Source organism: Lactuca sativa, chromosome 4 (assembly GCF_002870075.4).
Source record: "Lactuca sativa cultivar Salinas chromosome 4, Lsat_Salinas_v11, whole genome shotgun sequence".
Lineage (NCBI taxonomy): Eukaryota > Viridiplantae > Streptophyta > Magnoliopsida > Asterales > Asteraceae > Lactuca > Lactuca sativa.
In genome coordinates, this window is record NC_056626.2 from 242875379 (window position 1) to 242947467 (window position 72089).

The 72089-nt window shown below is 37.7% G+C and overlaps 1 protein-coding gene across 1 annotated transcript; it reads left to right on the forward strand.

Moving 5' to 3' along the window:
• Positions 1-12197: 12197 nt before the first annotated feature.
• LOC111885883 (uncharacterized) lies at positions 12198-55855 on the forward strand. Its single transcript, XM_023882122.2, has 2 exons — positions 12198-12764; positions 55634-55855. Exons 1-2 carry the CDS (start codon positions 12198-12200, stop codon positions 55853-55855), a joined length of 789 nt encoding a protein of 262 aa, XP_023737890.2.
• The last annotated feature ends 16234 nt before the right edge of the window (positions 55856-72089 follow it).

Genomic DNA, 72089 nt, shown 5'->3' on the forward strand with positions numbered 1-72089 from the left:
TGCACTTTGAGAACTTTGCGTATAACTTCTCTTTTCTTAGTGTTTCCAAGATTTGTCGGAGGTGTTGACTACGTTCCTCTTTACTCTTCGAATAGATGAGTATATCATCTATGAACATGATCACAAATTTGTCCAGGAATGAACGACACACTCGGTTCATTAAGTCCATGAACACTGTCGGTGCATTTGTTAATCCAAAGGGCATTACTACAAACTCGTAGTGACCATAACAAGTTCGAAAGGCTGTTTTGGGATCATCCTCTTCCAAGACTAGCAGCTGATGATACCCGGATCTCAAATCTATCTTTGAAAACTAACTTCCTCTTTGGATTTGGTCAAACAAGTCATCAATGCGTGGTAGGGGATATAGATTCTTGATAGTGATCTTGTTGAATTCCCGGTAATCGATGCACATACGGAAAGATCCGTCCTTCTTCTTTACGAATAGGACTGGTGCTCCCTAAGGTGAGAACCTCGGCCTGATGAATCCTTTGATGAGTAGTTCGTTTAATTGGCTGGATAATTCTTGCATCTCATTTGGCGCTAGACGATACGGCGACTTAGCTACTAGGGTAGCTCCGGGAATTAAATCGATTCTGACCTCGACTTGTCGTTCTGGTGGGACTCCTGGAAGATCTTCAAGGAAGACATCGAGATAATCACAGAATTTTGGAATGTCTTTGATGTCTCTCGTTTCTTTTTCTTTATCTACCACGTGGGCTAAGAAGGCATGGTAATCCTTACGCGGGTATTTCTGGGATTTGACGCAAGAGATGATTTGTAAATTGGTACCGGGTTTGTCACCATAAATGACAAGAGTTTCGCCATTTGGCAGATTAAGGCGAAAGGCCCTTTTGTGACAAAGTATATCGGCATGATGCAGGCTTAACCAGTCCATACCGATGATGACATCAAAGCTCCTTATAGTGATTGGCATTAGATCGATTCGGAAGGATTGTTCATTTAGAGTTAGTGTGCAGCCTACGTACATATCGTTTGTGCTTTCTGTTCTACCGTTTTCCATTTCTACTTTAAATATCTTATTGGGTGATTGAGGGTTCTGTTTTAGTAAGTGTTTGAATTTATGACCCAAGAAACTCCTCTCCACACCACAATCAAAGAGTATGCATGCATAAGCGTTATTGAGGAGAAACGAACCCGTAACCACCATGGGATTCAGTCCCTCTTGTAGTGTCCAGCCTCACCGCACCCATAATACTCCTGGCCCACACCGACTCTAGGAACTTGGGTGATTGGTCCTGTCGGCGCTTTACAGAAACGGGCAGTGTGCCCTTTCCTGTTGCAGTTGTTACAGTGCATTTCTCGACAATTTCCGTTTTGATGGAAATTGCATTTGCTACACTTCGGTAGTTTCCCAGCATATTGCTTTGCTGGTGTAGGGTAACAGGGACAGCAGTGGGGGCAGTAGCGGCATGGACTGCCACTATCTGTTGTTTCTTGGAAGGCTCCTGCAGAAATTGATTCTTCCTCTTATTCCAAAACTTCTTCTTCTTGTTGTTCTTGGTATTGTTGTTGTTGTTGTTGTTTCCTATAGGTTGCTCCAGAAAGGCAGTTGCGAAGCCTTTGCAGACTCCATGGTCAACGAGAGCTTGTGCCAACTGTTTGGCACTATCGAAAGTGACTGGTTTGGAAGCTAGTACACTTCCTTGAATCTGGGGTGACAGTCCTCAGATGTACCTTTCGATCTTCTTGCTCTCTAGAGCAACCATCCCTGGGCAAAGGATTTCCAAATCACTAAACCTAGTGGCATAGGTTGTGATGTCCGAGCCTACCATAGTAAGGCCCTAAAGTTCTTGCTCTAGGTTTTGTACTTCGCTCCTTGGACAGTACTCATACATTAACATTTGCTTTAGATTCTCCCAGCCCATAGAATTAGCCACCACCAGAGTTAGTGACTTGACATGGCCATTCCAACACGTCAGTGCTCTCTCGAAGAATGTACAAGCAGCAAACATTACCGTGCTCCCTTCCAGACATGCACAGATCTCAAAAACTGCTTTTGTTTTCTCTATCCATTGTGATAGAGCCATTATGCCTCCGGATCCATTAAATGATATGGGCTTGCTATTGGTGAAGTCCTTGAAGGTGCAATCTCCTGAACGACCCTGATGCTGGTCATTCGTAGAGCAATTTACTCCCCCTCCAGACCCATTATTATTCATCTGTGCCATTGTTGTTGTCACTGCAGTTGTTACAGCAACTATTAAGATGGCACTATCCATTGATGGAGGTGTTACGTTGTTGCCACGGCGTGTAGATCTACCAGGCGGCATTGTGCTGCTGAAGAAATAACCATGAGAGATCATAAGTCTTTGATGATCGAAAACCGAATGTTAAAGGGTTAGCTATTTTCAGTTATTCATGATTTAGGTTGGCCAACACAACGTTTCGAGTTTGATTCATATTTAGAGTCTATGTAATAATAGATAAACTCATGAATTGGATTGATATGCAAAGGACTAATACCCAAAAAGAATATTTCATTATATATTAAACATATGCTTGGATTACATTCGAAGTTAGGAAAAATTGACCTTTCTAAAGGTCTCCGATTACAAGAAAGTTAAAGAAAAGTAAGACTTTTAGCTGATAACCTATTCTATATAAAAATTTGGGAGTTTCGCAAGTACTACTTGCGATGCAGGTTACGCTTGGAGCTTGACTCCGCTTCCGATGGCTTTGCTTCCATAAGACGCCTATCAAAGGCGGCTTACTGCTCCCTTATTTCCCTTATCTCGGAGAGAGCTTCAGTTAGTTGTTCTTGGAATTTGTCAGTGTGGAGTTGGGCATTTTCCTACAACTTGTCCAAAAGACAGATGTCGGAAGTGTAAACATGTACTTCCACATTGACTTCACGAATCCAATTTTTTATGACCCCGAATTGATAGGACTGGTTGGCTAGTTTGGCCACCATCACTCGGAGTGCTCGGTTGGCTGAACCTCCACCCCTGACGTCATAGAAGTCCCGACACATACCGTAGGGAGCACGTAATCCTTGCTGCCGACTCTAATGGTGCATGTGACTTATCGGGAGTGTAACACCTTCCTTCAGAACTTGGATGTGAAGATTGGGGCTTCGGGATGGCTTCGGGGGTTAAAGCTCAGAGCTTCGGCATGAGAAAGAAGAGAATTGAGCAATGAAACCCGGAACCCTTTGAGCTCTATTTATAGCCAAATTTTTGGGTCCCACGTCGTGGCAAAAGGGTTTCCCACATTGTGGAGTCGATCCTATCCTCTTCCATGGATGAGACGTCTGCGACCAAGCCTAAAAACCCATCAATCATGGTCCCTCGCCGTAGCCATCTGTGCCAAGTCATGGCCAGCCTGACAGCCTCGGATTTTGTGTCTTGAACTTGTAAAATCCGTAACTTTCGCGTACGAGCTCCGTTTTCGATGTTCTATATATATATATATATATATATATATATATATATATATATATATATATATATATATATATATATATATATATATATATATATATATACATCCATAGGTGAGAATATGCTCTACAACTCTCGTTTAGATTTCGTCGGCTAATTTTGACCTTATTTTTAATTAATTGTTTATAACAGGTCGCGACACGAAAACTCCGTCATAAAGCCATAACTTCTTCATCCAACGTCCGTTTTTGTCAGACTTTTTACCATTTCGCTACTATTATTGAGATCTTCGATTCTCATTTAGGTTATTTCGTCAAAAAATCTCTCGATCTTTATTTCGAGTTTTTAGCTGTCTACTTGTATCACGAAACATAGAAAAATCATAACTTCCTCAAATGAAGTCGGATTTTGATGTTCTCTTTATGCACGTTTACGGTTTGGTATAATCTACAACTTTCGTTTAGATACCTAAGGCTAAAAAGTATTTTATTGAAATTTCACTTTTTACGTTTGTCAATGTTTTACCGGTTTTGACACGAATTTTCGATTGGTAATAACTTCTTCGTTATAACTCAGATTTTAGTGTTCTTTATATTTCTAAAAATCTTGACACAATAACTAGTATTTTAGGCAACCCAATAGATACTTTAGAACATTTTATTTTTGACGCTAATTTCTTTATATCAAAAGAGATTACAATTCTTGACTTTTTAGTTCATTACATTGATTCGAAATATCGGGTTATCACAAAACATTGACTCACTCCTACTTGAGACTTGGAGGACTAAATGATGCTTATATCTTATCGTACCTTTTTCTAGATACATGCTAACAAGACTACAACAAATATGGTTCTGCCACTCAGCCAAAAGTGGTTTTCTTCGGCCTTTTACTAATGGTTTGGTTCGATCTTCTGCTAATAGTTCAGTTTTATCTTCTGCTAGTGGTTCCATTTGGTCTTCTTCTAGTGGTTTTGTTCTACCTTCTGCAAGTGGTTTGGTTTATTCTTTTGATAGTAGTTCAGTTCGGTCTTTTGGTAGTGGGTAAATTTGGTCTTCTGCTAGTGGTTCGATTCGGTCTTCTGCCAATGGTTCATTTCGGCCAAGTGGTTTAGTTCATCTATTTAGCCAAAATGGTTTGGTTCGGCCATTTGGCCAAAGTGGTTCAGCAGTTCGCTTCGGTTTTGTAGCGCGCTCCTCCCCAAGATAAAAGTGTCATTTGTGTGCCCCTTCCCAAGGCATATATGGAGTTTACCTTACCATGGTAAATGTACTACCTACAATCACTATATATATATATATATATATATATATATATATATATATATATATATTGATTTGGATATACACATATAAGGTAATCTCTTAATCTCTCTCTATATACTTATTACACACATATATTTACATCCTTCTGCTCAAAGGATCCAATCATTTTTCATATTGATACTAACTTGATCGTCGGAGGCCGCTCGTGGGACATAAGTCCTAGGGAGACTCTAAAGAATCTTGTTTATGAATGTAATCGGATTCACATCGAGGCTTGCTAGTGGTATCGGAGCACATGTTCAAGAATTCGACTCGACTAGCCCCATGATGATTTTCCAAGTTAAATTAGTCACTATCATTTTTTATAAAAGTGTTTGGTGGACATCAACATATAATAAACCTCTATAAACTTTTTCTCAAGTTCGACACATTAACGTAGATCCATTAAGTGAAGCCTTGAAGCAAGTCATGTCCAATATCCACCAACTATAAACACAAATGAATTTGGATCTTCTAGTAAGATACACTCAACTCATGAATGCCACTAATCATTCACAATATCCAATCTTTATACGCAGCCACTCACACAACTATGACTAACTATTTCAAGGATTAAACATGCAAATATGGAACAAGGTGAAGTTTTATGAAAACAATACACTTGATACATTAATACATCATGATAAAACACCAATGCTTAATCCCTAAATACAAAAATACCAAATTCTTAAATTGGTGATCTTAATATTTGAACATAATAAGCTTAGTGTCTTTGTCAAACTCATACTAGAAATAAACGTTCTTCAAAAATTGATTGGTAATATCACTCAAGTGAACCATTCAGGAACCACTAGATTTATATGATCCAATTGAACATGAATATCACAAACAGAACACAATATAGTTTTCTTAAAAAAAATGTTCCTCATATTCAAGTGAATTGATGATTACATGGATTCACGGGGCAATTGAAACAAGGAAACATGCCACAATCTTCCCTCTGACCTTTGCTCAATCTTGACTTCGGTGAAACTTGAAATAATCTTGGGTGGGGACCCGAGATGATACTCTGATGATAAATTCAATTTCTATCGAGAAAGAATGATCAAAGCTCAATGAAGGGTATATTGGGCTAAGCTTTTATGGATAGTCCATGGAGCTTTTAACCCATGGATCCTATGTAAATAAAAGGTCATGGGTATTAGGGTTTACATGGATGTAACCCTAATCCTCCATAATATATAAAGGGGTCCTTGGCTCACAAAATTGGCACAAGTGTGTGAAAATAAGATTGGGCCAATTTTAGTGTGCATACATATTCTCTCAAGTTCTTCCAAGGTGTTTTGGTGAATTGTTATTCCATTTGAGGCTTCCACACTATTTGGGCTAAGCTCTTAAAGCTTGAATACATCAAGCTACATCAAAAGGTATGTCATCTAACTAGAACTTAATAGTATAGGTGCTTCATAATATGCTAGTTAGGATGAAACCTTGGAATAGTTAATGTTTGCATGTATAATAGAGAAAACATATATCCAAGATTTATAGGGTTGCATGTACACCATAGGAGTGTTAGAATGCTCAAACTCCAACAGTGGTATCAGAGCCATGGGTTGTTTTCTGTTATATTGATGCAAATGTTTTATTTTCAAAGTTGGAAAAAAAAAAAAGGAAAAAAACATGACGTTTGTCAAATTTTACGATAATTAATTGTTTTTGTGAAAAACTAATTATTAGTAAAATCTGAATCATTTGCTATATGAGTTGAATTAGGTCAAATTTAGTAAAATATAATATGATATGATTATTTTATTAGTTTTAAAAGTTTGATCTAAAGAGTTTTTTTGAAACCTCCATAAGTTATGGATATTAAAAGGTTTAAAAAAATTTGATTCAAAGTTTTTTTATGGAGTTACAAAACTTGGTCGTAATGTTTTAAAGAATTCCATAACTTGTTCTTAAGTTATGGAACGTGAAAAGTTTATCATAAAACAAACATTAAACTCCATAAGTTATGGAATCCAAAAGTTTTCAAGAGTTACAAAACATTACCTCAAGTTTTGGAATTTGGAAAAAGTTTTTATGAAAAAAAAAAAGAATTGAATTCTAAAACTCTTGGGTTCATAACTTAAACAATTAATTAAATGGTTTTAATTTTGAATTTAATAATTGGAATTATGATGTTTTGTTGAATAGTTCAAATTAACTCTTATGGACTTCATTAATAGTTAATTAAAGCATTTAATTAAAAGAATACTATTAAATCCATAAATAAAGATATGGTTTGAGTTTAATTAAATTAAAAGTTTAGTTTAATAAATTGATTAAACCACCAAGTATTTTAAATGTCTAAAATACACCCTTATACTATTTTAATATTAAAAATTTGATATATTATAAGTATAAGAGCAAGTCGTCTTACCATTAGTAGGCATCATTCACGTAGCCGGACTATAAGGGGGGTATAAGGTTACTGCCTATAAAATGGCAGTTTAATGGGTGTCTACTCTCACCCACCGCTTCCTTGACTGGTGGAGAGTCGTTAGCCGAACAGGTAGGACAAGGACTATAATTTTCCTTTCATTAAAAGTATTAATGATAAATACTTAGTAACTAAACTTTTTATAAATTTCCAATCTTAGTTATTAGGAAAATGTGAATAAGGTGCTAATCCATGAAATTACACTTTGCACTTTGTTTAAGCCGTTAGTGGAGCGTGTGTTGTTAACTGGCACACTAACCTGGACTTAACAAGGTAGGCAAAGGGTAACTTAATGTTTATCATAGTATCGTTGGAGCTTGTGTGGTTAACCGGCACATCGATTGAGGGGTAAATATTAAGACTACCAAGTATATTTGCATGGTTACTTCACACCTTATTTTGTGATCCTCGGCATCCCAGTCACAAAACCTGAAGGGCACACTCGAGATTGAAACATGTCATTGAAAAGTTCAATGAATCTCAAAAGAATCTAGGAGTTTCAAACCCGATTAAAACCTAATAAGACATTTCGTTTATCTTGGTGGAAATTTGTGAATCGTCATTCACCTACCTTCAAATATTTTATAGCTTGGATTACGGCATCCCTCTTCCATGTTATAAAATAGTTTGTTGGGTCCTAGCCTTAATATTTCATATTGGGTGTTATATTAAGGACTTAAATCAACTTTACTTGAATTTCTCCCATTGTTGATGTCTGGTTTAGAAAACAATGATCTTCCCATACCAAGCTTTCCTAATGAATATGACTTCCCGAGTTTGGCTCATGGAAATCATACTTCTCTTCCTCCACGTCCTCCAATTATTCTCCCTGGCCCACAAGCTCAAAGACTTGAATAGTTCAAGATCACTCAATCCCTATCCACAATGAAAGATAAAGGTGGAAGTCCTGTGTGCACTCATGTCTTAGGACTAAAGTCACACACTGACAGGTTGAGAATGTTGAGTGTCGTTGTCCTAAGGAAGTTGGTTATTGACTAGGTCTTTCAGTCACTTCCTGATTCATATAGAAAGACTACTATGTGATAGGTCACAACATGACCCTAATGGATCTTTCTTATTTGTTTATTGTTGCTAAATATAAAATAATTTGGTGCAATAGGCAAGCAAATATGGATGGAAGGTCTATTTCTCAAACTTCCATGGACATGGACAATGGTAACATTGGAAGTCCAGAAAAGCTTTCTCTTCCCAATGAAAAGGGATCAGCCTTGGTCAACCCGGTTGACCGGAAGGTAAAGAGAAATTCTAAGTCTGGAATAGTCGTTTGTACCATTCCCGAAGAGACTATATGTTTTCATTGTGAAGAAAAGTGGAATTGGAAGCGAAGTTGATGATTCTTAATACAAAATGTGACTTGGTTGCATTTTGATATTTAGCAGGATCAAGCAAAGGGAAGGAAACTTAAAGAAAATAGTATGTTGAATCTGATCGCGAAAATGGATTACAATCGCTTGGTTGAAGATCGGATTCTTGAGCTACTTTTAGGAGTTATGATGAATTGCTAGGAAACATGTAATAACATAGTTTTCATTTCAAGTTGCATTGTAAGGAAAAGGTTTTCCGCATTTTTATAAATAAATAAAAGTTTTACTTTATATCTCCTTGCAATGGCATTTATGAAAACTTGATGTTTGTATGTTTCTAGCAATATTGAAAATATGAATTTGGTTCTTTCGTTTGTGGTAGTGTCTAAATTTACCAAATAAGGAAAGATTTTCATCACCCAAGTTTCAATTGGACCGAAACTTGGAATCATACAAGTTGTATAGTATGATGTATGAGAAGTTTCATTTTGGAAAATTAAGACTAGTTCCTTGTTCACATGTATATATGACTCAAGAGAATGACTAAGGGATCAAGTACACATTCTTGTGAACTAGCCAAAGTTCACCACAAAAGATGGATAAGACTATTTGTCATGATTTACTAAGGTTTAGTAAATATGATTATACTTACAAGCTTAAGTATAATTCTGAGACATTAGAAAAGTTCCAAATGTATGGCAGAGCGAATAAGAAGAATCAAATTAGGCAAAAGGATAAAAGTTTCTCAAATCTGAAAAGATGGGAGAGTACTTTAGTATCATGTATATATGATCATCTTAATGATTAAGAGACCTTATCACAATTCATCCTCTAAGTTCATTCTGATAGCTAAAAAGAGGAGTCGTGAATTGTTGAAGTGGTTAAATTAAGAAGATGATTCATACTTCGTTCCAAAACAAATCTTAGAGTCATACTCTAAGATTGTAACTTGAGCGACATATCTTAAAGAAGGTTTATAACACTTGTTAAATGTAAGAGTAAAAGTTTTCTCCAAATAACACTTGTTAAATGTAAGACCCATTCACATTAGTTTTCTACTCTTGTACATTTGAAATTGGATAAAACAAAGACCAACTAAGGCGAATTGTGTGAAGTGTTAGTCTTGATTAGAATCCACATTATTTCCTTGAATATTTGGCAAGCAAGTCTTATAGGTCAAGAAGACAGTGGCAGTCTAACAGATCCTTATATAGTTTCAAGAACTAATCAAGAATAAAACCTGTATTTCATCACTAGCACACAACTAGAGGTTGATAACCTATTGTGTTGACATTTCTGTGCCTATTCCAGTTAAGTTGGCTAGAACATTTGAGTTCTATATGTTCTCAATTGTTTCCATAACTACTTGGAAGCAATGGCAGGCCCTTGTGCTGCCAGGTGGCAAGAGGTTAAGATTGCACAAGTTCAATCCATATGAGTTAGGATTTGTCACTAACCTACTCTTGTGATTATGGTTTTGACAAATTCATGTGGATAAGAACACATACACCATAAAATCTAAGGGTCATAAGGTTTCTATCTGCTTCATGAAAATGATGGTGAGGAAACACTTCCACCAAGTAGATTTTAAGTAAGATAGCAATTATAATCTTTTGCATTCTAAAATTCATTAGTGGAGCGTGCATGGTTATCCGGCACACTAACATGGACTTATGAGAAATGGCAAAAGTCTAAACAATTGAGACTATGATTACGACATCCCTTTTCATAGTTCTAAAATTGTTTAGACACACCTGTGAGTTATCTAAAATAAGGTGTATGATTTTGATAAAGTCTTATCAAAGCAATCTAGTATCAGAAATATGAACTTTGGTAAGAAAGTCAATAAAGTATTGACTTCTAGAAGTCCATCTGTTTTCTGGATACATGTCAAAGCTAGTAGGAGCATAATTTTTATGCTAATAATCATCATGTTAGTGGGAGCATGATAATTATGATAAGTATTGCAAGCTAGCAATGTTAATTATAGAAAACAAAAGTTTCAATTCGTGATGTTGCAGGGGTTGAAAAAGTTGTTTTTCTATAATTAAAGGAGAGGATATACTTCATTTCAGTTCTAAAGGCTTAGATTGAGACCTTAATCATCTTTAGTCAAGAATGTATATATATGAATTTCATGTTGGATTGTTTCAACTTAAGGAAATTCTATATATTGCGTTCTCAAATTTCGATTATGATTACGACATCCCTCTTCATAGTCAAATTTTTTAGAACATGGCAAATAAAAATATTGTAGCAAAAGACTGGTCTAGAATCATGTCTTTATGTGAGACATCATGAATCGTGTCCCATTTGCTTTGGTTACAAGATCGATTACATGTGTTATAATATTTATCCTTTCTGAATTTTCCAAATGCCTTGGGGCATAAAGGAGGGAAAATGTTTAGAATTGGATATGACTAAAGTGATTAAGAAATTGTCGAGGATAATCTAAGGTTTTACCAAAGATTGGTTGCTCAAGGACAGTTAGAAGTATACTATTAATATTGGAAGGACCGTATTGACATAGTTTGAAAAGAGGCAACTCTTGTTCAGAAGTGGTAGTCAAAATGGGAATATGGAGTTATCTCCATAGGTGGAATTTATTTGTGTTAGAAAACTTAATGCAATATGAGACTTTGTTTCATGGAGTTGATCTCCATTAGAATACTTTGTAATGTTTGTTGAGAAGTCGTTGTGACTTTGTGCATGATCATTACAAGAGATTCAGTGCATATAAGTTTAAAATCTAAACAAATTTCGATAAATGATAGGAATTTGGAATTCTTAATTTTTTTCGATAACGATTTGAGAGTGTGAAAAGAGAATCATTGAAATTATGTTCAATCGATCTAGTTCACAAAGTAAGAATCATAGACAAACATAGAGTGCATACTTGGTGTATGGCAAAGATATTGTTTAAGACGAGTCGGTATGGGTCCAACGAGAAGCGACGGGGGGTGAGGTGGCACCCCTCAACGCCGTTATAACACGGGGAACACCGCCCCCCTGCTCGTTGCTTCTCGTCGAGGTGAATCTCGTTGCGATGGCGACGGGAAGAAACGAAGCTAATTAAAAAAAAATGACCGTTTTAAATTAAAAAAAATGACCGTTTATTTGCGACGGTTTAAAAAAAAGTTAATTACTAAAAAAAACATTTTATCCTATAAATACTTTCATTTTATTTAAAATTTTCACACACTTTCTCTTATCCTCTCTACATACTTTCAATTATCTTCAAAAAAAAATATGGATCCTTTCGACTCGTCCGATGATTCAGATGACGATATTTTCTTTAGGATGGTGTATCATTATTACACTACCGACCTGCTACAACCAGACCCAGCCCCGCTACTAACAAGACGTGCGATGTTAAACTGAAATCGCGAGGAAGGACACGAACATCTATATCGCGATTCTTTGCGGATAATTGTGTATACGGGGCGAAGGACTTCAAAAGAAGATTTCGTTTGAGTAGGGATGTGTTCTTACGAATCGCCAACGCCTAGGAAATCTGGTATCATTTGTTTACTATATTTTTATACCAAATAAATAAAAATGTACTACATGTTTCTTTAATTTTACAACATATGCAATATATTTTTAAACTATAGTTAATTTATGTTTAGGTATGAATTTTTTTCAATTAAGATATGATGCTAGAGGTAGACGGGGGTTTACAACGTTGCAAAAATGTGTTGCGGCCATTCGTTTGATGGCTATGGGGGAGTCACCCGACACCATGGACGACTATATGAGAATGTCCGAAAGAACCGCAAGAGAGAGTTTGTATACATTGTCAAGGGGTGTTGTTGAAACTTTTGGAGATGTGTATTTGCGGAAACCTTCGTTGCATGATTTGCAAGAATTGTATGCGGCGCATGAAGAACGTCATGGGTTTCCCGGAATGATCGGAAGCATTGATTGCACACACTGGAAATGGAAAAATTGTCCGGTAGCATGGAAAGGGCAATACGCAAGTGGTCATCACGGATCACCTACATTGGTGTTAGAGGCTGTCGCTTCTCAAGATTTATGGATTTGGCATGCATTTTTTGGGGTTGCGGGTTCCAACAACGACGTCAACGTTCTTGATCAGTCGCCAATATTCGACGATCTTTTGAACGGAAAAGCCCCGGATGCTCCTTTCACGGTGAATGGAAACGAATACAAATATGGCTATTACCTTACAGATGGAATATATCCTCAGTATTCCACATTCGTGAAGGCATTCCGCCACCCGGTTGAAGAACGAGACAAATTTTTAAGAGAAGACAAGAAGGAGCACGTAAGGATGTGGAACGTGCTTTTGGAGTGCTGAAGGCGAAGTGGCATATAGTTGAACATGCAGCACGACCATTGGATTTAGAAACTTTACAATATATCATGTATGCATGTATCATAATGCATAACATGGTAGTAGAAGATAAAGGGAGAAATATTGCACACTATATCCCAACAGAGCCCAGACACGTTCAGTTTCAACCAAGAACAGCAGATTATTTGCATCGCGTTGTTGACATTCAGGACGCAAATAAACACAGACAACTTCGAGAGGATTTGGCGGATTATATCTTCTATGGTAACAATAACGATAATGAATAGCATTGTCTTTTTTTTTTTTAATTTAGATGTTATTTCTTTTTTGTTTTTGGATATTATGTGTAATTTAGCCTTTATGTTAATTTTAATCTTTAAAAAATTTTAATTTTTTTTATAATTTTTAAACATTATATTTTATTTATTATTCATATTTAAAAAATATTTATATCAATTTAAAAAAAATCGAAATAAATAAAAAATAAATTATAAAATGAAAAAAAAGTATAAAAAAAACGAAATAGTAAAAAAAAAGAAAAAAATTATTTATTTTCAAAAACTTGGTGTTGCATCTTGTTGCATCTTGTTGCATCTTGTTGCCCATTTCCCCACTTGGTGTTATAACACCACTTGCTTATGTGGCATGTGAGGTGGTGTTGCATCTTGTTGCCCACACCCAATGCTCTAAGAAAAACATAGTGTACATTCTTGGAGCACGGGACAACTAGTGTTTTTAATTCAAGTATAAAGGTGATAAAACCGAAGCAATGAATAATGAGTAATCAGTATGGTGATAAATAAAACTGTTTATTTATATTCATAGGGTTTGACCATATTTGATTCATTTATTCTAGTGTTTCACTTTGCATGTTTTGACTTCCACAATAACTAAGTCGCTCTTCCTGAATGATTAAGTTATTCAAACCATCCACAGTCGGTCATATGTTGGAAGTTGATATGAATCAAGACTGTCATGGGTTGGTTTGTAGAGGTCCAAGTTGGTGGACAAAGTGGTGCTACAACACTCATGAGTGCTCATAAGTTCTAAGTATTGGATTCAACCCGTGCTCATTTGAATCACTTCATGGATTTTATCACGACTGATCATGAGACAATAATATCTTATATTCTTCAAACCTAGAGATATGAGTTGTTACTATGAGTTGATAGTACATTGATTGCACGAAAACGCATTGGTAACTCAATGTTATAAAACGTGCCTTTGTGTATGATTCAACAAGTAGCAGAACAAGCCATATGAGTCGAAGTTTATCCATTCCTTTTACCTTTGGGATAAAAGCGATATCTGTGGGCCCCTCGATGATTTAGCGATGACACATGTGAGTGCTTGGCCAAGCCATGACTGATTTGATTTGTTCAATCAGTCAGTCATCATAAATCGAAAATCGGGAAACAACAAATGGACAGAGAGAATGATTATAATCCATTTCTTAGTCCATATGATATCTAGAATAGAGGAATATATGATCCCTTATCTATTGGACAAATCATTCACAAGGTCAGAGTTCGACAGCGGCTTTAAGAGCTACGATTGACAGTTAGGTTTTGAAGTCATACTCAACAATAGTTTTAGACTTATCCAAGTGGGAGACTGTTGGATTAATGTCTAAGTCCATAACTATATTTGGTATGTACTTGACCCGACCCGGCATAGTCCATTTGGGTTGCACTTCACCGACACAATCTATATGGATAGTCTTTTGAGAATAGTATATTTATGATTAATATTAATAAATTATAAGTTCTAATATATTAATATGGAATCATATTATTTAATTAGTATTGATCAAGAATTAATTTAGAATTAATTAAGTGATCAAAAGTAACTAATTAAATATGGACTCTTATATATATGGAATGGGCCAAGTTCATTTAGGTTGGGCTAAGCTTTTATGGATAGTCCAAGGAGCTTTTAACTCGTGGATCCTATGTAAATGAAAGGTCATGGGTATTAGGGTTTACATGGATGTAGCCCTAATCCTCCATAATATATAAAGGGGTCCTTGGCTCACAAAATTGGCACAATTGTGTGAAAATAAGAGTGGGCCAATTTTAGTGTGCATACATATTCTCTCAAGTTCTTCCAAGGTGTTTTGGTGATTTGTGATTCCATTTGACGCTTCCACACTATTGGGGCTAAGCTCTTAAAGCTTGAAGACATCAAGCTACATCAAAAGGTATGTCATCTAACTAAAACTTTGTAGTATAGGTGCTTCATAATATGCTAGTTAGGATGAAACCTTGGAATTGTTAATGTTTGCATGTATAATAGAGAAAACATAGATCAAAGGTTTATAGGGTTGCATGTACACCATAAGAGTGTTAGAATGCTCAAACCCTAACATTTATGTCCATCATTTGAAATTTGGACGACAACTTTGACAAGGTTGAGAATTTACAACTTATTAGTTGAATAAAGTATATTAACTCGAGCCGGCTTACCGGTGCAGCCCAGCGGGTGTGGTATGTCATCAGCCCCACGTTATGGAATAATATATATATATATATATATATATATATATATATATATATATATATATATATATACATTTTGTATCGTACTTCAATTTCTAGTCTTCTAAAAAATGTACATAGTTGCTATTCAAGATAAGGGATTTTGTAGAGTAGATCATCATTATGCAAGATGGATTCGTAAGGTAGATCACCATTATGCGATATAGGAGATTTCACATGATAAACTGTCTTTATACATGATAGGAGATGTTATCTTTACATCCAAGGTGATGGGAACTTCCTAATGCTTTTTCACAGGGACGTTTCCAAAGTAAAGAAGTAGTGTAGACTCAAACCCATCATGTCATTGAGAGTATCTTCCTTGCCACCTATTGACATAGCCATAGGAAACATTGTGGGCATTTTTGTCACACCCCAAAACCAAGAACGGCGGAAATGTTCTAAGGCGGAGGACGTCATGTACAGTATAACAACAATGAAAAGTAGTAAACAAGCAAGAACATCATCCATTGCATTAATAATAGAATTATTATACAAGTATGTTCTATCAAATTTTGATAAACACTAAAACATAAATCAAAATGAAAGATGAGTCTTGAACAAGCTCCATCTTCCTTTCCCCTTGCATCGGTACCTGTCTATGATGACCTGAGGATACAAGTAATTTTGAAAGCGAGTATCAGCTTTGAAGCTAGTGAGATCATAAGTATTTTAGTGTCTTAATTTGTATGTAAGTATTTGTATGTAAGAATTTGTATAAGAACTGTAAGTATGAAGATGTTTGTAAAACAACTATAAACGTTTGAAAAACCCTAGAAATCCCTATGATTCCTACTATTATAACAGGGAGTCTTCTACCAAGACTTAACTGATTCTCTATGTAGTCTTCTACTAAGACTTAACTGTTCCATATGTTCGTCTCTTGTAAAAGGGTGTAATTTTCCCAAGTGTGACTATTATTAACAAAATATAGTTTTTACATCTATAGTTTAAGTGAAAGGATCACTAAATATATGTACAGGGAAAATTAATGTAGTACTAAAACGTAGCGCTATAAGAACTACTGCTGTACTAATTACCTTAAACTGGATTTATATTAAGGCATTATGTGATAAATTGCACCACACTATAGACTGGTAACAACGACAACGTATACTCAAAAATAAGGTATGACGTTTGGCACCCGCATACCTGCAGGTCCCGCTGTAGCTAGCAGCAAGGTGTAGGTTAGTCAATCCAGTATAGATCTATACGCAAACTCACGCTCTCCCTTCAAGAGACTCTGGCAACAACCCGGGTCATGACAATTAAGGCATGATCCCATACAGTGGATCACAATTTTTTTTAACGTATTAATGTAAGTGTAATGTACGGGAATGTTCTACGTGTGCTAGCTGTAATGTGTGTTCTCTCTCTATCTAGCAAGTATAGTAATGTACTGTAATGTTCTAGAAAATATTGACTCATGAATCAACTGACTCATTGTATGATATCACGTTCTAGTAATTGTTCTAGTATCTTCCTAAACTACCCATATGGTAGTTTACTAGTAATCTAACTAGTACGTATGGACAGGGATGTATACCCTTGCTAACCAATGGCATGGGATGAACTAGAAGGACCTTTTATGACTATATATGTACACATGATATATAACTAATATTTAAACGACCTTCGGACGAGTACCCGATATCCCACCAGACCACATCTCAAGCGCGAAAAGGAAATAGGGTGGATAGCCTTCCTAAGTCTTTTAAACATTTCTTATATAACTATACATATAGAGGCATGCAATTTATAATATAAAAGAATAAATAAGTTTTTTAAAACATTTGAACATAAATATTATCTTATGAAAAGATCGACTTGATGTCAATCTATAAAACAGTTTGAAGGCATGGGTTTGATAAAACAGTTTAGTATATAGAAACATTTGTTTGAAACACAATTGTAAATAAGTTTGAAATATGATATACAGAGTAAAATGTACAATGTAATAAGGAGTTTAAAACATATAAAATGTTTATAAAAATCATTTGAAGGAAACTGTTTGGTAAAACGGCTAATGAGTAGCCAAATCTTTTGAATGCTATATATTAATCACATGTGATTGATGAAATAACTAGCATAATTCTACTTATTAATCACATGTGATTGATATAATAACTAGCATGATTCTACTTGTATCCCACCCATAAAACATTTAAAAATAGTTTAAAACATTAGTTAAGGGGTATGAACTCACCTGCAGTAAGTGACTGGAATTGAACGGACTGTTATCGTAAGGAAGGATCGGGCAAGTGCTTGGTGTCAAGTGAAGACTTTAGACACACAAAATGATCAATTTGGGATAAAAACCCGAAGATCCGTGAGAGAGAATTTTCGCTTTTCTCTAATTGGAATTCAAGTAATGAACCAATTTGGTTCAGTTTTCTATTTATAGTCCTGGGATTTTTGGCAGAAAATATTTCTATTCTCGGAATGAACTCTAATATACTAGAGTATTGGAATAACAGTGTTGCACAAAACCCTAGTGCATCCACTCTCCTAATATCTCCTTAAGTGTAATATCCTGAAAACTGCCAAACTTATACTCGAAATCTGAGTTTTCACTATAACTGTTCTACTTCTATTGGCTTCAAACGGTTTGTTCAGAATGGAAATTTCGTGTTGTCACATCATCCCCCTGTTGAAGGGAAATTCATCCCGAAATTAGAATTTAAGCAAGGAAGTATGTACGAATGATCGAGTCGTGAGGAGGAAACTTCCTAAATGATTGGTTCTAGCACACCTAAGTGAAATCGGGTTCTCGTTTGGAATCCCAACGAACCTTCACTATCGGGCGATGGCGCTGCTTCGTCCGCTTGACCTCTCGGTCAAGGGTCTCTACGGTTCAAATACGAAGGCGAGGATCTCGACGAGTGGACTTACAATAGTCCTGATGGAAAGGTATGGTTTCACGATCAAGACGCGAAAAGTAGAATGTACGTTACTGAGTTCGTGGAGTAGGTCTAGTTTGTGCGAGACACAGGACCGATTCTGATAAGAATCTCGGAGGTCCTAACTATATTGGATTTAGCTTTCCACGCTTTGCGAAGCGTATTAAGCCGCTCCCGAGTGAGACTTCCTAAAGAATTTGGTCACTCACTTGGAATCTCCAAGGTTTCTTTTTCTTGATTAACTTCCCAGTCAAGGGCCATCCCTTGCTGGGTCAGAGTCGTACGGGTTTCTGTAACTTGCGAGGAGTTCTAAATGAACTACGATAGTAGGTCAGTAAGACCTAGAATTTGGCGAAAGGCTGTCCGCGTCTCTGGTGTCGACAAATGCTCAACGGTTTTTGACAAGTTGAAAGAGTACTCAAAAATTTCCCACATTACTAACAGTGTGTCATAGAAATTTGACTCTTCAATTTCAAAACTCGTGCCTAGAGAACTTCGCTAAAAGTTCCTCTGTAGGAAAATGTTTCCATGGGTTTTCTTCTTACTACAAGGGTAGATAAGTAAGTCATTACATGGAGAAATGACGAACTGATCCAAGTAAGAAAGATGTACCCTATTCGTTTAGCTCATGAAAGCTATGGGCGTATTGGTCCTATCCGAAGGGTATCACTATGGACACGAAGTGTTTGCATCGAGTTCGGTAGATAGTCTTCCGGACATCCTTTCCTAACACTCGAACTGGTGATATTCAGATCTCAGATCCATTTCTGAAAGTGATTATTTCCTTGCGTTTGCTCAACCATTTTATCTATGTGTGGCAGAGATAACGATTTCTAATGAAAAATCTTGACGGAGTCCTCGAAATCCGAGGCACATACGATGCAATTCGCCGATCTCTGGGAGAATAAGACTGGGGGTTCTCCAGGGTGAGAAGCCTAGTCTTCTTATTCTATCGCTGTGCAGTTCGATAAGTTGTTTGTACTGTTCCGGTATCTCTGTGGGTGTCACAACTAGAAATTTTGTGTCTTGTAATCACTACACTCAAGTAAAATGTAGAATCAAAAACTTAAGAGCATGTATGATGCTTACTCTATGACAACAAAACTTCAATCCAATACACCATACAAGTACTACAAATAGTCAACAAGCAATTGGAAACCCTAGAAGTTCTTGTTAGGTCCATTTTGGGCTAGGACTTCCCTATTGGACTCATTGGACCAATAAGCTTCCAATTTGACTATCATGGTCTTAGAACCTTTAAATGGGCTCTAATTGGACCCACAATCATTTATTTCAACATTTTGGGCCATATTGTGCCTAGAATGAAATAAATTAAATATTATGAACCATAATAAACCTAAACTAGCCCAACAAAGTATAAAAATCACACTTATATTTTATACGGCCAACAATCATCAAACCTAACTCTAATATGGGCTTAGGGGCATTAAAGCCCAAAAATCTCTTCTCCCCTCTCCAATCTTGGCCCAAGCCTAAAGAAAAGGGAGAGTTGACCTTTGTTGCCACCTCATAATTATTCAAAGGTCTTCCATGCAACTTATCCCATATATCCATGCAAACATCACTTCAAGGTCTCTATTCTTCTTCCTCTCTCTCACTCTTGGCCGAACACACACACATACACTCACTAAAAATTCCTTTCATCCTCTCTAAGTCTTGAAGAACATCCCCTCACTCTTTCTTCAAAAAATTCGAGATCTAAGGAGCATTCAAGAAAATATCTCTACAAATTCTTCACCTAAGGTAAGATCAAGTTTGGATCTATGATCTAGGTATTTTGTTTTATCAAAATCTTCTTCTAATCCATGTAAAAATCTTGATCACTCTCCTAGAAACTCTCTAAATTCGAGATCTTCCAAGGAAAGGTTGCTTAGGCCGAAAATCACATCATTTTCTTCCATCTTTTCTCCAAAACCGAAACCACACCCAAAGGTGAGCTTCATACCCCCTATTTTTCGGTTTTTATAAGTTTTGTGGGGGGGAGGGAATACAAGCAAATGTGTAGATCTATGAGTATATGTATGCTTTGTATGATTTCTATGCTTATTTACATGTTTATATGTGATTATGGTGTTGAAACTAGTCAAAAGGTCCTTAAAATCGAGATTTGCATTAGGATGTATGAAACAAGTGTTAAACATATTATTACACACAAATCATTTCTGGAGAAATAACCAACTTGGTTAATATGAACTCATTGGGCTAAAAATCCCATTTTTGGAGTCAAAATGTTAAAAATATAAAGTTAAAGGGCCCAAAATGACAAAATACAAATTCTGATAGATGAAGTGAGTCAAAACAGTTTCAATAAGGTATTTTCCAGAAACTTACTCTTTGGAAGGATTCAAATGTGAATTTTTAAGCATAATGGGCCAAAAATGAACTTTTCGGCCCAATAAAGCCCAATATGCGAGATTTTCAAATTAGAGGGGCTGAAACTATATTTTTCTGTAAAACAGGGGACTAATAGTGCTCCAATTCCATTTCAAGGGTTAAAAATGCTTTTCATATTTAAAAAGGACCAAAGATGCAAAATATTTCTATTTTGGGCCAAAAGTGTAAAAACTGCGAAAATGAGGGTTTCAGCCGAGAAAAACTTTATTTGATGGACTAAAACTGATTTTTCAAATAACTTTGAGCTGACAAATAACTTTTCTACAAGTTTTGATACTAAAGTGTCAAGAAAAATTGTTTGAGGACTAAAATAGAAATTTATTTTATACAAAGGATTAAATGTGTAAATTATCCAAAAGAAAGGGGCTGCAATAAAGAAACATCCTAATGTTTTAAAATACTAGCATCTCGACTATCGGCAAATTATAATACACCTTCAACACCAAAAATCGTTATCAAACGAATTGATTCGGTCTCGAATCAATAATGAATCCGAAATTACTAACACGACGAAACTTCAATACACACGCGGAAAATTCGGGAAGTCAATACACAGGTGAGAATACACCAGACGTCGATACACCGTCTTTGGGCCCAAAAGTTTCAAATCGTGTTTGTTGGGCCTAGCTAGCCCAATGGCATGATCTTTAGGCCCGAAGGAAACTCGCTTACATGGAGTCGGGTCTTATATGACCTAATTTCGTGTAAAGGACTTTTACAGGCTTTGTTTTGTTGGACCCCAAGGGCCCTCTGGTGCTGCTAGTAAAGTTGAGAATTCACCAAATGCGAGTCGGGCTAAGGGCCCTTCGCATTCACGATAGCCTTGAACGACTCACGGAAAATATCGGGGCTTCGCACCCTCTTTTCCTCCTCGGTTGTGGGGCTACATGAAGTCCGAGTGTTTGGATTAAGTGAATAGTGCGAGCGACGCCTAAGGGATCGTTTGTATGGTTGTAAACTAGTCATTTTCATTAATGTGTGTTTATAACAATTCACGATCCATAATTAATCCAACGTCACCGGGACTCAACGAATACACCTGTCGTAACGAAATAACAAGACATAAATCATTTGATGCAAACTATTAGGAAAACATCGGGTTTTCCTAGGGTTTTCAATTAATACACCTACGAGTTACATACCGAGTTTTAAAAATTGTACTTTCACATTTATAGAAACAAACAAGCATACTTACGGATCTTCACACTTTTTATACTAAGTTCTTTTCAGAAAATATCGGATTTTCTGGTGATTTCAAAACAATACAAACCACTGTATTTCAAACATTACTTATGAACTCACCAACATTTCATATGTTGACGTTTTTCAAAATACTTGTATTCTCAGGTAACAGGTAAATCGAAAGGGAAATATGTATTCAGTAACGTCTTGCTGTGGTTTTAATTAGTACCGAACAATTTACTTTTGGACATGTAATATTATGGATCAACGTACTGAATGTAAATGCTACCAGTTGTAATATTCCATTGCTTGGTATTGTATGATGTTATGTTTCATGTATATTCATTGTGATGGTATTCAATTGAGTCACAACAGCCCCCGGACGTTTCCGCCGTCTGGTTCGGGGGTGTGACATGTTGGTATCAGAGCTTTGTTTATAGTGAACTAGCATATCGAACCATACATTGATATGCAACTATAAACCAAAAGAGGGACTAACATAACTCTGAAAAAAACAAGTAAAATACAACAATAAAACAGCTTTGCTTGCATTAGGAACAAGGAACATAACGCCGAACCAAACAAAATAATGCTAGTATCTCGGTTAATTCAGGACTGTTAGTCACAACTGGAAATTTTGTGTCATGTAATCTATACATTCAAGCTAATGCGAATCAAAAACTTCAATCAAATACATCATGCAAGTACTACAAATAGTCATCAAGCAATTGGAAACCTTAGAACTCCTTGTTTAAGTCCATTTTGGGCTAGGACTCCCTTATTGGATCCAAATGGACCAATAAGCTTCCAATTTGACTATCAAGGGCTTAGAACCCTAATTGGATTCAAATTGGACCCACATTTATTTAATTCAACATTTTAGGTCATGTTGGACCTAGAATGAAATGAACTAAAAGCCTTGATACATGAATAACTTAAACTAGTCCAATAAAAATATGAAAATCCTACCACATTCTTTTAGGCTTAAAACATACTCAAGATTAACACTAATATTGGGCTAAGGGGCAAAGGCCCAAATTTTTTCCTTTTCTTTCCAAATTCTCGGCCCAAATGCACAAGCCCAAGAAGATGGAAGAGTTGACTTGTTGTGCCACATCATTATTGTCCATAGGATTTCCATGCAAGATATCCCATTCTTCCATGCAAGTATCACTTCAAAGATCACCTCACTTCTTCCTCTCTCTCACTCTCGGCCACAAGCACACACACACACCACAAAAATCTCTCAAACTCTCTCTAGATCACTTAAGAACACTCCTTCCTCCCCTCTCCAAAAATCTCGAAAATTAGGGGCTTTCAAGAGGATCTTGCAAGTTAATCATCATCTAAGGTAAGATTATGCTTGGATCTATGGTTTAGATTCTTTTTGTTATCAAAATTCCTTTCCTAATCTATGCAAAAATCGTGATCTTGCATCCTAGAACCATCTCAAACTCGAGATCTACCAAGGAAAGGTGCTAAGGCCAAAAATCATCAAGTTTTCTTCCATCTTTTCTTCCAAAAACCGAAACCACACCCAAGGTGAGCTTCATACCCCCTATATTCTGTTTTTATGAGTTTTTTTTTTTGGGGGGGGGGGGGAATACAAGTGAAAGTGTAGATCTATATGTGTTTTGTATGCCTTGTATGATTTCCATGCTTATATGTATGCATTTGTGTGTTATAATGTTGGATCTAGCCATAAAACCCCTCAAAACCGAGATATATCTTGTGTTAAATGATTTTAGCTTCAAATATATTTCTAAATACAAAGTGTTTCAAGAAAAATGGTTAAGTGGTTTAGTAACAATTTTCTTTGGGTTAAAAACACAAATTTTGGGCCTAAAATGTGAAAAATACAAAATTAAGGGTCCAAATTGGCAAATCACGAATTCTCATGGATGAGGTGTGCCAAAACAGTTTCAATAAAACAATTTCTGGAAATATACTCATTTAGGGGATTAAAAACATAAATTCCAAGCTTAATGGGCTAAAAATGACATTTTTGGCCCAATGAGGCCCATTATGCGAGATTTTCTATTTTGGAGGGCCAAAACTGTATTATTCTGGAAAAAAGTGAACCATAAGTGTTCCAAATCCTTTCAAAGGTTTAAAATGCTTTTTAAATTTAAAAAGGACCAAAATTGCAAAAATATTACAATTTGGGCCAAAATTGTCAAAGTTGCGAAAAGAAGGGTTATAACCGAGAAAACTGAAATTTCAGGGGCTTAAACTGTTTTCATTGAAAAATATGCAGAAAAATATAAATTTCAATAATTTTTGGTGTTAAAATGTCAAGAAAATCGATTCAAGGACCAAACCGGAAATTATTTAACAAAAGGGTTGAAAAAGTAAATTTTACAATCAATGAGGGGCTGAAACAGAAAACTTTCAAGGCTATTTCAATACATGCAAACAATGGTACCACGACTATCGACGAAATACAATACATTTCAATACCAAAAGTCGTTGTTAAACGAATTGGCTCGGTCTCGAACCAATAGAAATCTACAACTACTAACACTACGACACTACGATACTACAATTTATACAAGTAACGTTTGGTAATTCATCATACATGCGAGTGTGCACAGACGTCTACGCACCATCTTTGGGCCCCAAAAGTGTAAAATCTTGTCGTTGAGCCTAGCTAGCCCAATGACCTGATCTTAAGGCCCGAAGACATTTTTTTTACGGAGTGCTGGGTTTTACCGATCCGACACAACGTAAATGGACTTTCAATGGCTTGTATACTACTGGTCCCCAAGGGTCCTTTGGTATTGCTAGTAAAGTCTACATTTCATGCGAGGCGGGTCGGGGACCCCTCGTACATTTTTATCCCCAACCGGTTAATGGAGTCATCGGGGTCTTCGTGACCTCTCTCTCGTCGGATGTGGGACTACACATAGTCAGGGCGATTGGATAACGTGATTAGTACGGACGACGCCTACGGGATCGTTAGTATAACTATAGACAAGTCGTTTGTGTAACGCGTGTTTGTAGCAAATAATCATGCTCAAAAATAATCCAACGTCGCCTGGGACTGACACTACACGCTATGCAATGTTTTCGATGTGACTTCATGGAATTCAAGGAATTAGGAAAACATCGGGTTTTCCTAGGGTTTTCAATACATACAGATTTGAAATGCATACAATTTTAAATGAACAATTTTTTTTTTACAAGCATAGAAACAAACAAGCATACCTATGGATCTTCACAACATTTTCAAAAGCTTTTCTTTTCAGAAAATATCGGATTTTCTGGTAGTTTTCAAACAATACAAACATTGGATTTCTAACACTTCTTATGAACTCACCAACATTTCATATGTTGACGTTTTTCAAAATACTTGTATTCTCAGGGAACCAGTGAACCAAAGGAAAACATATTCGGTGATGGCTTGCAGTTTGATTATGTACGAATCGAACAATTTATTTTTGGGAATGTAATGTTTAAACAATGTATGACATGTAAACGCTACTGGTTGTACTATATTAATGCACGGTGATGAATGTTGTTATGTTTCATATATATTCAATGTTATGGTATTCAATTGAGTCACGACAGCCCCCGGACGTTTCTGCCGTCTGGTTCGGGGGTGTGACAGGTTGGTATCAGAGCTTTGTTTATAGTGAACTAGCATGTCGAGCCATACATTGATATGCAACTATAAACCAAAAAGAGGGACTAACATAACTCTGAACAAAACAAGTAAATAAAACACACTTGCTTGCATTAGGGATAAGGACCTAACGCTGAATCAAACACAATAACACTGGTATCTCGGTTAATTCGGGACTGTTCTTAGTGATACGAAGGAGTGAATGTAGCCTGATCAACTACATTCTCTTCAAGGTAAAACTACACACGTCTTGATGAGATCGGGATGGCTAGGGAACCTAAAACTATACCCTTTATCACCAAAAAGAGAATGTTTTCTTAGTCTGTACAATAGTCATAGCATCCTAGGAATAATGTTAGCATATTTACGTACTCGCGCAGACAGCATGGCTGGTTTTCATCACCCTGGAGACCCCTACTTCCCTAATCAGGGAAACAACGGGTGGCTAGAGGAGGAGGAGGAGCCTGAGGAGGAGCAGCAGGGTATCCAGTTTCATCAGGCCTTAGTAGCTCACGGGATGCTTGTGGATGAGCCAGGAGAGAATCCAGGTGAAGCACACGATGTCGGACCCGACGAATACGTAGACACCGACTACGAATTTGGAGAAATCGACGGCGACGACGAGGAAGGTCAGGTCGGGGACCAGGACCCCATCCCGCCATGCGAGGACGAGGCACAACCAGATCACCCTGCTCCACCAGCGAACCCCCCAAGAGAGAACCGTTCCCTCAAAGTTGAGATCGCCGCACTGCGACAACAGCTGTATGCTATGGAGGCTCGGGCAGTGCAAGCAGAGCATGAGAGGGATGAGGTTATAGGAGACATGGCAGAGATGGCGCAGCTACTGGCACAACATTTCGGCATATGACCTCGGCACCACCTCCTGACGCAGCTCATCGCGGTTAGGGATAGACTTATCATAGTAGGTCATTAGGAACTATGTTATGTACTCCGGCTCTATGTTTAAGTGACTACACTACTCATGGAGCCGTTATGCTGTCGGATTAGTGTCACATATGTATGCTCCTACGAGCAAATTTTCTTGTATTAAATGCGGATAATATTAATGAACTTTTGTGTGTTTTGCTATGATATTACCAGTTAATATGTGTTGAGACGTTATGATTGTATGCTCGATGGTAGTAATGTTTAGGTTCGTATCATACGCCTAGTTAGTAGGATCACAACCTCACAGAAACCGCGTACACTCAACATCTTCCCGTTTCATGACAGAAAGATGCCTCGCCCAGCTACTCGTGGGAATCCCGAACCAACTCCGCCCGAAGTTGACTCCACTGCTTTCCAGGCAGCCGTGTCTGCTGCGGTCACAGCAGCTATGGCACAACTTCACCGAGGGAACAATGGAGGAGGTAACGGGCAAGGATCCGGAAGTTCGAACAACGGGACGAACCAAGGACCCACTAAAACGTGCCCCTACAAGGATTTTGCGAACGCCAAACCCCGAACTTTCAACGGCACTGGAGGAGTGATTACCCTAAAGCGATGGATCGAGAAGGTAGAGTCGGTATTCGAGATATGCGAGTGCCCCGAGCAGATGAAGGTGAAGTTCGTGGCCTGCACTTTTGTGGACCAAGCACTCACTTGGTGGAATGGACACGTAGAAGCTATGACGCTCTCTGTCGCCAACTCTATTCCCTGGGCAGAAATGAAAGAAATGTTAATGGCGGAGTACTGCCCCCGAGGCGAAATACAGAAGATGGAACAGGAACTATGGAATCTCACTGTGCAGAATGGGAACATCAATGCTTACATATCGAGATTCAGCGAACTATCTCTGTTGTGCCCGGGTATGATCACATCAGAAGGAAAGAAGATCGAACGATTCATCTGGGGACTGACACCCCCCATTCAAGGGAATGTGATAGCTGCGAACCCTGAAACGTTTGACAGTGCAAAGAGATTGGCAAAGAGGCTATATGATCATAACCACAAAAAGGGCGAGAAGCCAGTGGAGACTGAGAAGAAAAAGGAGGATGATGGCAAGAAAGGGCGGAACAACAAGAGAAAGGGGCGTCAGGGCCCCGAGACCTCTAAAAAGCAGCAAACAGTGGCAGTTAACGCTGTCACTGCGCCGGTTCCAGCCACACCACATGCTCCAGCCTCAGCTGCTTCAAATGCTTCAAGACCCTATTCCGGTAATCTTCCCAAATGCAACAAGTGCGGTTTCCATCACCAAGGAGAATGTAGGGAGTTCCATTGCACCAGTTGCAACCGAAGGGGACACACTGCAAGGTTCTGCAGGACTTATCCTTCTCAGAACCAGAGTCAGGGAAACAACCAGAACAACAACAACCACCGCAATAACAACAACACCAATGCCGGCAGCAACAATACAAGGCCTAGCCACACCTGTTTCGGGTGCGGAAGGACGGGACACTTCCGTCGAGATTGCCCTAACAACAACAACTCAGGAAACAGAGGAGCAGGAAGAATGCTAACTATGGGTCAGAGTGATGCAGTTCAGGACCCCGCAGTTGTGACCGGTACGTTCCTCCTAAACCACACTTATGCATGCATCTTATTTGATACCGGAGCGGAGCGAAGTTTCGTAAGTGAGAAGTTTAAACGTTTACTAAAACAACAACCCCAGAAGCTAAATGAAACCTATACGGTGGAAATGGCCAATGGGAAAACCGGATCCACTAGGGAGATCTACATCGGATGTACCCTAACCCTCAACCAACACGTCTTACGAATAGATCTGATGCCAGTATCAATTAGGAGTTTCGATGTGATTATCGGCATGGATTGGTTAAGCCCCCACCATGCTGAGATTATGTGCCATGAGAAGGCTATTCGCCTTCGTCTCCCAAATCACGAAACCCTAGTAATTTACGGAGACAAACCCAGTACGAATCTTCGTCTCATCTCGTGCATCAAAGCACAAAAACACTTGCGAAAGAACAATTTGGCGTTCTTGGCTCACATAGCGGACCAAAGAAGAAACTAACATCCAAGACATTCCAGTAGCGTGCGAATTTCCGGACGTGTTTCCCAAAGATCTTCCAGGAGTACCCCCAGAGAGACAGGTTGAGTTCCGAATCGACCTCGTTCCAGGAGCAACTCCTCTTGCTAAATCACCATATCGATTGGCTCCTGCTGAAATGCAGGAATTGTCCAGCCAACTCAGTGAGCTTCTGGACAAGGGATTTATCCGACCTAGCTACTCGCCATGGGGAGCTCCGGTGCTCTTTGTCAAAAAGAAGGACGGATCTTTCAGAATGTGTATCGATTACAGAGAGCTGAATAAACTCACTGTTAAAAACCGCTACCCACTCCCACGGATCGACGATCTATTTGACCAGCTCCAAGGAGCTAGTTACTTTTCTAAAATAGATTTACGGTCCGGATACCACCAACTCAAAGTCCGAGAAGAGGATATTCCTAAGACCGCTTTCCGAACCCACTACGGACATTATGAGTTCGTCGTAATGCCCTTCGGTCTAACAAATGCACCCGCCGCATTTATGGACCTAATGAATCGAATCTGTCGACCGTTCCTGGACAACTTCGTCATTGTGTTTATCGATGACATCCTCGTCTATTCTCGAAACAAAGAGGAGCATGGCCGACATCTCCGACAGATCCTAGAAACTCTGCGAACGGAAAAGTTGTACGTCAAACTCTCCAAGTGCGAGTTTTGGCTCCGGAGTGTGAATTTCCTAGGCCACGTAGTTAGCCAAGACGGAATTCATGTGGATCCCTCTAAGGTCAAAGTTGTGGAAGGATGGGCAACTCCGACTACGCCCACCGAAATTCGTCAGTTCTTAGGCCTAGCAGGCTACTATAGGAGATTCATCCAAAACTTCTCTAAGATCGCCAAGCCGCTTACCTTGCTTACGCAAAAGGGCGTGCCATTCAAATGGACGGACCGACAAGAGGTTGCGTTTCGAACCTTGAAGCAAGCTCTTTGTAGCGCACCTGTACTATCTCTACCCGAAGGAACGGAAGATTTTGTAGTTTACTGTGACGCGTCAAATCAGGGCTTAGGTTGCGTTCTCATGCAACGTGGAAGAGTGATAGCATATGCGTCCCGCCAACTAAAGACGCACGAAGTAAATTACACGACCCATGACCTAGAACTGGGAGCCGTGGTCTTCGCCCTAAAAATTTGGAGGCACTACTTGTACGGTACAAAGTGCACCATCTTCACGGACCACAAGAGCCTCCAGCACATCTTGAATCAGAAGGAGTTGAACATGAGACAACGAAGATGGGTGGAATTGCTAAACGACTACTAATGCGAGATCAAGTACCATCCAGGCAAGGCCAACGTGGTAGCCGATGCATTAAGTCGGAAGGAGTACTCTAATCGCCGTACGAAAACGCACTCGATAACCATTCAGTCTCATCTGGCCACTCAAATTGCATCAGTCCAGGCAGAGGCTATGAAAGCGGAAAATAGAACTAGCGAGGCATTACGCGGGATGAAGAAGAACCTAGAAGTCAAGGAGAATGGGGTATACTACTTCATGAACCGTATTTGGGTCCCAAAAATCGGAGGATTTAGAGAGACCGTTATGAAGGAAGCCCACAAGACACGATACTCCATTCACCCTGGTTCGGACAAGATGTATTTGGACATTAAGCAACACTATTGGTGGCCTAACATGAAGGCGGAAATCGCGACCTATGTTGGTAAGTGCCTTACGTGCGCCAAAGTAAAAGTGGAGTACCAGAAACCTTCCGGATTGTTACAGCAACCGGCAATCCCTGAGTGGAAATGGGAGGGGATTTCTATGGATTTCGTGACCAAGCTGCCCAAGACGTCGGACGGATTGGACACCATATGGGTAATAATCGACCGACTGACGAAATCTGCCCATTTCCTGCCAATCAAAGAATCCTACAAGATGGAGAGACTGACGCGTTTGTACCTACGAGAAATCGTAAGACTCCATGGAGTGCCAAAATCTATCATCTCGGATAGGGACAGTAGGTTCACATCGCGCTTTTGGCAATCACTCCACAAGGCAATGGGAACTCATCTTGATATGAGCACCGCGTATCACCCACAAACGGACGGTCAAAGCGAACGAACCATTCAGACGCTTGAAGACATGCTTCGTGCATGTGTAATAGACTTTGGAAAGTCTTGGGATACCCACCTGCCGTTGATTGAGTTCTCATATAACAATAGTTACCATTCAAGCATCAAGGTGGCTCCTTTCGAAGCACTGTACGGGCGTAAATGTAGATCACCGTTATGTTGGGCTGAAGTAGGTGATACCAAGCTAGCAAGAACACATACGTCGGACAGAGCACTAACAGGACCTGAAATCATTTGCGAAACCACAGAAAAGATCGTTCAGATCAGAGCTCGATTACAAGCATCGCGTGACCGAAAAAAGAGCTACGCCGATAAACGGCGAAAGCCCTTAGAATTCCAGGTCGGCGATCGAGTACTGTTAAAAGTCTCACCCTGGAAAGGGGTTATACGTTTCGGAAAACGGGGAAAGCTAAACCCACGGTACATTGGACCTTTCGAAATCGTCGCCCGAATAGGTCCGGTAGCATACAGACTACAACTACCCGCGGAGCTAAACGGCATACACCCCGTGTTTCATGTCTCTAATCTGAAGAAGTGTCTATCAGATGAAACCCTTGTCATTCCTCTTGACGAAATTGAAATCAATGAGAATCTCCTGTTCGTCGAAGAACCAATCGAAATCATGGACAGGGAAGTGAAGCGTACTAAGCAAAGTCGCATCCCGATCGTGAAGGTACGGTGGAACGCAAAGCGTGGGCCAGAATTCACGTGGGAATGCGAGGATCAAATGAAGCAGAAGTACCCTCACCTATTCTAGCATTTTCAAATCTAGCTTTCAAACAGAATTTCGGGACGAAATTCCCTCTAACGGGGGGATGATGTCACAACTGGAAATTTTGTGTCATGTAATCTATACATTCAAGCTAATGCGAATCAAAAACTTCAATCAAATACATCATGCAAGTACTACAAATAGTCATCAAGCAATTGGAAACCTTAGAAGTCCTTGTTTAAGTCCATTTTGGGCTAGGACTCCCTTATTGGATCCAAATGGACCAATAAGCTTCCAATTTGACTATCAAGGGCTTAGAACCCTAATTGGATTCAAATTGGACCCACATTTATTTAATTCAACATTTTAGGTCATGTTGGACCTAGAATGAAATGAACTAAAAGCCTTGATACATGAATAACTTAAACTAGTCCAATAAAAATATGAAAATCCTACCACATTCTTTTAGGCTTTAAACATACTCAAGATTAACACTAATATTGGGCTAAGGGGCAAAGGCCCAAATTTTTTCCTTTTCTTTCCAAATTCTCGGCCCAAATGCACAAGCCCAAGAAGATGGAAGAGTTGACTTGTTGTGCCACATCATTATTGTCCATAGGATTTCCATGCAAGATATCCCATTCTTCCATGCAAGTATCACTTCAAAGATCACCTCACTTCTTCCTCTCTCTCACTCTCGGCCACAAGCACACACACACACCACAAAAATCTCTCAAACTCTCTCTAGATCACTTAAGAACACTCCTTCCTCCCCTCTCCAAAAATCTCGAAAATTAGGGGCTTTCAAGAGGATCTTGCAAGTTAATCATCATCTAAGGTAAGATTATGCTTGGATCCATGGTTTAGGTTCTTTTTGTTATCAAAATCCTTTCCTAATCTATGAAAAAATCGTGATCTTGCATCCTAGAACCATCTCAAACTCGAGATCTACCAAGGAAAGGTGCTAAGGCCAAAAATCATCAAGTTTTCTTCCATCTTTTCTTCCAAAAACCGAAACCACACCCAAGGTGAGCTTCATACCCCCTATTTTATGTTTTTATGAGTTTTGTGGGGGGGGGAATACAAGTGAAAGTATAGATCTATATGTGTTTTGTATGCCTTGTATGATTTCCATGCTTATATGTATGCATTTGTGTGTTATAATGTTGGATCTAGCCATAAAACCCCTCAAAACCGAGATATATCTTGTGTTAAATGATTTTAGCTTCAAATATATTTCTAAATACAAATTGTTTCAAGAAAAATGGTTAAGTGGTTTAGTAACAATTTTCTTTGGGTTAAAAACACAAATTTTGGGCCTAAAATGTGAAAAATACAAAATTAAGGGTCCAAATTGGCATATCACGAATTCTGATGGATGAGGTGTGCCAAAACAGTTTCAATAAAACAATTTCTGGAAATATACTCATTTAGGGGATTAAAAACATAAATTCCAAGCTTAATGGGCTAAAAATGACATTTTTGGCCCAATGAGGCCCATTATACGAGATTTTCTGTTTTGGAGGGCCAAAACTGTATTTTCCTGGAAAACAGTGAACCATAAGTGTTCCAAATCCTTTCCAAAGGTTTAAAATGCTTTTTAAATTTAAAAAGGACCAAAATTGCAAAAATATTACAATTTGGGCCAAAATTGTCAAAGTTGCGAAAAGAAGGGTTATAACCGAGAAAACTGAAATTTCAGGGGCTTAAACTGTTTTCATTGAAAAATATGCAGAAAAATATAAATTTCAATAATTTTTGGTGTTAAAATGTCAAGAAAATCGATTCAAGGACCAAACCGGAAATTATTTAACAAAAGGGTTGAAAAAGTAAATTTTACAATCAATGAGGGGCTGAAACAGAAAACTTTCAAGGCTATTTCAATACATGCAAACAATGGTACCACGACTATCGACGAAATACAATACATTACAATACCAAAAGTCGTTGTTAAACGAATTGGCTCGGTCTCGAACCAATAGAAATCTACAACTACTAACACTACGACACTACGATACTACGATTTATACAAGTAACGTTTGGTAATTCATCATACATGCGAGTGTGCACAGACGTCTACGCACCATCTTTGGGCCTCAAAAGTGTAAAATCTTGTCGTTGAGCCTAGCTAGCCCAATGACCTGATCTTAAGGCCCGAAGACATTTTTTTTACGGAGTGCTGGGTTTTACCGATCCGACACAACGTAAATGGACTTTCAATGGCTTGTATACTACTGGTCCCCAAGGGTCCTTTGGTATTGCTAGTAAAGTCTACATTTCATGCGAGGCGGGTCGGGGACCCCTCGTACATTTTTATCCCCAACCGGTTAATGGAGTCATCGGGGTCTTCGTGACCTCTCTCTCTTCGGATGTGGGACTACACATAGTCAGGGCGATTGGATAACGTGATTAGTACAGACGACGCCTACGGGATCGTTAGTATAACTATAGACTAGTCGTTTGTGTAACGCGTGTTTGTAGCAAATAATCATGCTCAAAAATAATCCAACGTCGCCTGGGACTGACACTACACGCTATGCAATGTTTTCGATGTGACTTCATGGAATTCAAGGAATTAGGAAAACATCGGGTTTTCCTAGGGTTTTCAATACATACAGATTTGAAATGCATACAATTTTAAATGAACAATTTTTTTTTTTTACAAGCATAGAAACAAACAAGCATACCTATGGATCTTCACAACATTTTCAAAAGCTTTTCTTTTCAGAAAATATCGGATTTTCTGGTAGTTTTCAAACAATACAAACATTGGATTTCAAACACTTCTTATGAACTCACCAACATTTCATATGTTGACGTTTTTCAAAATACTTGTATTCTCAGGGAACCAGTGAACCAAAGGAAAACATATTCGGTGATGGCTTGCAGTTTGATTATGTACGAATCGAACAATTTATTTTTGGGAATGTAATGTTTAAACAATGTATGACATGTAAACGCTACTGGTTGTACTATATTAATGCACGGTGACGAATGTTGTTATGTTTCATATATATTCAATGTTATGGTATTCAATTGAGTCATGACAGCCCCCGGACGTTTCCGCCGTCTGGTTCGGGGGTGTAACACTGTTCTTAGTGGTACCAAGGAGTGGATGTAGCCTGATCAACTACATTCTCTCCAAATTATAACTAACACACGTTCTGATGAGATCGGGATAGCTAGGGAACCTAAAACTATACCCCTTTATCACCAAAAAGAGAACGCTTGCTTAGTCTGTACAATAGTTGTAGCATCCTAGGAATAATGTTAGCATATTTACATACTCACGCAGACAGCATGGCTGGTTTTCATCACCCTGGAGACCCTTATTTCTCTAATCAGGGGAATAACGGATGGTTAGAGGAAGAGCCTGAGGAAGAGCCTGTGGAAGACCCCGAAGAGGAATCTGACGGGGAACCGGAGGCTGGAGACAAAGGCGAGCCTGCCGAACCCGAAGAAGACGAAGAGAACTTCGAAGAGGAACCCGATGACAGTGAAGGAGGTGATTCGGACGGAGAGTCCGAAGTCATCAACCCCCCCTACCTGATCAGGGTGTCGGCTTACCGTGTGGGCCCCACTGGTCCTACCCCTCCTTGGGGTATTGATCTTTGGAGATGGAGCAGACAGCAGGGACAGCGACCCCCGTTCGGCATGTCACGCGAGTTGTTTGACCTGAGGGACGGAGGACTGGCCGACCGAGCCCTACCGGTCATGGTGAGACGATTACGGAACACCGACGATCTTGCTTAGGGCACTGTTGATTAGGTACGCCAGCTGTGGACTAAGGTCGAGCGTGCGGAACAGGATACATGTGACGTCCTTCGGGAGTTTCACATGAGGCAGGTAAGGTGGGAGTCTCGACTCCAGGACGCAGAACGACTGGTGGCTCGTCTTCAGGGAGCATCCACATCCTCGGCACCACCTCCGGACGTAGATCATCGTGGTTAGGGATAGACTTATCTTAGTAGGTCATTAGGAACTATGCTATGTACCCCGACTCTATGTTTAAGTGACTACACTACTCATAGAGCCGTTATGCTGTCGAACTAGTGTCACTCATGTATGCTCTTACGAGCAAACTTTTCATATATCAAATGCGGATAATATTAGTAAACCTTTATGTGCTGTGTTATGATATTACAAAGTGTTATGTATTGAGAATCTATGATTGTATGTTGAATGGTAGGAGTGTTTAAGTTCGTACATTGCACCTAGTCAGTAGGGTCACAACCTTCTAGAAACCCCAAACACTCAACATCTTTCCGTTTCATGACAGAAAGATGCCTCGCCGACCTACTCACGGAAACCCTGGGCCAACCCCACCCAAAGTTGACTCCACTGCATTCCAGGCGGTCGTGTCTGCTGCGGTCACCGCAACTATGGCACAACTCCACCAAGGGAATAACGGAGGAGGAAACGAGCAAGGGGCCGGGAGTTCGAACAACGGGATGATTCAAGGACCTACCAAAACATGTACCTACAAGGACTTTACAAATTCCAAACCAGGAACTTTTAACGGCACTGGAGGAGTGATCACTCTGAAGCGATGGATCGAGAAGGTGGAATCGGTATTCGAGATATGCGATTGTCCTGAGCAGATGAAAGTGAAGTTCGCGGCCTGCACTTTTGTCGATCAAGCGCTCACCTGGTGGAACGGACATGTGGAAGCCATGACACTCCCTGTAGCCAACTCCATGTCGTGGACGGAGATGAAAGAAATGTTGATGGCTGAATACTGCCCACGAGGTGAGATTCAGAAAATGGAGCAAGAGCTGTGGAACCTCACTGTGCAGAATGCGAATATCGATGCCTACATATCGAGATTTAGTGAACTGTCTCTGTTGTGCCCGGGTATGATCACCTCGGAAGGAAAGAAGATTGAGCGATTCATCTGGGGACTAACATCACCAATCCAAGGAAATGTGATAGCTGTAAACCCCGAAACATTTGACAGTGCAAAAAGATTGGCAAAGAAGTTGTATGACCATAACAACAAGAAGGGTGAGAAGCCAGCGGAAGCTGAAGGAAAGAAGGAAGGTGATGGCAAGAAGGGGAAGAACAACAAAAGGAAGGGGCATCAGGGCCCCGAGACCTCTAAAATGCAGCAGACAGTGGCAGTTAATGCTGTCACCGCACTGGTTCCAGCCACACCACATGCTCCAGCCTCAGCTGCTCCAAATGCTCCCAGACCTTATTCCGGTAATCTTCCCAAGTGCAACAAGTGCGGTTTCCATCACAATGGAGAATGCAAGGAGTTGCAGTGCACCAATTGTAACCGAAGGGGACACACGGCGAAGTACTGCAGGACCTACCCTCCCCAGAACCAACAACAGGGAAACAGCAACAACAACGACAATCGCAACAACAACAACGTCACCACCGGCAGCAACAATGCAGGACCTAGCCACACCTGCTATGGGTGTGGAAGGACTAGGCATTTTCGCCGAGACTGTCCTAAAAACAACAATCCAGGAAACGGAGGAACAGGAAGGATGTTGACCATGGGTCAGGGAGAGGCGATTCAGGACCCCGCTGTTGTTACCGGTACGTTTCCGCTAAACCACACTTATGCATGCATCCTATTTGACACCAGAGCAGAGCGAAGTTTCGTAAGCAATAAGTTTAAACACTTATTAAAACAATAGGCCCAGAAGCTAAATGAAACCTTTACGGTGGAAATGGCCAATGGGAAAACCGAATCCACCGGGGAAATCTACATTGGATGTACCCTAACCCTCAATCAACACGTCTTTCGAATAGACTTAATGCCTGTATCAATTAGGAGTTTCGATGTGATTATTGGCATGGACTGGTTAAGCCCCCATCATGCTGAAATTATGTGTCACGAGAAGGTCGTTCGCCTTCGCCTCCCCAATCACGAAACCCTAGTAATTTACGGGGACAAACCTAGCATAAACCTTCGCCTCATCTCGTGCATCAAGGCACGAAAACATCTACGAAAGAACAACTTGGCGTTCCTGGCTCACATAGTGGATAAAAGCAAGGAAGAGGTTAACGTTCAAGACATTCCCATAGCATGTGAGTTCTCAGACGTGTTTCCTGAAGATCTTCCAGGAGTACCCACAGAGAGACAAGTGGAGTTCCGAATTGACCTTGTTCCAGGAGCAACTCCTCTCACTAAATCACCCTATCGGCTAGCTCCTGCTAAAATGCAGGAATTGTCCAGCCAACTCAGTGAACTCTTGGACAAGGGATTCATCCGCCCTAGTTACTCGCCATGGGGAGCTCCAATCCTCTTTGTCAAAAAGAAGGACGGATCTTTTAGAATGTGCATCGATTACAGAGAGTTAAATAAACTCACTGTTAAAAATCGCTACCCACTCCCACAAATCGATGATTTATTTGACCAACTTCAAGGAGCTAGTTATTTTTCTAAAATAGATCTACGGTCCGGATACCACCAACTCAAAGTCCGAGAAGAGGATATTCAAAAAACTGCTTTCCGAACTCGCTACGGACATTATGAATTTGTCGTAATGCCCTTCGGTCTAACAAATGCCCCTGCCGCATTTATGGATCTGATGAACCGGATCTGTCGACCATTCCTCGACAACTTTGTCATCGTCTTCATTGACGATATTCTCGTCTATTCCCGAAGCGAAGAAGAGCATGGCCAACATCTCCGACAAATCCTAGAAACTCTATGATCGGAAAAGCTATACGCAAAACTCTCCAAGTGTGAGTACTGGCTCCGGAGTGTGAACTTCCTAGGTCATGCAGTTATCCAAGATGGAATTCATGTGGATCCTTCTAAGGTCAAAGCTGTTGAAGGATGGGCAATCCCGACAACACCCACGGAAATCCGTCAATTCTTGGGTCTAGCAGGCTACTATAGGAGATTCATTCAAAACTTCTCTAAGATCGCCAAACCACTTACCTCGCTTACACAAAAGGGCGTACCATTCAAATGGATGGACAAACAAGAAGTCGCATTCCGAACCCTGAAACAAGCTCTCTGTAGTGCCCCGGTACTATCACTACCGGAGGGAACAGAAGATTTCGTGGTCTACTGTGACGCGTCAAATCAGGGCTTAGGTTGCGCTCTCATGCAGCGTGGAAGGGTGATAGCTTACGCATCCCGCCAACTAAAGACGCACGAAGTAAATTATACGACCGATGACCTAGAATTGGGAGCTGTGGTCTTTGCCCTAAAAATTTGGAGGCATTACCTTTACGGTACAAAGTGCACCATCTTCACGGACCACAAGAGTTTCCAGCACATCTTGAACCAGAAGCAGTTGAACATGAGGCAACGAAGATGTGTTGAATTACTAAACGATTACGAGTGTGAGATCAAGTACCACCCAGGCAAGGCCAACGTGGTAGCTGACGCATTAAGTTGGAAGGAGTACTCTAATCGTCGTACGAAAACTCTCTCAATAACCATTCAATCTCACCTAGCCACCCAAATTACAGTAGCCCAGTCAGAGGCCATGAAGATGGAAAATAGAGCAAGCGAAGCATTGTGCGGAATGGAGAAGAACCTAGAAGCAAAGGAGACTGGAGTATACTATTTCATGAACCGTATTTGGGTCCCTAAACTCGGAGGATTTAGGGAGGTAGTAATGAAGGAAGCCCATAAGACGCGATACTCCGTTCATCCCGGCTCAGACAAGATGTATTTGGATATTAAACAACACTATTGGTGGCCCAACATGAAGGCGGAAATTGCCACCTATGTTAGTAAGTGCCTTACGTGTGCCAAGGTAAAGGTAGAGTACCAGAAGCCCTCAGGGTTATTACAGCAACCGGTAATCCCTGAGTGGAAATGGGAGGGGATTTCTATGGATTTCGTGACCAAGCTACCTAAGACGTCGGATGGACTGGACACCATATGGGTAATAGTCGACCGACTGACGAAATCTGCCCATTTCCTGCCCATAAAGGAATCCTACAAGATGGAAAGATTGACACGTTTATACATTCGAGAAATCGTGAGACTCCATGGAGTACCAGTGTCTATTATCTCGGACAGGGACAGTAGGTTCACTTCACGTTTTTGGCAATCTCTCCAGAAGGCACTGAGAACTCATCTCGACATGAGCATCGCTTATCATCCACAGACGGATGGTCAAAGTGAACGAACCATTCAAACGCTCGAAGACATGCTCCGCGCATGTGTGATAGACTTTGGGAAGTCTTGGGATACCTACTTGCCCTTAGTAGAATTCTCATATAACAACAGTTACCATTCGAGCATCAAGGTCGCTCCTTTCGAAGCACTATACGGGCGTAAGTGTAGATCACCGTTATGTAGGGTCGAGGTAGGTGATACCCAACTAGCAAAAAAACATACATCGGACAAGGCACTAACGGGACCAGAGATCATTCGTGAAACCACGGAAAAGATTGTTCAAATCAGAGCTCGATTACAAGCATCGTGCGACTGACAAAAGAGCTGCGCCGATAAACGGCGAAAGCCCTTAGAATTTCAGGTCGGGGATCGAGTACTGTTGAAAGTCTCACCCTGGAAAGGAGTTATTCGTTTCGGAAAACAGGGAAAGCTGAACCCACGATACATTGGACCTTTCGAGATCGTCGCCCGAATAGGTCCAGTGGCGTATAAACTGCAGCTACCCGCAGAGCTAAACAGTGTACACCCCGTGTTCCATGTCTCTAATCTAAAGAAGTATCTATCAGATGAAACACTCGTCATTCCCCTTGACGAGATTGAAATCAACGAGAATCTCCTGTTCGTTGAAGAACCGGTTGAAATCATGGACAGGGAGGTGAAGCGTACTAAGCAAAGTCGCATCCAGATCGTGAAAGTACGGTGGAACACGAAGCGTGGGCCAGAATTCACGTGGGAACGCGAAGATCAAATGAAGCAAAAGTACCCTCACCTATTTTAGCATTCTCAAATCTAGCTTTCAAACAGAATTTCAGGACGAAATTCCCTCTAACGGGGGGATGATGTCACAACTAGAAATTTTGTGTCTTGTAATCACTACACTCAAGTAAAATGTAGAATCAAAAACTTAAGAGCATGTATGATGCTTACTCTATGACAACAAAACTTCAATCCAATACACTATACAAGTACTACAAATAGTCAACAAGCAATTGGAAACCCTAGAAGTTCTTGTTAGGTCCATTTTGGGCTAGGACTTCCCTATTGGACTCATTGGACCAATGAGCTTCCAATTTGACTATCATGGGCTTAGAACCTTTAAATGGGATCTAATTGGACCCATAATCATTTATTTCAACATTTTGGGCCATATTGGGCCTAGAATGAAATAAATTAAATATTATGAACCATAATAAACCTAAACTAGCCCAACAAAGTATAAAAATCACACTTATATTTTATAGGGCCAACAATCATCAAACCTAAATCTAATATGGGCTTCGGGGCATTAAAGCCCAAAAATCTCTTCTCTCCTCTCCAATCTCGGCCCAAGCACAAAGAAAAGGGAGAGTTGACCTTTGTTGCCACCTCATAATTATTCAAAGGTCTTCCATGCAACTTATCCCATATATCCATGCAAACATCACTTCAAGGTCTCTCTTCTTCTTCCTCTCTCTCACTCTCGGCCGAACACACACACATACACTCACTAAAAATTCCTTTCATCCTCTCTAAGTCTTGAAGAACATCCCCTCACTCTTTCTTCAAAAATTTCGAAATCTAAGGAGCATTCAAGAAAATATCTCTACAAATTCTTCACCTAAGGTAAGATCAAGTTTAGATCTATGATCTAGGTATTTTGTTTTATCAAAATCTTCTTCTAATCCATGTAAAAATCTTGATCACTCTCCTAGAAACTCTCTAAATTCGAGATCTTCCAAGGAAAGGTTGCTTAGGCCGAAAATCACATCATTTTCTTCCATCTTTTCTCCAAAACCGAAACCACACCCAAAGGTGAGCTTTATACCCCCTATTTTTCGGTTTTTATAAGTTTTGTGGGGGAGGGGGGGAATACAAGCAAATGTGTAGATCTATGAGTATATGTATGCTTTGTATGATTTATATGCTTATTTACATGTTTATATGTGATTATGGTGTTGAAACTAGTCAAAAGCTCCTTAAAATCGAGATTTGCATTAGGATGTATGAAACAAGTGTTAAACATATTATTACACACAAATCATTTCTAGAGAAATAACCAACTTGGTTAATATGAACTCATTGGGCTAAAAATCCCATTTGTGGACTCAAAATGTTAAAAATATAAAATTAAAGGGCCCAAAATGACAAAATACAAATTCTGATGGATGAAGTGAGTCAAAACAGTTTCAATAAGGTATTTTCCAGAAACTTACTCTTTGGAAGGATTCAATTGTGAATTTTTAAGCATAATGGGCAAAAAATGAACTTTTCGGCCCAATAAAGCCCAATATGCGAGATTTTAAAATTAGAGGGGATGAAACTGTATTTTTCTGTAAAACATGGGACTACTAGTGCTCCAAGTCCATTTCAAGGGTTAAAAATGCTTTTCATATTTAAAAAGGACCAAAGATGCAAAAATTTTCTATTTTGGGCCAAAAGTGTAAAAACTGCGAAAATGAGGGTTTCAGCCGAGAAAAACTTTATTTGATGGACTAAAACTGTTTTTCAAATAACTTTGAGCTGACAAATAACTTTTCTACAAGTTTTGATGCTAAAGTGTCAAGAAAAATGGTTTGAGGACTAAAATAGAAATTTATTTTATACAAAGGGTTAAATGTGTAAATTATCCAAAAGAAAGGGGCTGCAATAAAGAAACACCCTAATGTTTTAAAATACTAGCATCTCAACTATCGGCAAATTATAATACACCTTCAACACCAAAAATCGTTATCAAACGAATTGATTCGGTCTCGAATCAATAATGAATCTGAAATTACTAACACGACGAAACTTCAATACACACGCGGAAAATTCGGGAAGTCAATACACAGGTGAGAATACACCAGACGTCGATACACCGTCTTTGGGCCCAAAAGTTTCAAATCGTGTTTGTTGGGCCTATCTAGCCCAATGGCATGATCTTTAGGCCCGAAGGAAACTCGCTTACATGGAGTCGGCTCTTATATGACCTAATTTCGTGTAAAAGGACTTTTACAGGCTTTGTGTTGTTTGACCCCAAGGGCCCTCTGGTGCTGCTAGTAAAGTCAAGAATTCACCAAATACGAGTCGGGCTAAGGGCCCTTCGCATTCACGATAGCCTTGAACGACTCACGGAAAATATCGGGGCTTCGCACCCTCTTTTCCTCCTCGGTTGTGGGGCTACATGAAGTCCGGGTGTTTGGATTAAGTGAATAGTGCGAGCGACACCTAAGGGATCATTTGTATGGTTGTAAACTAGTCATTTTCATTAATGTGTGTTTATAACAATTCACAATCCATAATTAATCCAACGTCACCGGGACTCAACGAATACACCTGTCGTAACGAAATAACAAGACATAAATCATTTGATGCAAAGTATTAGGAAAACATCGGGTTTTCCTAGGGTTTTCAATTAATACACCTACGAGTTACATACCGAGTTTTACAAATTGTACTTTCACATTTATAGAAATAAACAAGCATACTTACGGATCTTCACACTTTTTATACTAATTTCTTTTCAAAAAATATCGGATTTTCTGGTGATTTCAAAACAATACAAACCACTGTATTTCAAACATTACTTATGAACTCACCAACATTTCATATGTTGACGTTTTTCAAAATACTTGTATTCTCAGGTAATAGGTAAATCGAAAGGGAAATATGTATTTAGTAACGTCTTGCTGTGGTTTTACTTAGTACCGAACAATTTACTTTTGGACATGTAATATTATGGATCAACGTACTGAATGTAAACGCTACCAATTGTAATATTCCAATGCTTGGTATTGTATGATGCTATGTTTCATGTATATTCATTGTGATGGTATTCAATTTAGTCACAACAGCCCCCGGACGTTTCCGCCATCTGGCTTGGGGGTGTGACAGTGGGTGTTTAGACTATAGGGTGATCTGTTTACAAGAGTCGTACTGGGTTCTATGTGTGTTCACATGACGATGTGATTACTTGTAGGCTTAAGCAGTTCTCCGTCCTGAAGTTCATATTAGAATCCATACATGGTTCACAATCACAATTTCATGTATACGAGTCGTATATAATTAAGATTGAAAAGGTAGTCGAATAACTGATTCTTCTTTAAGCTCACATCCCATCCGGGAAAAGAAGTTAAAGTGGAATCATCAATTCTAAACCTGTAGAACCTTGATCACATATCACTCTTATGCATACATTCCTTAGTGATAGATCAATCGTATGAATCCTTGGATTGAACTTGACGTACTGCACGAGTGGTACTTCGGGGATTTCTTCGGAAAGAAAATAACTAAGAGGTACTCCTGGCATGAGTACTTCGGTGTTCTGATATGACGGTTTCGCTGGAAAAGTGATCTAGAAGAAAGGGATGTACGTATGAAGCTATTTTTGTGACGATCAAATCGAATCGAGTCGTATGATAATGTCGGAATCATACTGCAACTTAAAGACATTAGACTTGAACATAAGATGTTTACAGACAAAACACAACCGTGCAACCATGAACGGAGTTACAGTACTCTCGATTTACCACTAGACTATTGCTGCGAATAAGATATACTACAAAAGACAAGTATACGCAGTACGAGAATCCCTATACAGACAAGATCTCGCAAAAGGTAAGACTCTAATTGCACTAGTCCTGGATAGTTTATAAGTCTGTTACAACAACACGCCTAAGTTACATTAATGAGGGTTCTGGAGTAGGCTCTCCTGCAGCTGTGATCCTGAGAATTTTCCCATCTGCGCCAGGGTTCTTTGCTATAGGGCAATCCTTCTCGACGTGCCCTATCTCACCGCATTGGTGGCATGACTGGCTAGTACTAGCTTTGGTGACAGGATTTCGGTGTTTAGCCAATGTTATGTGGACACGAGTGCCTTCCTCATTACTCCACTTTGAAAATTGCTTCCTAAAGCGTTCGGCGTTATAACTACTCTCGTGTGTAGGGTTAGTCCCGATGAAAGGGACTTGAGTGATGGGTCGTGCCGGTGCTCCACAGCTACTAGCATGGTGCCCTATTTTTAGGCAATTGCAAAACTGCATCTCATGGCAAGCCCCATGATGATGGAAACTACACTTATCACACTTCGGGAGTTTTCCCTCGTATGGCCTGCTCGGTACTGGGATGGCAGGGGTTTCCACTTGTTGCTGTTACATAGCCAGCCTTTGGGATTTCTTGCGTTCCTTCTGGGCTTGACGCTTTCGTTTCTTGTTGTCTGTCTTTCGGCTTTGCGAGCCCGTGATTGTTACTGTTTGTTGGTTCCCCGGTTTGGTACTACCATCTAAACTCTCGACTCCTTTTTGAGTCTTGTTTGTGTTGCCTGAGTTGATGTGTGTAAGGAAAGTTGTCACAGCAGCTGCTACTGCAGCTTGTAATGTAGCGGTGTCGATATGGAGGATGGGGGTTTCGTTGTTCGGTTGATCGTTTCCTGATGACGACATGATTCTGTAACACGAAAGATAAGGATTTGTGAGCGATTCTGGTTGACCCTTAATGTACTGAGATTGTTCATGTAAAGAGTACGGGTATGTTCTCGAAAGTTTGACCTACATCCCTATGATGCAGGCCTAGTAATGAGTAGAAGTAAGTTCGTAGAATGGTCTCAAGACGTTTGTCGTTCAAGCCAAGGTATCGTGGGTTGGTGAATAACAGGATCCAACCACTGAAAGAGACTTGGAAATGTCTCCGGAGCTAAATTACTATAGTCCAATGACTTGACTAAAACATGATTCAGATAGACTCCAATGAAAGTATGACAAAAGTACTTGAATGAAGAATGACACAGAAGTTAGCCGGCTGTCAATATCTTGGATATTCACGACGTAAAGATTCGGGAAAATGACCTTGTAAAGGTCTTACATCATATCCATAGAAGATAGTTCCTGACAGCATAAGGACCTAACTCAAAGTACTTACAGTACAAGATAATTTCATAGAAAATGCCACATCAGGCAACGACAGAAAATGATTACTTTCTAACAAGGGAAGCAAAGTAAAGAGTCTACTACTGACGACGGTCACCCCTCTGGTGAACTCTCAGTTCAGCCAGTTGACGTTACATGTCAAGTAGGTGCCTTTCGTACACCCTATGGTGTACTCGGAGCTCTATGACTTCGGCTCGAGTTTCAGATAGTGTATGCAGCAGGGTTTCATGGTTTCTCTCTGATCTCTCGTGAGCATCTTCTAAACGAATGGTGCAGAGGGTATGCATTCTCGCATCGGCGACAACTTCGTTAATCTGATGTAGGGCTGTCCTGCCTTGAATCTCATCTCGGCCACTCTGCGGACCAAGATTGGCAAGACTCTATCTGCTGAGCCCCCATTGTTCAAGTCGCAAAAGCTTTGGTCGCCATTAAATGGCATGGGCTGATCTTGTCCTTGGCTCCATGTTTCCAAGCATTCTACTCACTCAGGTTCGGGCCATGAAAAGTCATACGAGGGTTAGGAATTGGAAAGGGAGCTACTCGGGGTAGGTTCTCAACCTCTGGTTCAGAGTTAGAATCATATGAAAAGTCTTCATCATGGTGATCATTCAAGGGGATAGGATGATCATTCTCTGGTTCTTCTCCAAACCAACCAGCTATGACTTCGTTCGGAAGATACTGGTTGCCGTGGGGATGGAGTCCAGCTATGTTTTCTATGCGAGAATTTAGGGTAAGAGAATAATTATTAGATGAACTATCTAGACAATTATTTAGAAAACCTTCATTAGTTACATCGCTATTTGTGAAGTGCATACCGGCTATGTGTAATCTAAACAGGATAGACCTTCGAATAAGTGACCTTAACTCCGTATTCACACAGAATAGGGGTGATGTAAAATTTCCACAGATTCTAAGTCTATAACATCCTAATTACATATAGCCTTAGTGTATCCACTTAGCAACTATCAAATTAGTAATGAAGATCCCGTTTTAGTTTTCAAGTATAAAGTACTTATAGTAGCACCAAATACTCCTATAGTATTTTAATTTTAAGGTTATGTTCTATTGTTCTCATTGTGGTAGGGTTGGTAAGATTTTAGCATTGTTGCAACCACACAATTAAACTTAGGCACATGCTAGTCAACCCTCGGATAATATAGGTGATCAGGCTATATCTTCCCAGTTTTGACCATATGTCTCTAAGCCCACTTGTGTTGCCCAACAATCATAATTATTTTGTACTGTCCTAGTGACACTGATTTTAGTATGAATGCAGGCACGTATACTTTATTAAATATTTTATTATTTAAAGTATAAACTCTTGGTCAGAGTATTTTTAATCCCTTATGTATTTATAGTTAGTATATCTTTTATGGGTTGATATACTTAATTCACTATAAACAATGCTCTGATACCAATCTGTCACACCCCAAAACCAAGAACGGCGGAAATGTTCTGGGGCGGAGGACGTCATGTACAGTATCACAACAATGAAAAGTAGTAAACAAGCAACAACATCATCCATTGCATTAATAATAGAATTATTATACAAGTATGTTCTATCAAATTTTGATAAACACTAAAGCATAAATCAAAATGAAAGATGAGTCTTGAACAAGCTCCATCTTCCTTTCTCCTTGCATCGGTACCTGTCTATGATGACCTGAGGATACAAGTAATTTTGAAAGCGAGTATCAGCTTTGAAGCTGGTAAGATCATAAGTATTTTAGTGTCTTAATTTGTATGTAAGTATTTGTATGTAAGAATTTGTATAAGAACTGTAAGTATGAAGATGTTTGTAAAACAACTGTAAACGTTTGAAAAACCCTAGAAATCCCTATGATTCCTACTATTATAACAGGGAGTCTTCTACCAAGACTTAACTGATTCTCTATGCAGTCTTCTACCAAGACTTAACTTTTCCATATGTTCGTCTCTTGTAAAAGTGTGTAATTTTCCCAAGTGTAACTATTATTAACAAAATATAGTTTTTACATCTATAGTTTAAGTGAAAGGATCACTAAATATATGTACAGGGAAAATTAATGTAGTACTAAAACGTAGCGCTATAAGAACTACTGCTGTACTAATTACCTTAAACCGGATTTATATTAAGGCATTATGTGATAAATTGCACCATACTATAGACTGGTAACAACGACAACGTATACTCAAAAATAAGGTATGACGTTTGGCACCCACAGACCTGCAGGTCCCGTTGTAGCTAGCAGCAAGGTGTAGGATAGTCAATCCAGTATAGATCTATACGCAAACTCACGCTCTCCCTTCAAGAGACTCTGGCTACAACCCGGGTCATGACAATTAAGGCATGATCCCATACAGTGGATCACAATCTTTTTAACGTATTAATGTAAGTGTAATGTACGGGAATGTTCTACGTGTGCTAGCTGTAATGTGTGTTCTCTCTCTATCTAGCAAGTATGGTAATGTAATGTAATGTTCTAGAAAGTATTGACTCATGAATGAACTGACTCATTGTATGATATCGCGTTCTATTAATTGTTCTAGTATCTTCCTAAACTACCCATATGGTAGTTTACTAGTAATCTAACTGGTACGTATGGACATGGATGTATACTCTTGCTACCCAAGGGCATGGGATGAACTGGAAGGACCTTTTATGACTATATATGTACACATGATATATATAACTAATATTTAAACGACCTTTGGACGAGTACCCGATATCCCACCAGACCACATCTCAAGCGCGAAAAGGAAATAGGCTGGATAGTCTTCCTAAGTCTTTTAAACATTTCTTATATAAATATACATATAGAGGCATGCAATTTATAATATAAAAGCATAAATAAGTTTTGTAAAACATTTGAACATAAATATTATCTTAAGAAAAGATCGACTTGATGTCAATCTATAAAACAGTTTGAAGGCATGGGTTTGATAAAACAGTTTAGTATAAAGAAACATTTGTTTGAAACACAATTGTAAATAAGTTTGAAATATGATATACAGAGTAAAATGTACAATGTAATAAGGAGTTTAAAACATATAAAATGTTTATAAAAATCATTTGAAGGAAACTGTTTGGTAAAACGGCTAATGAGTAGCCAAATCTTTTGAATGTTGTATATTAATCACATGTGATTGATGAAATAACTAGCATAATTCTACTTATTAATCACATGTGATTGATATAATAACTAGCATGATTCTATTTGTATCCCCCCCATAAAAAAATTTAAAAATAGTTTAAAACATTAGTTAAGGGATATGAACTCACCTGCAGTAAGTGACTGGAATTGAACGGACTGTTATCGTAAGGAAGGATTGGGCAAGTGCTTGGTGTCAATTGAAGACTTTAGTGCATCCACTCTCCTAATTGGAATTCAACTAATGAACCAATTTGGTTCAGTTTTCTATTTATAGTCCTGGGATTTTTGGCAGAAATTATTTCTATTCTCGGAATGAACTCTAATATACTAGAGTATTGGAATAACAGTGTTGCACAAAACCCTAGTGCATCCACTCTCCTAATATCTCCTTAAGTGTAATATCCTGAAAACTGCCAAACTTATACTCGAAATTTGAGTTTTCACTGTAACTGTTCTACTTCTATTGGCTTCAAATGGTTTGTTCAGAATGGAAATTTCGGGTTGTCACAATTTTCTACTTATTGTATGAATAACCTAGGGAAGTTTTTGTTCCATGTACTATTGGATTAATTTAAATAAGTTTGGTCGAACTCCCTCATGTCATCAAGAGTGATGTCCTAGGTATTGCAGGGATATTCGAGGGGAGACCTTGTGAACACATGCATTTAAATGTGCTATAGGTAGGTAAATTGACATTGTGCCTTTAGGGAATGACATATAAGTTCCAAGTCCCTCATGTTATCGAGATTGGCTTCTTAGATATTTAAGGAATAACATAGGTGATGTAATCCTCATCCTAGCTTATGTAAAAGCATTAGATGTAATCGCTTTGACTTATGAGTCCAAAATAAAGGTAGCAGGTACTTTAATTGCATGACCAGCAGCAACTGGTGCTTTGTGGTAATGGCAGCCAATGATTGGTTCTTGTGAGATGTATATGATGAAAACTATATGACACAAATAAGTTTCTAAACTTTGCTAGTTAGATACACAACCAATAGAAGCAAATATCATATGAGTATAGACTAGAAAGAAGAAACATGTAAATCTAAACACTCATTGACCATGAAAAGTATCTAAAGTATAGAAATGTTTTGAAAGCATAAATAATTACATTAAAAAGAAGGAAATTATCACATCTTTATAAGTTGTACTTCTGGAGGTAACCCTCGATGAAAAATCTCCCTCTCCTCACATCTGGCCGAACCTTTTTTATCCCGAGGAGCTTGGTCTTTAAATTTGTCTTTTTTATTCTCCCAGATGTAGCCACTCAACTTTCCCAACTTTAATTGGCGCTCGATTTCCCACTTCTGTACACTATAATTTGTAGATTCATGATCGTAGTTTGAGTGATACTCACAATACTTTGTGTTATATCTTAAATGGAATTCTTCTTTTGGTTGGTTCTTCTCTTTATTAATGGCCAGTATTTTTTAATATTCTTGAGGGGATTCATATTTGTTGAAAGGGTGGAATTTGTGTCTGAACGTATGGTTTTTGTTGCGATGGTGGTCAAGTGCTCTTACTCCTATTTTCTATTCTAGACTTTTCAACTATATCTTCCTCATGCCTTAAGTACATGCTTACTCTTTGTCACACCCCTAAACCAGAACGGCGGAATCGTTCGAGGGCGGATGACTTTATGTAGTATCGTAACAGTTGAGTAAATAGTAAAGAAAGCAAACACAACCATCATAAATATAATTTAAAATTTTACATTGTTGATTGTATTACATGTTTCAAAAGAAATTACATTATGATGATATAATAAGTTTGAAATTGATGCCTTAGCGTCCCTTCGCCAAAAGTTGTTGTTTACCTGTATTACTGAGTCCCTGAGAAATACAAGTAGTTTTGAAAAAGTGTCAACAGTTAAGTTGGTGAGTTCATAACCGTTTTTGTATAAGAAATGTATGCCTTTTTGTATAAAGTAAATAAGCTTATATCTAAAAAATTCAACATTTTCGATAATGAATAGTAGTTTTAAAAGTTCCCAAAAACTGGAATGCATAAGTATTTTCCATACCTAAAATAGTGTAAGTAGATTTATATATGTATATATAATCACTTAGGCGTTTGTTAGCCCCGTAAATCAAATGTTTTAATACTTCATGTGAGTTTTATAATCGTACTATGACCCAGACTACATGTCACAACGTTCTTTAGGCGTTGGAATGATATGACGTTTGTCACCCCTGACATGCCGGTCCAACTGTAGCTAACAGTTTAGGTGCGGGATTGTCAATCTCGTATAGATCTATACACAAATATCACATTCTCTCTATAGGAGATTATGGTTTATAACATAGGACTTCAAATTCATACTTGAAAGTACGTGAAGTAAATGTCTCACAAATGTTAGTATCAAATAGATTTACATATGAAAATTCCATTTTTCTTGTAAATGTAAGTATTTCCTTTCCATAGTGTTTATAGAGTGTAAAATATCATGAATATCTCGTAAACTATACATATTATAGTTTCTCGAAAGTGTGTTTCGTTTGAATTATAAAGCTTAGTGTATTACCAACTTTGCATGTAAAGTATAACATTTGTAATAACATTATTTTACTTATTTAACATTTATACACAAAATGTAGGTAAATCATTAGAAACTGTATGTAACGATTTGCATTTTTTCATAAGTTTTTCTTGCGTCTCACTTGTATTCCCCCCCCCCCCCCCCCCCTAAAATATAGTAAAAACGTTAAATATAAGGGTATGAACTCATCTGGTAAGTGTGATGATTTGAAGAAAACGAGATTTTTCACGGGCAGCACTTCGACCGGAAAGTGGAAAATTTCTCGGGAGTTTCGGACCTTCTTCGTAGCTTGGATATGTAACTGAGGCGTCGGGATAGTTTCAGGAGGCTCGAGCGTGAGAAAATAGGAGAAATGTTGTGAATTAGCAATAGAAGTCGGAAGCCTCTCACCCTTTTATATAGGGGTGGAACTGGCCCACGTACGTTGGGCGTACTTCATGCATGACGCCATCTTCGGACTCCAGACTTCGCATGGGACTGGCTATAGGGTAGCGGGGGACGTGGTCGATCTGAAGCTCTACATTGAGTACGCTGGGCGTACTCTCGTACGCCAGGCGTACTCCCCCTCGGTTTGTGTGTCCCAAACTTCTAAAATCCATAACTCTCACATAATAGCTCTGTATTTGACGTTTTTTATATCCCCATGTAGGTGAGATTATACTCTATAACTTTCGTTCCGACTCCGTCGGATGGTTTCGATTTTATTATTATTATATTTTTAGTAGGGCGGGATAGGAAAAGACAGCTAAAAATTCATAACTTCTTCATCCGATGTCCTTTTCGTCTGTCTTTTACCATTGTATTACTAGTTATGAGATCTTCGATTCTCGTTTAGGTTCTGTCAGATAAATATCGCTCGATCTTTATGTCAAGTTTTTAGTTGTCTACCGCTACTCTGAAACATAGAAAAATCATAACTTCATCATACGAAGTCAGATTTGGATGTTCTTTTTATGTACGTTCACGGTTTGATGATATCTATGACATTCATTTAGATACCTAATGCTAAAAAGTATTTTATTGAAACGTCGCGTTTTACGCTTAACAATGTTTTACCGATTTTGTTGTGGAATCTTAGATTAGTCATAACTTCTTCGTTATAACTCGGATTTTTGTGTTCTTTATATTTTTTAAAACCTTGTCACAATATCTATTACTTTATGCAACTCAATTGAGACCTTTTATCATTTTATTTTTGACACTGTTTTTATTATCTCAAAAGTAGATTACAAATCCTTGACTTTTAGGTCATTACATTAACTTGAAATATCGGGTTGTCACACTCTTTCCATCAATTCTCTAGGTGTCTTCGGCGGTTTCGCTACCAACATTCAGAATAAAGGACCATCTTTGATTCTATAAGTAAAAGCCACCACAATCATGCTCCTATTCCTGCCAGGGGCTTCTAGCATGACTTTGTTAAACCAGTCCTTCTCCCAAGTTGGGAAACGATAGGGTATGATTGTAATAGGACTCCCCAAATCTAAGAGCCATGTTCGCTTTTGTGGTTTTGTGTTTAGGTCCCACGGATGGCGCCGATGATGATTACATAGATTCACGAGATAGTTGAATCAAGGAAACATGCCATGATCTTGGCTTTGACCTTCGCTCAATCTTGACTCTGGTGAAACCTGAAACACTCTTGGGTGGAGATCCGAGATGACACTCTAATAATAAAGTCAGTTTTTAACGAGAGAGAACGATCGAAGCTCAAAAGAGTAGATGCATACATCTAAGCACAATTCAGTCGTCTTGGAAACACTTGATTTTATTAAAACATATAAATGTTTATTTCCACTTGGTTTTGAAACAAATGTAACTAGAACTATGTTCATGGGATATTATCTAGTCAATGAATTGTCATGGTTTTAATCTAAGTTCAAAGCGTCGTCATCGGTCTGATATTTTTGGGCTTCTAGGGTTTTGTGTATTAATATAAATAGGACCCCTCAAGTGGCATTTGTCACACACCTCGTAATCGAAACCTTCTATTGATGTTGGAACAAACGATAATTGTGTTAAATCGTGGGTTCTAAGATGGAAGTTACAACCATTGGAATTCATAAAAATCTTTAAGGAAATAAATCAATATGTGTAGCTACTAATTAAGAATCAAAAATCTTTATGTAGGTTTTAATTTTATGTCTCTTCTTTTAATTCTTCTGATAACATGACAGTCTTCTTATACCTTTCTTACAATCATATTTGATCAAGAATATTCAATCTGATTTATGGACGAAACTTGGTAATTAAGTAATAGTAATTGCATTTAATATCTTCAATGACTTACCAATTTGGGACTAACCCACTTTGATAGAGGAATTGTCCCTTAGATTGGAGAACCCTGGTTCGCTCGTTGACGACTTCTAGTAATTTAGTGATACTAACTTTTACCTACTAAGGAGCCGTTAAAAAAAATAGTGTTTAGTTTGCATTGGTTATAAGGATTGGATATATATAACTGTAAATATTAATTATTAAATCGTTTTTTGATTTGATATTTTGACATTTTAATAAGTATTTCTTAATATTGGTTATCAGATTATTTTATTAGTAAGTCTAAAATATAACAAAACATTACTTGTTGAAAATATATATGATTATAATAATTAAAAATATTTTTAATTTTTGATGACATCAATATATTATGGACAAATATTTCATATGTTACATTGTGTTACGAAAGAAAATAAAAATATAATACTGCTAAAAAAACAATAAAAAATATATTATTATTGGTAACGTTTGATTTTCACTTTATGATGTTATGCAAATAAAGAAAAGCTACATCTACTAAAATTTTAGTTTTTATTAATAGCACCTAACTAAATATAATAGAACCTGATCACGGAAAGAAGCACCAACCAATCAACATATGTCTCTCCGTAGTGATTTAAAAACGTCTGAATGAGTTTGTTGCCAAATATATGTAAATCCCATTAAAAGTTAAGCCGCAACACTCCAAAATTTCACGGGTTTGAGAGGCCGACTCAAGTCGGCTTAATCTTCGACTTAAGATAGTTACTCGGACCCACATACACCCTAACCATTCCTAGTTAAATCCTACTTGCAACTAAGGTCTAAAGTATTGTTTATTTTATATGATTAATAGATATAATAAGAGTAAATCTAATATAATAAAGTACATATGAGTATTATTATTATTTTGATGTAATAAAACTTTTTTAATCAAAACGCCAACAGTATGATATCTTTATTACACTCAACGTTTTTACACTGCAACCTTGTTTTTTCTATCTTACATTTGTTAGGTATTTTATCCGTTTCTTAAATATTTGTATTTGATATATATATATATATATATATATATATATATATATATATATATATATATATATATATATATATATATATATATATATATATAAATGGGTTGAGTTTTTCAACCTGCTAACCCGCCAACTCATTTATTAAACGGGTCATATATGGGTTTCTCAAAAAATTATTTTATTTTTAAATGTATTTATGTATCAAATATTAATATTTAATAAGTATTATATAATATATATATATATATTATTGATTCATAGACCATTTAACTATTTGACACTTTGACTCGTGGTGGATGGTCTAAGGTCGTAGTCGTAAACTATAAGGCTAAGTCCGTAACCATTTTGCCCATTTGCCCTAAATAATAATCTCAAAATTAAATCGTGTATGAGCGCATCTCCCTCTGCCAGACATCCAGTTTCCTGGTCTCCCACTGTCCCACTTTCACCTCTGTTACTCTGTGATCGAAATCAGGTATCGAAATGATGTTGGAGAATTGACTTTGTTTTTTTGGAAGAAAAAAATGGGAATTGTGGCTATTACTTTAGCACTTGAATTATCAATGTTTGTATTAATGTTTAGTTTGAACATGTTTCTATAAATGTTTTTAATTTTCATTTGGATGTTTAAGACTTAAGTGTCTAAAATTCAGTAAAGTTTGCATCAACCCTCAAGAATTTATTCATGTTTAATTGTCAATTTTATTTATGGAATCTGACCCACGAACCCACTAACCTGTGAACCCGTATAAATAAATAGGTTGGCGGGTCATATATGACTTTATCTTCCAAACTCGTGAACCCGTGACCCGCCAACCCATGACATGTATATTTAAATGGGTCGTCTTTGGGTTGGCATATTTTGACCCACCAACCCGTCAACCCGCGACACGCCAACTCGAACACGATACGATTGTTAGACCTATATATATATATATATATATATATATATATATATATATATATATATATATATATATATATATATATATCAAGGTTCTAAAAGCTCATTATGGATTCATCATGACGCACCATGACTCTAAAACTTATACTTGCTATCAAACTTTAACAAAATGTCGTCTTAAGTCATATATGTATAAATGACTATGAATAATAGTAGAAATAAATATGAAATTATTAATTATATACAAAACCATCATCTTAAGTCACGCCTTAAAAACAACGTGACTCGCCACGACTCGAAAAAACTTGAGGCTTGACATTGCCGTGAAGTCACGCCTAACGTGATTTAGAACCTTGATATACATATATATATATATATATATATATATATATATATATATATATAATGAGAGAGAGAGAGAGGAATGTTCCATTGAGAAAAAATGTTGAGAATGCGATAATAAATTTGAGCCACTCATTTCATATATGAATATGACAGTTGGTGGTGGAGATAACAGTTGTAACGGTGTTGGTGTCATTGGAGGTAGTGGTTGCGGTGGCAGGTGTGTGGTGGTGGAAACAGTGGCGAACATGATGGTGGAAGAGGTCATAGATGTGGTGGTGGTGGCGGCGCGGTAGTGTTGTTGGTGGGCGGCGAAGGTGTTGGTAACGATGGCGGTGTTGAAGATGGCAGTGGTGGTGATGGTGGTGTGGTAGGGGTAGTGAGATGGTGCTGGTGGTGGCGGATAAGAATCGAAGTGGTGGATTAATACAGGGTTGACCCTGAGATTTTCGAGGCCTTGTGCAATTTAATAAAACTAGCCCTAAAAAATTCTTAATTCTAGAGTCATGTTAGTTGTTCCCTAAATTATAGAAATGATAGAAAATGTATGTGATTTCACTGTTTCGTAATTTACCCCTCTTGACTCCAACAACCAAGTCATATTCTGCTATTGAGAAACCAAGCCAAACTCTGCAAAACTGAAATAAAAAACAGATTCATAAACAGAAAGATGTGGAGTTAGAAAACCAATCATTAAATTAGAAAAAGATTAACAAAAAGTTATAAACATATTACAAAGTAGCATATTTGGATCTTTAAAGTTTATACAAAATATGTGAATCAGAAACCTATAACTCCATAATTTAAGAAAGTGAGATAGAGAACCAAAAATCCTATTAAATATCATGAACTCATAAATCCTAACCAGAATCATGAACTAAAAAACAAAACTTAGCTTACACAACAAATCATCATGAATTAAAAAAATAAACATAGATTACAAAACAAATCAGTGAATTTACTTTGTTGATCTTTAAATTTTATTAGAAATCGGAAACCAAAACTAGTGATTTTTGAATTATGAAGTTTTGAGAGAAGACAAAGCAGAAGAATAACCTAGCCGAAGGTGATTTTTCAAATTTTTTGTGGTCGTTATGGTGGTGTTGATTTCTTATTTTGAAGGCCGAATAAAGAAAACAAAAACAAAGAAGGTTTCGATTGATATTTTTGAAGTCCGAAACAATCGGGACCAAGAATGTGAATTGTTGACATGAATAAATTAATTTCCACGCTTGTCATCAATTACTCATCGAGAAACTCAAAATGAAATCGAAATTCCCGCTTTCCGTTCAATGCATCTCACAGTTGTTGCATTTTGATTGTCGGTCACTCTTTGATTAACCTAGGAGAATTTAGGCCTAAATGATTATATGAATGTAAGTTGCTATATTGTGGATAAAATATTTGGCCCTTGTAAAAGAATGGGCCATGTTCAAGGGAACTTTGTAAACTCATAGTGTTGGCTCTAGATTAATATATGAATATACTTACATGAATGTGTTATGGCAAAAATAAATGATTTGTTAAGAAGGATTCATTCATTGTCAACCTTTTTTTTCAATTCAACTTATCTCTCTCTCTCTCTCTCTCTATATATATATATATATATATATATATATATATATATATATATATATATATATATATATATATATATATATATATATACTAGGCGAATGCCCGTGCGTTGCGCAGAAACACGTATATAGTTAAAGTCTTTATAAATATATGTTTTTTTAAATATAACAATAACGTTGTTGTTAAATTTGATAGAATAATTCGTATAATAAATTGATATAATATATTGATTATTTGAAATTATATGATAATATATACATCTAATATGACTGCATAATTTCAATCGTTTGAATAACTTCTACCCGCACGTTACACATGAATAAAATTAAATATAATATATGATTTAATGTTATTTATAGTTGTTGTTATTGTTAATTAATTTTTTTTAATTTATTTGTTTAATGTTTTAATTTCTATCATTTTTAATTATTTAAAACATTAAACACTATTTTTTTATTTTAAAGGTAACAATATAGTCATTTATATAGAGTTATTTTTAACTATTATTATTGTAAGTTATTTTAAGCTACTTATTTGAAAACTTTTAACGAGTATAAAAATATCTTTTGGAAATTTATCATTTTTAACTATTTACAAAATATTCTTTGGTTTTTTAAGTGGAAATGAAATTTATATTTAAGTTGATACCGTAATGTTATATTTAAATTAACAATTTAAGTATTTTGCCCCAACTGTTTAAAAGTTGTAGCTTTAAACTGATAATGGTTTACATATAACAACATTTAAATCTAATAAATTAATTATAATATATTAAAACTTAAAGACATAATTTTATAAGTAGAAGTAAAGATGTTATTTTAAAATTGAAATTTAGTTTATTTATGATTACATTTTAGGTTTGATATTTATTTAACCTTATTAACAAACTTATAATAATTATTAGAAAGACACTACAATTTCTCACTTTTAACTATTTACAAAAAAAATTGGGTTGTTTAAGTTAAACTAAAATTTATATTTAAGTTGACCCTGTAATGTTATAATTCAATTAATAATTTAAGTATTTTATACAAATTGTTCCAAAATTGTAATGATAATGGTTACATCCAACAATATATTAAAACTAATAAATTAAGTATAATATGTTAAAAGTTAACAAACATAACTTTATAAATAGAAGTAAGATACTATTCTAATATTGAAATTTAGTTTATATATGATTACACTTTATGTTTGATATTTATTTAACCTTATTAAACAACTTATAATTATTATTAGAAAGAAATTGAAAAGTCATGTGAGTTTCAAATGAATGTGGTGAAAGGAAAAGTGCATGGGAGTTTCAAATGAATGTGATGAAAAGAAAAATGCTTCCTTTATAAGTATATAATAACTAGGTGAATCCCCGCGCGTTGCGCGAGAATAAAATTATATAGTTAAAATAATAACTTTTACCAAATTATTATTTAATGATTCTACTTTGAAAGAAAATGCTAGTAGTAAAGCAAACACATAGGTAACATATTAGTTTTATTAAACATTGTAGTTTTATTTTTAAGTCATGGTGATATATACAATTATTTGATAATTTTATAAACCATTTAAAAATTGTGTAAATTATATATCAAATGAAAGATAACATAACGGGTAACACGAATAAACAAAAATATGAACTGCAATTTTTAGTAACATAAAAATAGGAAAACATTTATTATAACATTTGTATTTAAATATATATATATATATATATATATATATATATATATATATATATATCTATATATATATATATATATATATATATATATATATATATACAAAGAATAATAAAAAATATGAAAAATAAACACTATAACTTTTAATACAATAAAAACTCTAAAATATCTATTATAGCATTTATATTAACTATTCATATTTAAATCACAAATCTCTTCAAATATATTAATGTTTTTAATGAGCAAAACTTTACAACCTTATAAAAGAAAGGAAAAAAAAGTTATTCGTGATTACAAATTAATAATCATAAGTTAAAAACTCTTGAGTTGTAACTAATAAATATCCATAATTTAGAAAACTATTGAGTTGTAGCGTGGGTTTCAAATGAATGCGGTACTTGGAAATGTATATTTATTATTATTATTATTATTATTATTATTATTATTATTATTATTATTATTATAAATAATTGGCTTTGATGCATCATTTTAATCCCTTCAATTATAAAACATAAAAATATTTAGTAATAAATTTATAACATACATAGGTGCATATACATGTTAAACAAATCACATATAACATATACATATATATATATATATATATATATATATATATATATATATATATGTATATTCGTAAATGTCATATGTAATTATTGTCGTAGTAATATTGATAAATTACTTTCATATGAATAACAAATCATGATAAGTCTATCATAATTACATATCAAATGTTCAAACATTATGTTATCTTTTAAATATGTTGTGTAGGATAACCCAACAAAAAAATAATAGAAAATAAACATAATCAAAATAGAAAAAACTACAATCAAATAAATAAGAGCACTGGGTGGTTGAATATATAAATAAAGATGTTACATAAGCATACATTTAAATGAAAAGAAAAAACTAACATTCGTCAACTTTGCTCAAACAAAAAGCTTATATCCATTTTATGAATCTTCTTTCTTCATTTAACACCATTCAACCATAAAAAATTCATGACAATTCTTCACTAACCTACAATCAAAATATTTTTCTTGAAAAAGAAGAATCAGAAAGATATTCCAAGAAAAACATTGATGTTTGGAGAGTCACATTCAAGATTGAGTAATACACACAAATGACATATAAAGATTAAATGAGAAACTGAATATAAAGAAAGAATTGAAAAACTTCATTTGTTTTGTTGAATGAAAAAATCATATTACAATTACCATCGATGCGACATAACTCATTTCTTCAAATCATCATATTTGGATCGTGAATGCTTCAACTATATGAAAACTTTTGAATCACAATATTTTCAAATCCTTCTTACATGTAAGATTTTATATAACACAAAAGACACAAAAGATTGACCTTTTTATAGTAAACTTTTCACAAAATGTTAATTAAACATAATATAAGTTATAAAACTTTTGAATGTTAAATCATAATTAAAAAAACTTTTGAGTTGCATTAGTTAAAAAAGGAGGTTTCAAATGAATGTGGTTTGATGAAGTTAAAAAAGAGGGTTTCAAATGCATGAGATTCAAGAAAAAATGCTAGCTTTATATATATATATATATATATATATATATATATATATATATATATATATATATATATATATATATATATATATATATGTGGGTGTGTGTGTTTAAATTCATTTTTATATTAAATACGTTCTTATTTAAGTTTTTCTCAAATTATTTAAAAAATCATCACATTTTCATTGGTTTGTTAGATATCGAATTCATGTGTGACCATCATAAATTATTAAAGTCTCGTAATTGTCTTATAGAACATATAATTAAAGTTTCTTGGTTGTCTTATACGATTCATATTAAATAATTCGAGTTAGTGTATTAGTATTTATATCACTTAGTCTTAAAACTTAACATTTTTAAATTTAGACAAAACCGCACAAATGGTCCATGTGGTTAGCTCAAAATTGCCACTTTAGTCCAAAAATGTTTGGACTAGCACTAGAGGTCCAAACTTTTCATTTTGTTGCGAGTTTGGTCCGTTTTAAAAATAAAAGAAGTTAAAATGACATTTTTGCCCTTGTTATTTGTTTTTTTATTTTCTTTTTATTTCCTCTTTTACATTTTAATTAATAAAATACAATTAAGTCTCTCTCTCTCTCTCTCTCTCTCTCTCTAACCTTCCCAACACTTTTCTTTTCATCTTTGAAAATCTGAAAACTTAAATTTGCAATTTGAAAAATAAATCTTCATCTTCTCCCAACGGAAGCTACCACCAAAAACCTTAGCTCCGGTGAAATAGGATCATGTTCTCAAATCACCGCCCTTCTCTCCCTCTCTTCCAGATCCTCCAACCCTTCTTTCCTTTTCTTCCAAATCCATAAATCCTGTAAACCCACCTTTCTGATGCGCCGTAGATCTGCAAACACACTTCTAGGAGGTGATGACGAGGGAAGTAGTGGAGACAAGGAGGTGAGAAACGCCACAGGCGTAAAGAAATTCATTGATGCCGGTGAGGACACTGGTGACGGCCGCTATGGAGAACAACCTAGTAAAATATGATGTCGCCCTTCGTCTTCATACAACCAAGCTGCAACAGATCAAATCGGAGAAGGACGGGTTCGGTGGTTGTTCATATCTGAAACCTTCACCCCAAACGACCACAGCTTTTTTGACTTTGTCTAGCGTCGTCGTCACTGTCGTTGCTGGAGATCTCACTGATGATAGCGATGTTCCAGATCTGTGACGAAGGGAGGCGGCTACGAAGGACGGGGTTAGGGTTTCCAGATCTACAAATGATTGTTGAAGGCTCGACGGTAAAGGTGTTTGAAAACTCATGTGTGTCCCGGTAGGGGTAATAAGGAGATGAAGTTGATGTTATAAGAATAAAGGTGGAGGTTACAGGTGGTGTTTGGCGGAGGTGCTGCTTTGGGGGTGTTTGCAGAACTTCACCGTCGACTGCTTTGTAGTTGTTGGCAGTCAAGCAAAAAAACAAATGAGAGAGAGAGAGAGAAAGAGATTGGTTTTTATTTTTATTTTTATTTTTATTTTTTATTTTTTAAAATCTAAATATCAGAAAAACAAATAAGAAAAAGAAAAAGTCATATTAACAGGGGCAAATCTGTCATTTTGAAAAAAATCAAAATAAATTGGACCAAACAAGCAACAAAATGAAAACTTTGGACCTTTGGTGCTAGTCCAAACATTTTTGGACCAAAGTGGCAATTTTAAGCAAACCACAAGGACCATTTGTGCAGTTTAGTCTTAAATTTATTATTTCTAGGGTTGTCAAATATATGTCTCAGATAACCAACCAACATGTTACCAATCGAACCAAGAAAATTAGTTACTAATATGTTTGGTAGACAACATATTTGATTGGTAGTAGTATCGTACCAATTCAGTAAACTTCGTGCGATAATGATATTAAATTATAAATAACACGACATTACCGTACCAACCATTATATATATATATATATATATATATATATATATATATATATATAGACACACACACGAAATCATATTTCCAACTGTCAATTGTGTTTACTGTTTACAATTCTAAAAACATGATATTAACCATTGGGTGTAGTCAACAGTTATTACCACATTAAATTAAAAAACTGAAAAATTACTTCAAAGTTAATAAAATTATTTAGCAACTAAAATAGTTACTTTACTAATTTATATTACTAGACAGTAAAATTGTCTCATGTATTTGATGGTTATTAACTATTACAATTGAAAATTAGAAAGAAGTTTGTTATACCATTATTAATTTGTATCAACCAAACTTATTGATAGCCAACCATGTTGATACCGAGTACTTGGTATTGTAGCCAAAAGATTGTACCAATTATAGTTGGTATGGTATATAGTTTGATTAAAAATAAATTAGTATCATACCATTTTCAACCCTGATTATTTGTATCATGTAATTTAGAATATACATTGTTACTTATCGAGTTATACTATAATATATTAGTTTAAATATTTTGTAAAAAATCTAATTATTTATAGAAAAGAATTAAGAACCCATGTTATTCCTTACATTAAAAGTTTTTAATTAAATGTTTTATAATTTTTATTTTTAATTTTTTCTTTTCATATTGCCATAAATAAACTAGAAAAAATGTAACCCTAATTAGAACAAGATTAGCCCTAGCTATCCATATTGGTAGTTTATGTATGGCTTCGGGCCTAACAATCCTCATGTTAATCCAAACATTTATCTTGTTTATATCATGTGTCAGATTTCTTTATTTTGCTCGTGCGAGTTGGATATCCATTCGCATAGTTAATTCTCGAGTGGCATTTAACAATCCATTTTGCCTTTAGTATATTTCAAACTCTAGATACCACGAACGCTCGCTTCTTTCTATCATTTTTCACTAAAGGGACTTTCCTCCGACGAACATCTATCAAGTCCAAGCAATGTTTGAACTTGTTTATAGGAAACAACGTTTTAAACATATCAGTCGAGTTCAAAAGTTAAAATCCCAAAATAAAGTAATTTGTTTTAAAGAGAAAAGTAGTATCAAAATCAAAATCATAACATTGTTCAAGTCTTTACCACACTATATGTAACCTTTCTAAAATGTTATACTACCTTCTAAGCTCTTCTAAGTATTCAATATGAGCATAATACAAAAGTAAGTTAGGTAATGAAAATGCCTAGTGAGAATATATGAGGTTGATTCATTTTGAGTAACTAATGATAGAAATCATTACACTTAAATCAAACCTCCAAAATGAATATAAAACCAACAAAATACCATAACTATTAGTAAACTAAAGTGTAGAATGTTAACAACTCCAATAACCAAAATAAAAAGGGTGTATATTTTAGTTCAAGGATGTAATATTTATAAACCAAAACCAAAGAGTTTGATAAATCATAATTCAAACCAAAGATGTGACAACCTAAACTTCCATATCTAGGGCTTAATAACCCACATTCTATAACAAAAGGAATTAGCATTCCAAAATCTAAATCATATGGTTTAGTAACCCATGATTCCTAAAAAAAGATTATTAATCCATAATCCAAAGGGTATATAAACTCATGATCTCAAGTAAAGGATATGATCTTTAAATAAACCAACCATAAGGTGTAATAACTCTTGATGTCAAAAACAATATTCTATCTTTCAATAAACCAAATAAATAAGGAGTAATAACTCATAATATCAAACAAAATGTTTAATTTATCAATAAATGGAAGTATAAGGAATAATAGATCATAATCTCAAATAAATGGTTTAACTTTTAATTAAACATTTAAACAAAATCATAAGCAATATTAACTTATAATCTCAAAATAAATGGTTAAACTTTTAAATAAACTAATCCATATAATTAAACGACTCGTGATTAGTATCCACAAAGTATCACCTTCAACTTTTATCCAAATCATAAAAAAAAGACTCAATAGGTTAAAATGGGATAATTCTAAAAAAAACAAGAATAATAATGCATATACATATATCCTAACCAACTTTAATCTCATAAGTCAAAACTCTCCATATATTTATGGCATTTAAAAAGGACTCATAAGTAGTGAGCACAAGGGATAAGGATCCTTGCTTGTTCACATGAGGGAATTTTAGAATCCTACTCATGACTCTCTATTTGGTTATTTAGACAAAACTGTAAATTTGGTCCTTGTGGTTTTCAAAAACATTTGGATGGGGTCCAAAAAGTTTCCAACTTGCATAGAAGGTCCAAAATCAAGGTTTTTCTGGGTTTTTGGTCCAAAAAAACTTAAAAAGACGATTATGCCCTTTTATTTTCTTTTTTGTATTCCTTATAACTATTCTAATGTTGTTTTAATTAAAAAAATAAAGAAAAAAGAAAAAAAGTATCCCCACCCCACCCTCTCCCTCTCTGTCTCTCTCACTTCGTCTCTCTCTCTCTCTCTCTCACGTCTTTGTTTCTATGGATCACTAACTTTCTCTTTCTGCACAATTAATATGGAAATAAATTATAATTAAGATTGTTCTGAAGTGTAATTCGTTCTTCAACTGGATCAAAATCAATTGTCGGTCCACTGAAGAAGGTTTCGGAAAAAGAAAAAAATACGATACCCACTTCTTCTTCTTAATCATATCATAAGTGGAAATCAAAATCAAACCTTCAACAAATCAAAATCAAACCTCACCATCCCACTGGTCAATACAACCACCAAAAATTTGTTGGCTCCACCTCGAGGTTCTTACCCACCTGCTCCAAGCCTTGAGGTGTTGATTTATAGTCCCAATCTGAACTGAAACAAAAGTTCATACAGAGGTCGTCGATCAAAGAGGAGAGATTCAGAAGGTGCTTGAAATTAAATTGGATCGAATTTATAGATAAAACGAGCTCATATCTATTCTCTCTGTACCACCGGCGGCGACGCCTTGCGAGAGAAGATGAATACCACTGGTCGTCGGAGCTCTCAATACACTCAGATGCAGGTTTGAGGGCATAGATCTATGCCACACATTCTCCCCACGACCTTCAACGAGTACCTTTGATCGCGTTTTGTAACGAACACCCATTTCAGATGGAGAACGAGATGAGAGAGGGACAGGAAGAAAGTGGAGAAGATTAGAGTTGGAGTTTTGGGTGTCAGAAATGCAAATGTGTAGTGGTCGTTGAAGAGGGGTATAACGAAGATGAAATGCATCGATTAAGATGGAGTTACAGTTCCGAAAGTAGGGTTATTGACGGCTCCGGTGGTTTCGGTGGCGGCGAGAATGAATCCACAGGTGGTTCAATTTTGAATATCAATTTTCTTTTGAGAGATGGCGTTCAGGAGAGAGGGAGAGAGAGAGAGAGAGAGAGAGAGAGAGAGAGAGAAAGAAAGACGAAGAGAGAGAGAGAGACAGACAGAGAGGGTGGGGTGGGGGATACTTTTTTCTTTTTTCTTTATTTTTAATTAAAACAACATTAGAATAGTTATAAAAAATACAAAAAAGAAAATAAAAGGGCATAATCGTCTTTTTAAGTTTTTTTGGACCAAAAACCCAGAAAAACCTTGATTTTGGACCTTCCATGCAAGTTGGAAACTTTTTGGACCCCATCCAAAGGTTTTTGAAAACCACAAGGTCCAAATTTGCAGTTTTATCGGTTATTTATAACATCCCATCTAGCACATATCATAATATTATCCTCTTTGTGCTACGACACGAAAACTTTGTAGGTGTCACCCATCATGAAATTCCTCTCACTTAGGCGCGCTTAACTATAGAGTTCTTGTATGATCTAATGTCCTCAAAGTTTGTGCACATTAGTGATTTTTAGAATCCCACTCGTGACTCTCTATATGGGTATTTGTAACATCCATCTCTAACATGTATCACAAAATTATATGCATTGTGCTCCCGACATGAAAACTTCATAGGGTGTCACTCATCCTGGAATTTCTCTCTCCTGTTCATACTTGATTGTAAAGTTCTAGTGGGATCTTCTTTCCTTATAGCTTTAAAATGCATTGTGACAGAGAAGGTATCCACACCCTATACAAGGAATGCCTAGGTCTCTTTCCCAGCTAATATAGTATCAGGTGTAAGTAGCCATTCACCTTCACCCCTTTATATGCTTTGACATCCACATTGAACACAGTAACATGTTCCCTAGCTCTAATAGCATTTATAGCAACTGATTCTAAAACATATCATAATATTATCCATTTTGGGCTCCCGACATGAAATTTTCCCAGGGGGTCACTAATCTTGGAATTACTCTCACTTGGGCATACTTCACTACAAAGCGCTTATAGGGTCTGCTACCCCCACAACTTTAAAATGCATTTTGATTGGGAAGGTATACATACTGCTTATAAGGAATTATTAGTTCTCCTTACTTCTTAATATGATACTAGGTACACCCACCTATCTCATAATTATATTCTAGATAATAATAGTCTTAGCTAGTTATTTATTTTTCGTATAGTGTAATGGAAATTTTGAGAAATAAAAAATGAAAATAATGAAATAAACTAATCTATTATAACTTTTAAAAGCGTCATATATATATATATATATATATATATATATATATATATATATATATATATATATATATATATATATATATATATATATATTGTAACGTCCCAAAATTTAAGACTAAAAATTTCTTTTAATAAAAGATTACTTAACGCATAATAACCAATCCAAAACATAATCAGCGTATTAATTTCCAAAACATATGTTCATTATCAGAGTAAAACATTCCCAGGCTGACTAATTTATGGTGTGTGCCATGCGATCACCCCGAGTTCTTCCCTCCGCTACCGGAAGTACCTGAAACCAAAACTGAAAACCGTAAGCACGAAGCTTAGTGAGTTCCCCAACCTACCACATACCATGTGTAACCATATACTGCACATACGGGGCCACGTCCACTATTCTAGGCCTCGCCCCCTACCTCGGGCCTCGCCCGCTATAACGGCCCCGCCGCTCCAGGCCTCGTCTGGCTTCGAGCCCCGCTCAGATACAGATCTGTTTCACTTAGGCCTCGCCTGTCACAGGGCCTCGCCAGCTAAGATATAATAGCACATAAACATATCACAACACATAAGCTAAACATATACTAATGGATTCTGTCCTAAGGTCTCGCCTATCCAGGGCCACGCCCTTGTCCTGCTATTGATGAGTCATGGAACCCCGTCCATGATCCTACTGGTAGTGAGATTCGGGCCCAGCCCACACTCACTCTTTCCCTAACTTGGGTCTTGCCCCTGATCTGCTGCTAATGAGATGTGGAACACCATCCACACTCTGCTATTGGTGAGATACGGGACCTCGCCCACACTCACCTCCCTACTAGGCACATACAAGTATCACACAGACAACAAGAATAAACTATCACATAAAACCTTCCTTGGGCACCCGCCCGCTATTATTGGACCTCGTCCTGAATGTCATTCTAGCATACTGTACCTAGGGCTAACCCTCGGTCTTCTACTCATAACTACATGGGCCGACATTGTGGCCTTAGACCCATTCACACAAAGGGAAACTCACCTGGTACTGCTGAAATCGCTGATAACCTCTCTGGATGCTGACTGACAATTCCTTAAACCGCTGCTTCACTAGCTCTCCGAGCTACCAATATCAAAGCATATATCACTTAGCTTACCTGATCTCCAAAAGTCAAATCTGGTCAAAGTCAAATTCCTGGTCAAAGTCAACCTTCCAGGTCAACCCTACTCGCCGAGTCTGCCTACCGACTCGCCGAGTTCATTAGCTCATAATCCTTTCATTCGCGACTCGACTCGCCGAGTCTACCGATTTCCGAGTCCTGAGCTGTCCAACTCATTGAGTCCCCACTCGACTCACTGATCCGTGTCTTAACTCGAAGTGTTTGAAGTTTCGCGACTTGACTCGCCGAGTCCAAGAACAGACTCGCCGAGTCCAAGGCATTCTTAAATAGACTCGCCAAGTTGTTCTTCCAACTCGCTGAGTTCCTACCCAACTTCATCCAACTCGCCGAGTCTACCCATGTGAATCGCCGAGTCGCTCCAGTTCTTAATCCATTCAGTGGCTTTTTGAGCCATGTAGGGGCTCCAAATCATAGATCCATACTTCCAAAGCTCAATCCTTACGTAAAGTTGCAAACTTTATGTATAACTAAAGAGATCTAGGCTCAAAACACACTAGGGCTAGGTTTTAGGACAAAAGGTCTTCACCAACTACTCAATATCTGATGCTTTACGACATATTGGACCATCCCAACACTATATCTGAAGTGGCAACCACACATCTAGGCCCCAAACCCGAATTGGGTCTCAAACAACTATAAAACCCCCAAATCTCATAACAAAAATAGATCTAGATGCAAAGGAGGGAAGATAGCAGCTTATTACCTCCAAGATGAACACAAACTGAAATAGATCTCGGATCTACACCTCTCCTTTGAAGCAACCCTCGTGGTTTTCAAGTTCCTTTCAAAGGTTTCCTCCTCCAAAGTTATTTCTCTCAAATGATGGAAGTTCACATGAAATCTAGGGTTTACAGGCTCTCTAGGATGATATGTTGAGGAAGGGACATAACACCCTTTATATAGGATACAACTCCCGGGATTAGGGTTTTCCTTGTTCAGACCAGACTCGCCGAGTCCCCTTAGCTGACTCGCCCCCCGGTTCCCGCTCCGACTCATCGAGTTCCTCTCTGGACTCGACGAGTTGACCCTTTGATTTAGGGTTTTCTTTCCTTTCTTGGCCTTCCTGATTTTGGGTGTTACAACTCTCCCCCACTTAAAGTAAACTTCGTCCTCGAAGTTTGCTATGGCCAACCGCCTGCGATCTGCTTTCAATACTCTACTTATTAATCCAACACCAGCTGCCTACCTTCGCTGGCGTTTCGCCCGGTCCTCCTGACGACCATTCATCCTTGCGGATAATAATCTTGGGTCCACCCTGACCCTGAACATTCTGGAAACACAACTTACTCAACTGACAATCCTTCTGGTACTCTCCGAGTACTGCAACTGAACCCATAGGGGTTCACCCCCTCTTTCCTTGTGCGTTTTCTTGCCTTCCCAAGGTGATGCTCCATAACCAACTATTTCCTTTGTCACTATGAAGGTCCTATCCTTCACCAAATCCATTACTCCCGCTACCTCCAATATGGGTCATTACCACCAGTATCCACTGGGCATTTCTCTCTACTATAATTTGGTGTCGAGCACCCCACGATCAACTAACTGAATTCCACCATAGACTGCTTACCAGTACTGCTACTGACTGAAAATTTTTGCTATTCCTTATCTGCCTTCCGGATGAACCGATACCACCTTGGTGCTTACCAATCTATCAATATCTGGATTACCTGCTCCCACCGGTCGCTAACCCCAACACAACTCCTAGTCGCTCCCAGCGACTTTCGAAGAAACTTCGACTACCTATAACTGCTCAATCTATTTTGCCATTCTGGCACTACAACCCTGGGTTCCTCGATCCCCTATCTTGACACTAAGGTCCTTACTAGGTCCCACCTGTGCTACTAAAACTCACGGGCCTCGCCCACGGGTCTCACCCGCCTCTATCCTTCTAGTCTCACTTATCTAACCACTCTCGCACGGGCCTCACCCATGGGTCTCACCCAACCATACTACTGAGCAACCCTACTCTCAGGTCTCACCTATACTGCTACTCTCATACAGGCCTCGCCCACAAGTCTCACCCAACTACATCCTGGAGCGGCCTTTCCCAAGGTCTCACCTCTCTAGGGCTATACAGGCCAACTCCCTACTATTCTCATCCACTACCCATTCCTAATCCCTATCTGATCACTAGGAGATAATGGCCTCGCCCCAACTCCGCTAACGAAGCTACTATAGAATGTTACGGCTTACCTGCAATCTTACATCACCTTCCATCTCTGACTGCTAGTGAATGCTACGGTTGCCCCGTATTCTTATAACACCTTCCATCTCTAACTCCTAGTGAATGCTACGGCTGCACCGTAGTCTTACAACACCTTCCATCTCTGACTGCTAGTGAATGCTACAGCTGCCCCGTAGTCTTACAACACCTTCCACCACTGATCGTTGCAGGAGAAAGCTGCGACTCTCCCGCCGCTCTACCATGCTCTACATGTTGCCTCTGCCACTATCTACTAACATGAAAGCATCCCATGTTATCTGTCCTCAAGATCTTCATTTCGACTCACTCGAGTCCTACAGGCGATCCTCCAACCTGAATTCCCAACCACGTACTAACAATCACCATTACACGCACTAACTGATGTGGAGTTTCTCAAACTCCTAACCCTGAACTCCTCAATCCATCAAACGCTGTACTACTTCTTTTCCATCTCATAGATCGCGTACTCATTCTGGATCTGCGTGCTCTTACCCTTGTACACTCGGAGGATTCTCCCCCACTTCGATACTGCTTACACCTCGCTGCTCACTGCTCAAAACGAAATCCCAATCCTTGCTACCATTCCATCATCAATCTGCTGAGGAAGCCCAAGCTTACGATAGCTAGGGATATAACTAGTCCGTTTCTAAAACTATACAAATCTGAACTAGCGAGACATACCAAGTCCCTCCCAGGCGTGCTACGGTTACTGCATCCTAAGCGACCTTCTCCGATAGGGCACATCCCTTAACTACCATTCAAATATCCAAGGTATGCAGATGGCATATAACTCGATCAAAAGCAAGTCGCACAAAAATAAAATACTCATACCGATAATTATGCAGAACCATAACAATATAATCATGCACAAATAAAAGAAATGAAAATGGAAGTCACATACCTGCAACGTCCGACGTTGCTCGCGTCTCCAGGGTAGTCATCTAAAAAGCCCTGCCTCCTACCGCAGGCGCCTATGCTCGGCCCTGACGATCGTCTGTGATCCTCAAAGTTGCAGGGGCAGGTGCCATCACCCGTTCTTCCGGAAACAAACTGGGGCACTAGGCCTTCTTGTGGCCCCGCTGGTTGCAGTGAAAACATATCAAGTCTGATCCCTGTGTGGTGGTAACAGTACAATCCCTGCTAAAATGACCAGTCCGACTGCACTTGAAGTAGCCCGAATCTCCGTCACTACCACTCCTGCAAGCACCCTCGTGCGTCATGTCGTACCTTCCACATCGGCCGCGGCTCTAATAATCCCTCGATCTCGAATCCGATCCCTTGGGCCTTTTGCCCGAACTTGTGGCTACCTGAACCTCATCTGGCATCCTCTTCCGGATCTGCTCCAAATCAATCTCCTTCTCTTTAGCCTGAAAGATCATATCTTCCAACGTCTTATAGCCGGATCTGCTCACGAACTCCCTGATGTCAGCCCTCAACATCTTGTGATATCGGGCCTTCTTCATCTCCTCATCCGCGACATACTGCGGAACAAGAAGGGCCCTCTCCCTGAACTTGGCGGTGATCTCCGCCACAGTCTCAGTAGTCTGCATCAAATCCTGAAACTCCCGTGCCAACTGCTGCACCTCAATAATCGGTGAAAACTCAGCCCTAAACCTGGCTGAAAAATCACTCCATGTCATCGCGTCCAACGCGGCATCATCACCCAAAGCGTAACCAATCTCTTCCCACCAATCCCTCGCTCTGTCCTTCAAAAGACAGGAAGCGAGTCTGACCTTGTCCCCCTCGGGGCACCGGCTCGTACAGAATGCGTTGGCAACATCAGCCAACCATCTGCTGCTAGCGATGGGGTCCCTAGCCCCATGATAATCCGGTGCCCTGCAAGCCCTGAACTCTCGAAATGTCAAAGTACGCACTCCTATCAATGGCATCATCTCGGTACGGAAGTGTGACAACCCAACCTTATTCCGTTATATAATTCCGTTTTCGCTAACGGTATATATCGCTTTATAAAAAGTTCCGTAATATGGAGTCGTCAAATAAATAAATACTTATTTATTTATTTATATTTCATGTGATTATTATTTTAGTAAAAATAAATATAACTCGTTATTGTTAG

Coding starts and splice junctions, on each gene's coding strand:
- LOC111885883 (XM_023882122.2), top strand. CDS start 12,198: ATGGGGGAGTCACCCGACACCATGGACGACTATATGAGAATGTCCGAA. Junction 12,765..55,633: donor GAGAAGACAAGAAGGAGCAC/GTAAGGATGTGG, acceptor CATTGGAGGTAG/TGGTTGCGGTGGCAGGTGTG.